This window comes from Hemiscyllium ocellatum, chromosome 32 (genome assembly GCF_020745735.1).
Source record: "Hemiscyllium ocellatum isolate sHemOce1 chromosome 32, sHemOce1.pat.X.cur, whole genome shotgun sequence".
NCBI classification, from domain to species: Eukaryota; Metazoa; Chordata; class Chondrichthyes; order Orectolobiformes; family Hemiscylliidae; genus Hemiscyllium; species Hemiscyllium ocellatum.
Genome location: NC_083432.1, coordinates 546,408 through 618,496, shown reverse-complemented (window position 1 = coordinate 618,496; position 72,089 = coordinate 546,408).

The following is a 72,089-nucleotide window of genomic DNA, read 5'->3' as shown; positions in this document are numbered from 1 at the left end:
ACTCATCAACTCATGAACAAATTCTTCCCAGTGTGCAATTCACTAAGGAAGAAGACAGCAACAACCATCTCCCCTTCCTCGAGATTATGCTGGAACGCAAGGCCAGTGGGGAGCTCCAGACCAACGTATACTGGAAGGGCACCCACACAGAGCAAGTATTCAACTACAACAGCAACCATCCCCACACCCACAAACAGAGCTGTATCAGACCATTGTTTAAGCGAGTCATAACACACTGCAGCACCCTGGAACTGTGCAAAGCAGAAGACGAACACCCACACAACATCTTCAGAAACAAGGGGTCCCCAAAAAGCGTACCGCCATGACAGGCCAGAACAGGAAGTTACAACACGTCCGGACCCATTGGCCACATTGCCATACATTAATGACCCATCAGAAATGACCACCAGACCACTCCGATCTCTGGGCATCGTGGTAGCCCACAAACCAATGACCACACTCCAACAGCTACTGACAATGAAAAAGGATCCCATACACATACAACAGGATCAAAGTTAGACACAATATACCACATAAAGATTACTAAAAGCTTTACATCAGGCAAACAGGAAGGAAATTAACCACCAGGGTACACAATCACCAACCAGCCACCAAGAGATATGACCAAATATCACTTGGACAGACACACGGATAATGAAGGATCCCAATTCAACATAAGATATACATGAATTTTGAAAGAGAGGGTTTGATTAGGTGTAGTCAGCGTGGCTTTGTGCATGGGTTGTCAAATTTGTCAGAGTTCTTTGTCGAAGTGACCAGGATGGTTGCTGAGGGTAGGGCCATAGAAGTAGTCTATATGGATCTCACTAAGGAGTTTGATAAAGTACCAATCGTCTGGTTGGTTGGTTGGTCTGGAAGTTTAGATCACATGGAATCCAGGGGGAGCTGGCAAATTGGATACACAATTGGTTGGATGGTCAGAAGTAGAGGGTAAAAGTGGAAGAATGTTTGTCAGAATGGAGGCTTGTGAGGAGTGGTGTGCCTCAGTGGTCAGTGCTGAGCCAATTGCTGTTTATTATCTATATCAATGATTTGAATGAGAATGTACACGGCATGATCAGTAAGTTTGCAGATGACACTAAAATATGCAATATCATCAACTATTCTTTCAATTCCCAAGAGTTTGGAAACAGGCCGTTTGGCACAAGTCTACACCGCCCCTCCAAAGAGTGACCCACCCAGATCCATTTCCCTACACTATAATCCTGTGTTTACTCCTAATTAATGCACCAAACCTACATAGTGAGGAATATTATCAGAAACTGCAGCAGCATCTTGATCAAGTGAGGAAGTGGGCTGAGAAATGGCAAATGAAGTTTAATATAAGTAAGTGTGATGTTGTACATTTTGGAACACCAAATCAAGGAAGGAGTTTCATGATGAATGGTGAGGCTTTAAGGGGTGTACTGGAACAGGGAAATTGGTACTCAGGTGAGCAATTGTCTGAAAGTGGAGTCACAGATAGACATGGCAGTGAGGAAGGCTTCTGGCACACTGGCCTTCATCAGGGCATTGAGTAGAGAAGTTGGGAAGTTATTTTGCAGTTTTACAGGACATTGGTTAGTCTGCACTTGGAGTATTCGGTTCAGTTTTGGTCACCTTGCCAAAGGAAGGATGTTATTAAACAGGAAAGAGTGCAGAAGAAATGTACGATGCTGTTTCCAAGACTCAATGGTCTGGTTTATCGGGAGAAGTGAGAACATGTTACCTTGGAGCATAGAAGACTGAGAGAGGATCCTGTAGAACGATTCAAACAAGATCATAAGAGGCATGGATAGAGTGAATGCATCAGGTTGTTTTCCCCCAGGGTTGGGGAATCGAGGACTAGAGGACATCAGTTGAAGTGTCGAGGGGAAAGAATAAAAGGGAACCTGAGGGACAAGTTTTATACACAGAGGGTGGTACACACATGGGATGGGTTACCAGCGGAAGTGTGTGAGGTGGGTACAGTAACAACATTTAAAAGGCATTTGGTCAATAACATGGGTAGGAAAGGATGAGATGGAGAAGGGTCCAGTGCAGGGACATGGGCTGAGTATTGATGAGAAGTTTGGTCAGCATGACCCAGTTTAGACCAAAGGGTCTCTCTCCATTCTGTCGGACTGTATGACTCTGTGACTGTATAACTGGAACAACGTATCCATCCTGTGACACGCCAGTTACATTCACGGGAATTCCTGGAAGTCTGGCACCGAACCCGGAACTCCATGAACAAACATGTCGAGTTGGATCCCATTTACCGACCAGTAAGAAACAGAACCAGCAGCAAAGCTGTAAATGACACGACCGACCCCAGCAGACCCAGACACTTAAACAGCAAACAGGACAGAACACCAATGCTTCACCAGAGGCTCACTGATTCTGTTCCCTAGAATGGGGAGGAAATGTCTGAGAACAAACTTGTCAGCTCAGTGAGCAAGTCAACAATCTCATCCACAACCTGAGCTACAAATTCCCATGATACTGTGATCAGGGATTGTCTCGTGACTCTCCATCTAAACTAGAGAATGACCGTGAGGACATATTCCCTGCCACAGATGGGTCCAAAGCAGGTTCCTGCTCCTCCCAGGGCACAATATTTACTACTTTTCCTTTCTGGAAACTTCAACATGAGGGATGGAATGATCTCCAAATTCTGGAAATGTCAGGAATACCCAACATGGCTTTGTACCAGGGAAATCATGTCTCACAAACCTTATTGTGATCCTTGAAGAGGTGACCATGAAGATACATGAAGGCAGAGCGGGAGACATTGTTTACATGGGCTTTAGCAAGGTCTTCACCAAGGTTCCACACGGTAGACTGGTTAGGAATGTTCAACCACATGGGGTCTATGGAGACCCAGCCAACTGGATCCAAAGTTGGTTTGATTGTAGGAGACGGGGTGGTGGGAGAGGGTTTTGGTTAAGGATGGAGACCTGCACCTAGCAGTGTGCTGCAAGGATCAGTGCTGGGTCTACTGTTGTTTGTCATTTATATCAATGATTTGTATGGGAATATAGAAGAAACAGTTAGTAAGATTGTCAATGATACTGAAATTATTGGTATATCGGACATTGAAAAAGGTTATCTAAGCGTACAACATGATCTTGATCATCTTGTCTGATGGGCCGATAAATAGCAGATGGAGTTTGATTTAGATAAATGTGAGGAGTTCCATTTTGCTCCGATAAACCAGGGGAGGTTTACACAGTTTCAGGCAGGGCCTTTGTCTTTAGGTGAGGGGGAAATATTTAAAACTGAACACGAGCTGCAATCTTTTCACACAGAAGTTGGTGCGTGTGTGGAACGAGCCACCAGAGGAGGTGGTGGAGACAGGTCCAGTTACAACATTGAAAAGGCATCCAGATGGGGAGATGGATGGGAAAGGTTTAGAGGGACATGGGCCAAACGCTGTCCAATGGGACTACCTCACTTCATGAAATCTGGTCGGCGTGGGCATGTTAGTCTGAAGGGTCTGTCTACGTGCTGTATAACTCTTGTTAGACCGCATCATGGCAGTCTCACTGTGGAGCATCCATGATGCTGAGGAGGTTGTGGGTAGCACATTTCGTGATTTGGTCACACCACAGATTGGAATTGCTGAGGGAGACAGTGAATGTGTGATGGTGGCACAGTGGTTAGCACTGCTGCCTCACAGCGCCTGAGACCCGGGTTCAATTCCCGACTCAGGCGACTGACTGTGTGGAGTTTGCACGTTCTCCCCGTGTCTGCGTGGGTTTCCTCCGGGTGCTCCAGTTTTCTCCCACAGTCCAAAGATGTGCGGGTCAGGTGAATTGGCCATGCTAAATTGCCCGTAGTGTTAGGTAAGGGGTAAATGTGGGGGTATGGGTGGGTTTCGCTTCGGTGGGTCGGTGTGGACTTGTTGGGCCGAAGGGCCTGTTTCCACACTGTAAGTGATCTAATCGAAAACATGCAGCTGTCCCCTGCAGGCATCTCCCTTCAAAACAGATATACCAGTTTGGATCCTGTTTGGGGAGATGGCTCACGAGGGGAGTGCAGCAGTTGCCAGAATCATGGCACCGTGGTGGGCACTGCTGTTAAAAAGGGCGGGAAAAAGTAAAGATGGTAGATAGGTGGATCTGAGGCCGAAAACAGGACTCCCGGATGGTTAGTTGCTTCCCAGCCACTTGGTTCAGGGATGTCACTGATTGTCAGCAGGGCATTCTGAAGGGGAACAGTGAACATCCAGTTGTTGTGGTGCATATAAGCACCAATGATATAAGTTAAAAAAATTAGATGAGGTCCTGAAAGCAGAATTCAGGGAACTAGGAAAGAAGTTAAAGAGGAGGGCGAGAGACGCTATGACAAGCCAGGAAATGGGAATCCTGTGCCAACCGCCTAAACGCCACATACGAACAACTCCGGTTCCTGCATGAATGCTGAATATGGGCAACAGGACCTCAAAGGTAGTGATCTTGGGATTGCTACCAGTGCCACATGCTAGCCAGGATAGAAATGAAAGAACAGGCAGGATGAACATGTGGCTTGAGGGATGGCGTAGGAGGGAGGGGATCAGATTTGTGGGACACTGGGACCAGGTCTGGGGAAGGTGGGACTGTTACAAATTGGATGGTCTACACCTGAACCAGACTGGAACTCATGTCCTTGGGGAGTTTTTGCTACTGCTGTTGGGGAGGGTTGAAACTAATGTGGCAGTGGGCTGGGACCAGAAGAGAAGACTAGTAAACAGTGAGGTGGAAACCAGAAACTGTAAGGAACAGGATCATGAAGTTGGCATTACCATGGGGAAACATAGGCAGAGAGCAGATGAACGCAAAGGAACGGATGGTCTGAAGTGCATATGCTTTAATGCAAGGAGTATAGTGGGTAAGGCAGACAAACTTAGGGCTTGGATTGGTGCCTGGGATTATGACGTTATTGCGATCACAGAGGGTCAGTTGAAGCAAGGGCATGATTGGCAACAAAATGTTCCAGGATATAGATGCTTCAGACAGGACAGGGAGGGAAGTAAAAGGGGGGAGGGGAAGGAGTTGCAGTGCTGATCAAGGATGATATCACGATTGTGCTGAAGGAGGAACAATGGAGGACTTGAGCAGCGCGGCATTATAGGTCAAGCTGAGAAATAAGAAGGGTGAAATTACATTGTTGGGGCTGTATTGCAAGCCTCCCAACAGTGAGCGTGAGGTTGAAGAACAATTAGGTAAACACATTATGGGAAGGTGTCATGGCAACAGGATGGGGGCGATGGGAGATTTTAATTTTCCCAACATTGACCGGGATACACTTAGCGTCAGAGGTCTGGATGGAGCAGAATTTATAAGGAGCATCCAAGAAAGTTTTCTAGAGTGATGTGTCCATAGTCCAACTAGAGAAGGGGCCATATTGGACCTGGTCTTGGGGAATGAGCCAGGCCAGGTGGTAGAGGTTGAAGTGGGGGATTTCTGTGGGAACAGTGACCATAATTCTGTAAGTTATATAATACTCATCGACAAAGATGAGAGTGGTCCCAAAGGAAGAGTACTAAACTGGGCCAAGTGCAATTATATCAAATTTGGCAGGAGCTGGGAAATGTCAGTTGGGAGTAGCTATTTGAAAGGAAGTCCACATTTGATATGTGGGAGGCTTTCAAATATAGGTTGAAGATAGTGCAGGATAGGCATCTCCCTTTGAATACGGGGGATAGGGAAGACAAGATTCATGAACTGTGGATGACAGGAGAAATTGTGCAGCTAGTCAACAGGAAAAGGGAAGCATACCTAAGGTCCAGGCAGCTAAGACAGAACAGGCCGTGGAGGAATATCAGTGGAGTAGGACCAATCCTAAGTGAGGAATCACGCAGACTAAAAGGGATCATCAAATAATTTTAGCGAGCAGAATTAAGGAGAATCCCAAGGCCTTTTATTCGTATATAAGAAGCAAGAGGGTAACAAGATGAAGGGTTATTCCATTAACGTATAAGGAAGGAAGGAAGGCTGTGTGTTGAACCTGAGAAAATGGTTGAAATTCTCAATGATTACTTTGCATCAGTGTTCACACAGGAGAGGGACATGATGAATGCTGAGATTAGAGATAGAAGTTTGTTTACTCTGGATCTCGTTGATGTAGGGAGGGTGAATGTGTTGGGTAGGCTAAAGGATATTAAGGTGGACAAATCCCCAGGACCAGATGGGATCTATCTCAGGTTGCTGAGGGAGGTCAAGAGAGGAAATAGTTGGGCCCTGACAGATACCTTTGTAGCATCCTCAAATACATGTTAAGTACCGGAGGACTGTAGAGTTGTTAATATTCAAGAAGGGTAGTAGGGATATTCCAGGTAACTACAGACCAGCGAACCAAATGTCAGTGGTGGGAAAGTTGCAGGAGAAGGTACTGAGGGAGAATATTTCTTTATATTTGGAAGAGAAAGGGCTTTCTGTGATAGGCTACATGGTTTTGGGCAGGGGAGATTGTGCCTTACCAACTAAATATTATTTGAAGAAGTGCCCAAGTTGAGAGATGAAGGAAGGGCTGTTGATGTCATATACATTGACCTTAGTAAGGCATTTGATAAAGTTCCCCATGGTAAACTAACGGAGAAAGTGAAGTCACATATGCAGGGTGTCCTAACAAGGTGGATAAAGAACTGGTTGAGTAACAGGTGACAGAGAGTAGTAGTTGGGAGTTTCTCAAAACAGAGAAAGGTGACCAGTGGAGTTCCACAGGGCCACTGTTTTTGTGATCTACATAAATGATCTGGAAGAGGGCATTGGTGGTCTGATCAATAAGTTTGCAGATAACACAAAGATTGGTGGAGTAGCAGAAAGCATAGGGGACTGTTAAAGAATACAGGAAAATATAGATAGACTGGAGAGTTGGCAGAGAATTAGCAGGTGGAGTTCAATCCAGGCAAATGTAAGTGATGCAATTTGGAAGGTCCAATTCCAGAAAAAACTGTACCTTAAATGGAAGAACCTTGGAAAAAAACTGATGAGCAGAGAGATCTGTGAGTTCAGGTCTATTGTTCCCTGAAGGTGGCTGCACAGATGGATAGAGTGGTCAAGAAGGCGTATGGTATGCTTGTCTTCATCAGATGGGATTTTGAGTATAAGAGCTGGCAGGTCATGTTAAAATCATACAAGACTTTGGTTCGGCCACTTTAGAATACTGCTTATAGTTCTGGTCGCCACATTATCAAAAAGATGTGGACACTGTGGGGAGGGTGCAGAGAAGGTTTACAAGGATATTGCCTGGCATGGAAGGTGCCAGCTGTGAAGAGTGGATGAGTAAGTTAAGATTGTTTTCTTTTGAGAAAAGGAGCTTGAGGGGGAACCTGATTGAGTTCTACAAAATCATAAAAGGTATAGCCAGGAAGGATAGAGATAAGCTTTTATCCAGGGTGAGGGATTCAAGAATGAGGTGTCATACATTCAAGGTGAGAAGAGAAAGCTTTAACGGGGAATACATACGGGAAGTGCTTTACACAGAGGGTGGTAGGTGCCTGGAACGAGTTGCCAGCAGAGGTAGTAGAGGCAGGCATGGTAGATTCATTTAAGGTGCATCAGCACTGGAGTAGTATCAGATGATTGAAGGGTGGCAAATGTAATTGCGCAGCAGGTCAGGCAGCATCCAAAGGGCAGGAGAATTGACATTTCGGGCATGAGCCCTTCTTCAGGAAATGAGCCCTTCTTTCCTGAAGAAGGGCTCATGCCCGAAACGTCAATTCCCCTTCTCTTTGGATGCTGCCTGACCTGCTGCGCTTTTCCAGCAACACATTTTCAGCTCTGATCTCCAGCATCTGCAGTCCTCACTTTCTCCTGGCAAATGTAATTCCCTTGTTCAAGAAAGGAAATAGGGACATCCCTGGGAATGACAGACTAGTCAGTCTTGGAATGCTGAAGAGCCTGTTCCTGGGCTGAAAATTTTCTTTGTTCTTTGCTCTTTGTTCTTTATAATCTATAATCTGGATACTGGCATCCAAACTAATGCCCGAAACGTTGAATTTCCTGTCCCTTGGATGCTGTCTGACCTGCTGCGCTTTTCCAGCAACACATTTTCAGCTCTAATGGAAACAATGTATAAGGTTACAATAACTGAATGCAATAATCCAATGATTAGCAGAGGTTGAACATTACCTCCATGCTTTCATGATTTATCCCTCTGTTTATAAACCTAACGATCCCCCAGCTCCCTGGTACCAATCTGTGTTCAGAGAAGCCTGGAAAAGTTATTTTGATGGCATCACAATGTGCTCCCTTAACTCTTTCAGCAATTCAGACTGTATCCCACCAGGGCCAGGTAATTTCTCACTGGGAGTGCTGCAGGCTTTTCGACTCCTCTTCATTAGCAGTGACTATAAATCCCAGCTACTCAACACTCACATTTTCCACAAGCCATTGTCACCATTTAGCAATTAGTAATTAATTTAGTAAAGAATGAAGTAATGACCTTCTTTAGTACTTGACCTCTTGCTTCAAGGAACATCTTAGCTGTTTCTTTGATATGGGCCCTCTCTATCCTTCACTAATGTTTTGTTATTAAAATGTTCAAAGGACATTTTACTCTCTATGTCCAGCACAACCTGCCATCCACAATTTACGTTTCCTCTTGGCCTTCCTTGTTGTAGCCATAAACTCTCTTCTGCATTTGAGATTCTCTGTCTGATTTCTGTAGCTATTTTCTATTCTGGTTTGCAAAACATGCCTCACCATTCATCGTCATTCTTCATTTTCATATCAACATCATTAGTCATCCAGGGTACTCTTGCTCTGGGGAGCCGATATTTATTTCTCATTGGCGTGTACCCAGCTTGTACGCATTTCAACTCTCTTTTGGAAGATATCATCCTTCCTCCCCACAATAACTGATGCTCCAACAGCCCTTGCACATTTGCATACAGGACTGTCCTCTTGTAGATCCCCAGAATGGTAAGTTGCTGTTCTTATCCCTCCCTGGACCAGGCCTCCGTGATGGTACATCACAGTTCCATATGTAAAATTAAGCCTTTGGCATATTTCTATGAACTGTAACACAGCTGCCTGTAAAGGAGAGGCTATCCCAGCCTTGTCTGACACCATGAGACCATATGGCTGACATGGATCTTGCTTGGTTCATTTTCTGTATGATTCTATGTTTCTTGTCAACTAAGGCACTGTGATATCTGGCACTGTGATATCTGCCCCTGTTGAAATCGTTAAGGCTCCCCCCGAACAGCGCTAGAGAGTAAGGTTTTATTTTCGCTTCAGTCAATAAAAGTCTGAGTTTAAATCTCAGTGCAACTCTTGAATTTACATTAAAAACCGACTGTTTTCTATCTACTGCATAGAATTAAACACATGCATCTCAATGAAACAGATGAACTCAACAAAAACAGAAACATATGGTTTCAAAAATTATAGGATAACCCTCATAATAACCAAACACACATGACTGATGAACACAACAGAAAAAAATGGAAAGAGCCAAACAAGAACAAATGTGCTGGAGAACGCAGAGCTAAATACGAGGGAGGAGCTGAAGGAAATCAGAACTTGTGGAAATAGAGTTGTGAACATGATGGGAATTGAAGGCTGACCAGAGTGAGGGTAAGGTAGATCAGGGACAGAGGAGGGAACTTTTGCCCGGAATCGGAGGAGGTAGGGGAGATCCTTAATTAATACTTTACTTCAATGTTCACGAGTGAAAGAAACATTGTTGGTTGTGAGGGCAGTGTTGAACAGGCTGATATACTCGAAGAGGTTGGTGTTTAAAAGGAGGATATGCTGGAATGTTTGAAAAACATATGGTAGACAAATCCCGTGGACCAGACAAGAATTACCCAAGGTTACTGCAGGAAGATAGGAAGAGATTACTGCCCCTTTGGCGATGATCTATGTGTCTTCACTGCCCACTGGAGTAGTAACAGATGATTGAAGGGTGGCAAATGTAATTCCCTTGTTCAAGAAAGGAAATAAGGATAATCCTGGGAATTACAGACTAGTCAGTGTTATGACAGTCGTGGGTAAATTATTGGAGAGGATTCTAAGAAACAGGATGTGTGATTACTTGGAAAGCATAGCTTAATTACAGATACTCAGCATGAGGGGCAGGTCATGCCTCAAAAGCCTTATTGAAGTATTTGAGAAGACAAAACAAATGAATGAAGGCAGAGCAGTGAATGCGGTGTATATGGATTCGAGCAAAGCATTTGATAAGGTTCCCCATTGTATGCTCATTCAGAAAGTAATATACAGCCGTGGGATACAGGAAATTTGGCTGTGTGGATACAGAATTGGCTTGCCCATAGAAACAGAGTTTGGTAGTAGATTGAACGTATTGATCCTGGAGCTTAGTGCTCCTGGTATTCTGCAGGGATTGGTTCTGCTCTTTGTGATTTCTATAAGTGACGTAGATGAGGAAGTGGAAGGGTAGATTAGTAAGTTTGCTGATGACGCGATGGTTGATGGAGGGGTGGATACTGTGGAAGGCTGTTGCAGTTTGCAAAGGTGGGCTGATAAGTGCCAGATGGGGTATAATCTGGAAAATTTTGAATTGATTCATTTTGGAATGACGAATTTGAATGCTAATTACACGGTTAGAGGCAGATCCTTGGCTGTGTGGAGTAACTGAAGGATCTTGGGGTCCATGTCCAGAGATCCCTCAAAGTTGCCACCCAAGTTGATCGGGTTGTTGAGAAGGCGTGTGCTTTGTTGGCTTTTATTAGCAGGCGGATTGAGTTTAAGCCGTGAGGTTACATTGCAGATCTACGAGACCTGATTAGACCACACTTTGAATAGTGTGTTCAATTCTGGTTGCCTCATTATAGGAAAGGTATGGGAGCTCTATAGGATTCTGCCTGGACCGGAGGAGAAATTTCATGAAGAAAGGTTGAGAGAGCTAAGGCTTTTCTCATTAGAGCAAAGAAGGATATGAGGTGACTTGATAGAGGTGTGCAAGATGATGAAAGGCATAAATACAATGTGAAGCCAAATCAAACTCACTGTCACTGGATTCACAAAACAGTCAATCTTTGAAATCGAGTAAAAAGTGAGGTCTGCAGATGCTGGAGATCAGAGCTGAAAATGTGTTGCTGGTTAAAGCACAGCAGGTCAGGCAGCATCCAAGGAACAGGAAATTCAACGTTTCGGTCACAAGCCCTTCATCAGCCTTCTTTGAAATTGCCCTAGTTTTCTGACCAGACTTTATAAAGCACAGATTTTAAACACCAGAGTTATACATTAATCAATAAGAATTAATTCTAATTAAGACCATGAGTTTATTAGGACAAAGCTTAACAACAAGGTAACTGAAATAATATGTACGATTAAAACCAAATCATGGTTGAAGTTATTCCCCCTCTCACACACAGACAGACAAAAAGGCACAATTAAAGCATAAGACTTTAATTGAAAAAAACCAAAAATTGGTAACTTCAATGTAAAAGTTGAATGATGGCTGTTTCATGTAATGTTTGATAATGAGTTGCTCACATGCAGAAAGTATTGTGTCTCAGTTTGAAGTCAGTGTGCAGTGCAAACCTCCTGAAGGGCTGTCCAGGCAGCCCCTGCTTCTACTTTTTATCTTTCAATGATTTAATAGATCAAAACTTTGAAAGTCTGTTTGACTGAACATTCAAAATAAAATTTAAAGTTTATAACCACTACTCCAATTTTTTGAACATTCAGATTTGGAAATGAAGAATCACAGCCACTGATTCATTGTAATAACGCAGAATGGGCAAGTGGTTGCGGGAGAAAATCGATTTTAATATAGAGCTGGGTGGACTGGTCCACACTCCTCGTACTTTCCAAACATTCTCCTTCACTTTTCGCATCTAACGTTGTCTAGGCTGTACTTCACCCAACTCCCCATCTTCCAAGTGTTGTCGTTTTATGAAGAAGAGTCACTTGACTTGAAAATATGTTCTTTTCTGTCCACACAGGCTGCCAGCCCCGCCCCGAGTATCGCCAGCATCTCGTTTCTTGTTTTTTTTCCCCCTTTATTGATTATTGTATTGCTTGCTTTGTTCACATAAGGGCATTCTTATAATTGTGCAACTTTTACTCTGTTTTACCCCGAAGAAGGTTAATTCAGAATACAACGGGATCTTGATCAGACGGTCCAAGGAGCTGACGAGTGCCAGATGGAATGTAATTTAGATAAATCTGAGGGGCTGCATTTTGGTAAGATAAATCAGAGCAGGACTTTTACATTTCATGATAAGGTCCTGGGATGTGTCACTGAACCAAGAGACCTTAGAGTGCAGCTTCGTAGTTCCTTGAAAGTGGAGTCGCAGGTAAGTAGGATAGTGAAGAAGGGGTTTGGTATGGTTGGCTTTATCACATAGGGCATTGAATATAAATATTGGGGCATCATGTTCCGGCTGTACAGGACATTGGTGATGTCACTTTTGGAATTCATATGTACAATTCTGGTCTCCCGGTTGCAGGAAGGATGTTGTGAAACTTAAAAGGATTCAGAAAAGATTGGCAAGTTTGTTGTCAGAGTTGGAGGGATTGAGTGAAAGGGAGAGGCTGAATAGTTTGGGGCTAGTTTCCTGTGAGAATCTGCAGCTGAGGAGTGACCTTATAGAGGTGAATAAGATCTTGGGGGCATGGATAGGATAAAGAGACAATGTCCTTCCCCCGGGATAGATTTTTTCCTAGTCCAACTTTAAGGTGGGAGGAGAAAGATTCGAAAGGGACCGAAAGGGCAACCTTTTCAAGCAGAGGGTAGTGCAAGTCTGGAATAAATGGACAGTGGAAGTGGTGGAGGCTGGTACAATTACAACATTTAAAAGGCATCTGGATGGTGACATGACAATGAAGTATTTAGAGAGATATAGGCCAAATGCGGCAAATGGGACGAGATATATTTTGGTAATCTGGTCATCAAGGACATGGTGGGCTAAAGGGTTTGTTTCTGTGCCGTACATCCCAATGACTCTAAGACTCTAGCTTGTATTTTAAGGACAGGCTTGAACTGTACCGGATCAAAGATCAGATGTGGTTGGGAATGGGATGGGGTGAGAAGAGTTGGTATGATATTGAAAATGTCAGCGGTCCTCATTTCTCTGCTGTCTGATTGGATCAATGAGGTTTGCCCAGATCAGTGCTTGATTCCACTTGAAGGCTGAGCTACAAGATGAACAGAGGAACGATCTGATCTGAAAGGTACAGCTATCTGCAGTTATGTTTAACAAACCAGACCATACCCTACTCCAGGGGATGGATTAGACAGCCCACCAACACTGATTATGTTGTGTTTGCTGCTGCAGAACTGTGATCCTGAGGTGAGCCCACAACAGGGACGGATTTCTGTGAACAGGAAAGGGTTCACAGCCTGCACAAGTCCTGCGATACTGTCTGATTCTGAGGTGGCACACTCTCAAATTGAAGGCTCCAATCTGTACTGAGGGACAGAGATGCCACCAGATACTAACTGGAACGTGACATTGAAAGACACCAGATGTCAGCAAAAGGGGGATTTTGCAATGTACTGACTTCAGAGCTTTTCCAAGCTAGCAAATTGGCACGATCTCCCCATTATATTCTAGGTCTGACCTCCCCAAAGCCCTGCATAACTGCAACAACACATCCCTGCTCCTGTACTCGAACCCTCTCACAATGAAGGCCAACATCCCCTTTCCCTTCTTCACTGATGGCTGCACCAGGATGTTTCCCTTCAGTTCCTGGTGCACAAGGACACCCAGGTCCCACTGCACACGCCCCTCTCCCAATTTACAGCCATTCAGGTAGGAATCTGCCACCTTGTTTTTGCTTCCAAAGTGAATAACCTCAGAATTATCCATATTATACTGCATGTGCCATTAATTGGCCCACTCACCCTAACCGGGCCAATTCATGATTAAAGATCTCTGTGCCCTCATCACAGGTCACTCTCCCACCCAACTTGGTGTCATCTGCAAACTTTGAGATATTACATTTTGTTCCCTCATCCAAATCATTATATATATATATAAAGAGAGAGAGAGAGAGAGAGAGAGAATTGTTGGGGTCTCAGCACTGATTCCAGTGGCACCCATAAAATTACTGACTGCCAATTTGAAAAAGACTCATTAATTCCTACTCTTTGTTTCCAAGCCTTCGTTTCCTCTCTGCCAACCAGTTTTCCATCCATCTCAATCCACTTCCCATGTTCCATGCACTTTCAACTTGCACAATCATCTCTTCTGCAGGACTTTGTCAAGCGTTTTCTGAAAGTCCAAATATCTTAGCAGCTGTCTCCCCCTTGTCAATTCTATTAGTTACATCTTCATAGAATTCCAAGAGATGTGTCAAGCATGACTTCCCCTTCGTAAATGCAGAACACCAGATTAAAGGCAGGATTCTTGGCAGTGTGGAGGAACAGAGGGATTTTGGGGTCCATGTCCATAGATCCCTCAAAGTTGTCGCCCAAGTTGACAGGGTTGTTGAGAAGACGTATCGTGTGTTGGCTTTCCTTACCAGGGGGATTGAGTTTCAGACCTGCGAGGTTATGCCTCAGCTCCATAGAATGTAGGTAAGCACATGGTTGATGATGGGATAGTGTAGGGGGAGCGAGCTGAAAATAATTCACAGGTTGGTGCAACATTTGGGACGAAGGGCCTTTTCTGTGCTGTATTGTTCTATGTTCTATGTTCTAAGACTACACTTGGAGGTAAAAAGGGAAATTAAAACGCAAATTTCTTACAGGCAGGAGGGAACAACCTCTTCAAAAGAATTGAGAATACTGCCTTGTTAAGATATTTTATTCATTATTATTTCAGTTTCATCGTTGCTCTAAAATGTGTTTCTTCCCACAGATTACTGTCAGAACCACGTGGGTGCCACTTGAACTTTTCTTTGTCGGCTTCAAAGTAAAGAACAGGGAGTGTGCGGACCTGAGATTTGCAACAATTTCCCGAGGAAATTGTTTAGTCAGAGACCTTGAGTCTTGCTTCAAGAAGCTTTGTTTTTCGTGAATTCACTGAGAGACTGCCCCACCCCCTCCACTGTCCCCCCCTTCACTGTCCCACCCCCTCCACTGTCCCCCCCCTTCACTGTCCCACCCCCTCCACTGCCCCACCCCCTTCACTGTCCCACCCCCTCCACTGCCCCACCCCCTCCACTGCCCCACCCCCTCCACTGCCCCACCCCTCCACTGCCCCACCCCCTGCACTGTCCCACACCCTCCACTGTCCCACCGCCTCCACTGTCCCACCCCCTCCACTGTCCCACCGCCTCCACTGCCCCACCCCTCCACTGCCCCACCCCCTCCACTGTCCCACACCCTCCACTGTCCCACCGCCTCCACTGTCCCACCCCCTCCACTGTCCCACCGCCTCCACTGCCCCACCCCCTCCACTGTCCCACCCCCTCCACTGTCCCACCCCCTCCACTGCCCCACCCCCTCCACTGCCCCACTCCCTCCACTGTCCCACCCCTTCCACTGTCCCACCCCCTCCACTGCCCCACGCCCCTCCACTGCCCCACCCCCTCCACTGCCCCACCCCCTCCACTGTCCCACCCCCTCCACTGCCCCACGCCCCTCCACTGCCCCACCCCCTCCACTGCCCCACCCCCATCACTGTCCCACGCCCCTCCACTGCCCCACGCCCCTCCACTGCCCCACCCCCTCCACTGCCCCACCCCCTTCACTGTCCCACGCCCCTCCACTGCCCCACGCCCCTCCACTGCCCCACCCCCTTCACTGCCCCATGCCCCTCCACTGCCCCACCCCCTTCACTGTCCCACCGCCTCCACTGCCCCACCCCCTCCACTGTCCCACCCCCTCCACTGCCCCACCCTCTCCACTGCCCCACCCCCTCCACTGTCCCACCCCCTCCACTGCCCCACCCCCTCCACTGCCCCACCCCCTCCACTGTCCCACGCCCCTCCACTGCCCCACCCCCTCCACTGCCCCACCCCCTCCACTGTCCCACGCCCCTCCACTGCCCCACGCCCTTCCACTGCCCCACCCCCTTCACTGCCCCACGCCCCTCCACTGCCCCACCCCCTTCACTGTCCCACCCCCTTCACTGTCCCACCCCCTCCACTGCCCCACCCCCTCCACTGCCCCACCCCCTCCACTGCCCCACCCCCTCCATTGCCCCACCGCACTCTCTCGAATTGAAGATTCAGCCGAATGGTACAAATAACTTGTTTACATTCCGCAACAGTTTAACTTTACAACAGTTTAAGATAAAGATAAGCACAGTGCAGCTATCACCTTGTTGTTTCAGGACAGAGAAACTAATCAGCTCAGGAAGCACTCCCAATAACAATCCCATGATATACTCATTATATTTCGACAGATTATAATTACACAACCTCAGTCGTTAACTCCAGCTGAGAGCTAAAACAGCTTAAGGGCGGCAAGAAAATGGGACATATAGGATCTGTTATAGTCGGGCTGATACCAGTCTCAGAATCGGGCCAAATTATTCCCTGCTGACTTCCCCTTCTACACGTCCTCAGAGTTATCACATCCGTCTGAAAAGGTTCGGCATATTAGCCATGCAGCAATGTCAGGCCAGCTAAAGGTTACAGGCCATAAAGGGATACCCCCTCCCCCCCATGAATGGGTCGGCATATGGGCACATACCCAACAGACAGTTCCTTTTCCCACTGTACAGGTGCTTTGATAGGCTGGATACACGGAGGTATAATGGTCTATGGATCATATTAGTCACTTGATTCTTGTAACAGAGAGAAAGCTGTTTCTCTGAGCCACACTCTCTGGCACCCGAGGCTTCTCTAAAAGCTGAACCTGAAACCCCAGGCACCAGAGCAAGGGGTTTTTGCCAGGGAATACTACACAGGGAACATTACACACTGCCTCCCCGAGCCCTGGATTGACAAACCCAGAGTATCACACCAGAATTGTCAGTGATCTCGGTATGGGATTGGGAGCAATTCAAATCACATCTCTGCCTGACACATGTCTGGGAGTTGTCCCTCCTTTCATGTACTTGTTGGAAAACCCTTTTAGTTCCCATATCTTCCCTGCACCGCTTTCCTTTTGGCCATGACCTCATATCCCCAAGAAGAGCTACAAGAGAATCCTGGGAAATCCACCAGAAAGCGGAGGCTTCACTTCCAAGAACCAACATTGCCAAGTATCAGGTCTCCTTTTTGACCTCTCACTGCAGTGGAGGAAAGATGGTTAACGCTACCCCGACCCTGACACATCCCTTAAACATTCCGACTCAAAATAGCATTAGAGGGTGATACACATTGTATTCTGTCACCATTACAGAACTGACGGGTAATTTTGGTACCCCCTCCACAAGGCCATACATCTCTAGGTTCAGTCGTTTGCAGGCTGAGGAGCCCCAGGAATTACATCCACAGATTTCCCATCATTCACTTTAGTAGTTGCTGAGTTGGTGGGTTCTGGATGTTACAGTTGGCCGTGTGCGCTCACACCTTATGTCCTCCCAATTTAATGGCAGTTTGTGTGGTCAGGAACACTTGATACTGTCCCTCCCACTGAGGAGAGGCAGAGCCTTTATTAAGACACTTAACATACATGAAATTGCCAGGTCTAAAACTGTGTGTGTTTGACCCATGGTTTTGGGCATGGCCTCTATTATCTTTGAATGATTCCCCACGACCACTTCACTCAGGGCTTGTGTGTATTGTCTGGTTTACCCATCCACCCATATCATGTCTATTTCTGATGTTAGACAGAGGGGGTCAGGTACAAGTAGTCAGGGGTCTTCCCATAAGAGTTTCAGACAAAGTGAGCCCAGTGGTCCCATTAACCTGGTTTGGGAGGGTGTACAGGGTAAAACGCAATGCTTCATGCCACGTTAGTCCAGATTCCTGGCATGACATTGAACGTTGCACACAAATCCCAATATTGCACACAGTGCTGTTCCTATTTTCCCAGTTAACCGGGTAACCCTGTCCCTATTCATTGTCCCGATAATCTAAATCAGGGGGTTATATCTTTCATAATACATTTACTACTTTCAGGCATCATTTCTTCTGGTGAGAAATGCCTCTATCCATTTAGGGAACCTCACTGGTGAAACCCTCTCATTCACTAACAGAGAGGATGAAAGGTTTATGATAATCGAGTAAGCCCAACGCTGGGGCCTGTGTCAGAGTAGTCTGGAGTTCCTCAAATGCTCACTGCGGCTCAGGGTCCAATCAATAGAACGAGGCTGAACCTTCAGGCTAACCTGAGGCAAAATCACTTCTATGCACCAATATTCAGGCACCCATTGGCTTCAATAGTTCACCATACCGAGGAAAGACAGCGTCTCCTGTTGTGTGGTGGGTCACGGGGTATTCACAACAGCAGCAACATGATCAGGACCCAGGTGCCAGGTCCCGTTCTCCAGGATGCAGCCGCAATATTGTACCGAGGAATGACCATATTTGTAACTTGGCAGCAGAAACGCGGTGCCCACTGGGGGCTAAGTGGATCAACAAGGTCCCAGAGTCCCGCTGACAGTCAATGTGGGACCATGAGGTGACGAGGAGGTCATTAGTATATTACAACACAGTGCTGCCCCAAGGCAGAGAGAGCTGAGGCAGATCCCTTCACCCTGTCACAGCACACACTGCCCGGCTTCCCATAGGTGAAGGCTATCCTCATGCAGTGGAATGGAGCAAAACACCGAGCAGGGGTCAATGACAGTGGGACAAGCCGAATCCGGGGGAGGGGGGAGTGAGGAAAAGATTACATTGGTATCAGGGACGACCGGTGCCATGGGGATAATAATCTGATTTACTTCACGCAAATCCTGAACAAACTGTCACTCAATGTTCCTGCCCGGTATGGGAATGGGTAAAATGGGATTATGACAGGACTGTGAGTAGGACACACCACCCCCTGAGAAAGCAGAGCATCAATAAAGGGCGAATGTCTATTTCAGCATCAGGGGACAGTCTATAGTGACGTCCTCAAGGGAGGACCGCACCAGGACGGACAGGAACACGGTGCTGCGGAGGAGGAACCACCAACTCCACATGATTTTTATGGAGTGCCCTCAGGGACGCAGGTGGGGAGGTGGGACACATAGTCATGGGGCGAGTGAGGCTAATACTGGAGTGACATTACTGGCCAATAGACAGACGCAACTGGCCTCATCAGGAAATACAGTAATCGGAGAGTTCCCACAATGGGTCTCCCTAAGAGATTCACTGCAAGACAAGGATTGGATCATTAACATCAATTTCCTCAGGTTGATGCGTGGACTTAATAGAGACAGTGACATGGGGCACCAAGGTGGGACCCAATGTGAACAAAGCTGATTGGACAGTATCAAGCTGGACGGAAGCAGCTAGGCCCATGGGACTGAAATAAACCCACCCATTCAACTCGAGTGACCTGACTGGCCTAACCAAGGGGGCCATGAGACTTATATATCAATCAGGGACCAGACAGTGGGTAAAACGGGCTGTGCAATGCGTCATTATGGGAGAGCTGGATGTAAAGAGAAGGTGATGGAGAAAACTGAAGCAGGGATTGGTGCTTCCTTCTAAATCCACTATCAGGGGGTACAGGAGAGGTTCACAGGGTGGTTCTGTCGTTGCCAGCACTACCCCAGCGCCTGTGTGACAGGGTGAGAGCACTGCAACAGCAAACTCAGGGCCTACACCACAGAGTGATCAGGGAGTTCCAAGAACAGGCCCTGATCAGACCCAGTGGATCGAAGCCCCAAGTTTACACAGGACTTGGTGACCCACCAGGGAAACAGCTGGCAATGACAAATGTCTCCTGGACCTGGAGCTGACCTATCTGAATGGGAGCAGGTTGGGAGAGCGATTCCACAATGTGAATTCCGGGTATACTGACGGTGGAGACGGACGGGGTGGACAGATAAAATAGTCATGCCTGAGTCAACTGGAACCTTACCACGCTTCCCCTGAGCATCCATTTCTGTGATTGGGTCTTTGAGGGGAGAAGAAGAGAGCTGGATCAAGGCAGCCTGGACCGGAAACCCCTCGTGGCACCCTGATTGTGTCGTTTGGAAGGGGGCCATGAGTGTAAACGCTGGGGGATGGACAGAGGGCTGGAGTCCTGTAGATGCAGGAGGAGGAGCCAACTGCAGCCGACAGTCTCTAGCCCAATGGCCTTCCGAGCACACCAACACTAACTTTGAACCGATACAGTCCCTGCCTCCCCCTCTAAATGAGCTGGGTAATAGCTTCAGGGACTTTAAACATAGAATACAGAATATGGAACATTACAGCACAGTACAGGCCCTTCAGCCCTCGATGTTGCACCGACCTGTGGAACTAATCTGAGGCACGGTGGCACAGTGGTTAGCAGGCACGGTGGCACAGTGGTTAGCACTGCTGCCTCACAGCGCCTGAAGACCCGGGTTCAATTCCCGACTCAGGCGACTGACTGTGTGGAGTTTGCACGTTCTCCCCGTGTCTGCGTGGGTTTCCTCCGGGTGCTCCGGTTTCCTCCCACAGTCCAAAGATGTGCGGGTCAGGTGAATTGGCCATGCTAAATTGCCCGTAGTGTTAGGTAAGGGGTAATGTAGGGGTATGGGTGGGTTTCGCTTCGGCGGGTCGGTGTGGACTTGTTGGGCCGAAGGGCCTGTTTCCACACTGTAAGTCTAATCTAATCTAATCTAAAATCTAACCTACATCACCATTTTCATCCAAATGTTTATCCAAGGACCATGTAAATGCCCTTAAATGTTCTCAAGACTTTTCCTGTTGTAGGCAGGGCATTTCATGCCCTTACTGCTCTCTGAGTAAAGAACCTACCTCTGACATCTGTCTTATATCGATCACGTCTCAGTTTAATATTATCTCCCCTCCCACTAGCCATCACCATCCGAGGAAAAAGGCTCTCACTATCCACCTTATCTAACCTTCTGATCATCTTGCATGCTGCTATTAAGTCACCGTGGGCGGCACGGTGGCACAGTGGTTAGCACTGCTGCCTCACAGCACCTGAGACCCGGGTTCAATTTCCGACTCAGGCGACTGACTGTGTGGAGTTTGCACGTTCTCCCCGTGTCTGCGTAGGTTTCCTCCCACAGTCCAAAGATGTGCGGATCAGGTGAATTGGACCTGCTAAATTGCCCGTAGTGTTAGGTAAGGTGTAAATGTAGGGGTATGGGTGGGTTGCGCTTCGGCGGGTCGGTGTGGACTTGTTGGGCCGAAGGGCCTGTTTCCACACTGTAAGTAATCTAATCTAATCTAATCTAAAACTCTTAACCTTATCACTCACAAAAACAGTCTCAAGTCCCTCAGCCTTTCCTCATAAGATCTTCCCTCCAGACCAGGCAATATCCTGGTAAATGTCCTCTGCACCCTTCCCAAAGTTTCCACATCGTTCCGATAATACGGTGACCAGAACTGTATGCAATACTCCAATTGCAGCCACTCCAGAGTTTTTACCAGCTGCACCATGACCTCCAGGCTCCAAAGCCCAACCTCTGTCAATAAAACCACTCTATACCTTCTAAACAACCCTATCAATGTGGGAGGCAACTTTCAGGAATCTATATACATGGGACACTGAGGTCTCTCTGCTCATCTGCATGACCAAGAATCTTACCATTAGCCCAGTACTCTTTATTCCTGTTGCTCCTTCCAAAGTGAAACACCTCACACTTTTCTGCATTAAACTCCATTTGCCACCCCTCAGCCCAGCTCTGCAGTTTATCTATGTCTCTCTGTAATGTACAACATCCTTCTGCACTATCCACAACTCTACCGACCTTAGTGTCATCCACACATTTACTAACCCATCCTTCTAAACCCTCATCTGGGACATTTATAAAACTGACAAACAGCAGTGGCTCCAAAACAGATCCTTGCGGTACACTGATAGTAACTGAACCCTAACATGAACATTTTCCATCTATCACCGTCCTCTATCTTCTTTAGACTGGCCAATTTCTGATTGAAACCCCTGGATCACCCTCAATCCTATGCCTCTGTATTTTGTGCAGTAGCCTACCATGGGGAATGTTATCAAACACCTCACTGAAATCCATATACACCAACTCAACCACTTTACTCTCATCCACCTGTAAGGTCACATTCTCAAATAAATTCATAAGTTTGTGAGGCATGACCTACCCTTCACAAGGCCGTGTTGACTGTCCCTAATCAACTTACTGCTTTCTAGATGATTAAAAATCCTATCTCTTATAACCTTTTCCAACACTTTCCCCACAGTGGAAGTAAGGCTCACTGGTCTATAATGACCAGGGTTGTCTCTACTCCCCGTCTTGAACAAGGGAACAACATTTGCTCCCTTCCAGTCTTCTGGCACTATTCCAGTAAACAAGTTTGACATAAAAATCAAAGCCAAAGGCTGTACAATCTGTTTGCTGGCTTCCCAGAGAATCCGAGGATAAATCCCATCCAAGGGACTTATTTATTTTCATTATTTCCAGAATTGCTAACACCTCCTCCTTGTGAACCTCAATCTTGTCTCGTTTAGTTGCCTGTATCTCAGTATTCTCCTCGACAACATTGACAAATTTCCCCCCAGGATACTGTCACCCCTTTGTTTCAGGTGTGGACCATCCTGTTTGTAGAGGTCCCTCCTACCCCAGAATGAGCCCCAATTATCCAGGAATCTGAATCCCTCCCTCCTGCATCATCCCTGTTGCCACGTGTTCAACTCCTCTCTCTCCCTATTCCTCACCCCCCTCAAGCATGTGGCACAGCTAACACACCAGCTTTAATCTTCCAGCTTAGCTCCTGACTTTCTGTATTACATCCCCATCCCTTTCCCTACTTACGTTGTTGGTGCCAATGTGGACCACGAATTGGGGCTGCTCCCCCTCCCCCTCCTCCTCAAGGATCCTGAAAACCCGATCTGAGACATTGGCACCTGGGAGGGTACGCCCCAACCGTGAGTCTCTCTTGTTCCCCCAGAACCTTTATCTGTTTCCCTAACTGTGGAGAGATAAATGTGAGGGGCGTGGGGTTGGGGAGAAGGTAGACAAGAGTACAATATGTGGATAGAGTTGCAATAGCACCCAGCTCAGCACCATCCTCATGACCTGCCCTACCTGCCAACTTCCCTTCCCATCTATCTGCTCCACCCTCCTTTCTGATCTATCACCTTCATCCCAACCCCCACTCCCCTCCCATTTATCTCCACACCATGGAGGCTCCCTGCCTTCATTCCTGATGAAGGGCTTTTGACCAAAACGTCGATTTTCTTGCACCTCGGATGCTCCCTGACCTGCTGTGCTTTTCCAGCACCACTCTAATCTAGACTCTGGTTTCCAGCATCTGCAGTCCTCACTTCTGCCTGACGGACTTTGAGGCTGTTTTTGTTAGAGAGAAGAAGGTTAAGAGGTGACTTCATTGAGACATATAAGATAATCAGAGGGTTAGATAGTTTGGACAGTGAGGGTCTTTTTCCTCAGACGACACTGGCTAGAATGAAGGGACATAGCTTTAAATTGAGGGGTGATAGATATCGGTGAGATGTCCGAGGTAGGTTCTATACTCAGAGAGTAGTAGGGGCATGGAATGCACTGCCTGCAACAGGAGCCAAACTCGCCAACTTTAAGGGCATTTAAATGGTCATTCGACAGGCATGTGGACGAGAATGGAATAGTGTAGGATAAATGGGCTTCAGATTGATTCCATAGGTCAGCACAACATCGAGGGCCGAAGGGCCTGTACTGCGCTGTAATGTTCTATCTTCTAACACAGATACATTGAGTGAGTGGGCAAAGATCTGGCAGATGGAATATAATGTTGATAAATGTGCAGTCATCCATTTTGGGAGGAGTAACAGGAAAAGGGATTATTAATTGAATGGTAATAAATTGCAGCATGCTGCTGTGCAGAGGGACCTGGGTGTCCTTGTGTGTGAATCACAGAGGGTCGGTCTGCAGGTACAACAGGGAATTAGGAAGGCAGATGGAATTTTGTCCTTCATTGTGAAAGGGATTGAGTTTAAAAGCAGGGGGGTAATGTTGTAGCTGTACAAGGTGCTGGGGAGGCCACCCCTGGAGGACTATGTGCACTTTGGGTCTCCTTACTTGAGAAAGGATGGACTGGCACTGGGGTTGGTGCAGAGGGGGGGCACTAGGTTGATTACGGAGTTGAGGGGGTTGTCTTATGAGGAGAGACTGAGTAAATTGGGATTATATTCATTGGAATTCAGAAGAATGTGGGTGTATCTTTGGGAATGGTTGAGATAGAAGTAGAGAGGATGTTTCCACTGGCCGGTGAAACTAGGACAAGAGTGTATCGCTTCAAGATTAGAGGGAGCAGAGTTTGGACTGAATTGAGAAGGAACCTCTTCACCCAGAGAGTGTTAATCTATGGAATTCCTTGCCCAGGGAAGCAGTTGACGCTGGTTGAGTAAACGTTTTTAAAGTGAAGGTAGATCATGTTTTGAAAACCTGAAGGAATTAAGGGATACGGTGAGAGTGTGGGTAAGTGGTTCTGAGCCCACGAATAGATCAGCCATGACCTTATTAAATGTTGGAACAGGCTCGAAGGGCCGGACGGCCTACTCCTGCTCCTAGTGCTTACATCCTTATGTCCCAGATCAGTTCAGGTGGAGCCCGTCCAAATGGTGCAGTCCCATGCTGTCCCAATGAAGACATCAATGCCCCACGAATGTGAATCCCTCTTTCCCACATCACTCCTTCACCCATGTGTTTACTTCCCTCATCTTCTCATGTCTTTGGCATTTTACACATTTTCTGGTACTCATTCAGCGATTACATTCCTTGAAGTCCTTTTTAAACAGATTTTGTTCCTAATTACTGAGATTCCCCAAACAGTCCCTCTTGCCTGTCCCTGCCGATGTATTTGGTGTTAACAGGCACCATGATACAGCACGGTAACTCAGTAGTGCCTCACAGCGCGAGGATCCTGCATTCGATTTCAACCTTAGGGGTGTGGAGTTTGTACATTCTCCGTGTGTCTCCGTGGGTCCCTCTGGGTGTTCTGGTTTCCTCCCACAGTCCAAAGATGTGAACGTGAGGTAGATTGGCAATGCTAATTTGCTCACTGTACCCCCGGATATGTAAGATAGTTGGATTAGCCTATGGGGATTGTGTGGTTACAGGAATGGGGTGGGTCTGTGAGTGATGCTGTTCTGAAGGTTGAGTGGACTGCATGGGCTGAAGGGCCTGCCTACACACTCTGCATATTCTATGATTCTGTAGGACAATGAACCCCTCCTGTTCCCTCACCAGTATCCTCTCAATTCCATTTGGGTTGTGCCTCACAGTGGCATCAGACACACAGACCCCCATCTGATATTTTTAATGATTCAGTGGCTCGGAAAGAATTGATTGTCCATCCCTAATTGCTGAGAGGGCTGTTCGGAGTAAACCACATTGCTGTGTGTCTGGCCTCGCATGTGGGTCAGAAACGGGAAGGATGGCAGTTTCCTTCCCGAAAGGAAGTTATTGAACTCGATGGATATTATTTCCTGACAATCGGCAATGGGCAACATTAGACCCTTAATTCCAGGGTTTTTAAATTGGATTTTGTTCACCATCTGTCATGAGGAGACTCAGACCCTGCAACTTGGAACATTACCTGGGTCTCGTGAGTAATATTCTTTTGATAATATCACTGGGACACTACCCCATTATCTGTCACTCAAAGGATGCTATCTGTCCTCCTAATTATAGCATTACCAACCATTATCACTTTCATTGGTGCTGTCCCAGTCCAATGGCTTGGTTAACAACAGGACACTGCACAGTTTGATGGTACACTCTGCAGAGCACTTCCTCGTCTGCAGCGGCTATCTCTAAAATGGTGAGGGATGGTGTGAGCAATGTTAGAGACAGTAACTCCATTACTTTCCAGCACGGTTACGGGGATGAATAATTACTCATTCTTAGATCAGACTTGTCCTGTTGTAATGCCTGGTTGACAGTCAAATTAATTCCCTGTTCTAAATATATTTCTACATCAGGGAATTAACCCAGCTGCTGCGTTCTGTTTATTCAAACATTACATCAGAAAGAGTGCTGTCACCTCAGATCCTGAGAGAGACCATGCAGGTGATATAAAAGGAGATTGGATCATATCAGAATATGATTTATATTGAAGGAATGTATCATTTCTGATAGAAAATGCATTTTTCCATTCAGACAGTCAGGAACATATTCTATCTGATCCTTGGTATAATTGGCCTTCCTGGTAAGTGACTAGAACCGTTGGGGTTCTGCATAATTCTGAGTGAGCTGGTTTCTGCCATTAAACTGTGATTGAGAATGTCGCTTGCTAATCTGATGGAACTGTTGGAAGGACAGCTAGTCAACAACATATTTTTGTTAAATTAAATATCCTCTGCTCTAAATATTCTGTATAAGCCTATACCAGAAAAGGAAGAGTTCAGTAATGACGACAGGTTGAGGATGTTAGAACTGTTCTCCCTGAAGGGAAGGAGGTGGAGGTGAGATTTGATTGTGATTTCCAAAATCATGAGCCAGCTGTAAAGAACAGATATGAAGCAGCTGTTATTGCTGGTGAAATCACAAGAAAAATGAGAGGGGAACAATTTAATGTGTAATACGGGTTATGAGTGATGTTGTAAGAAAAATGTTTTCACACGGTCAGTAGTTAGGGTAAAGTGTGTGGAAATGTAATGGAAACATGTTCAATCGAAGCGTTCAAAGGGGCACGGGATCATTATTTGGATTGAAATAGTGGGCAACATTCTGTAGAAGGAGCAGGGGATTGGTATCAGGGGAAGCTGCCCGTTTGAGTGGGCTGTACAGACACAGAGGGGTGAATGGTGTCTTCATGTGCAGGACCAATTCTGTGACAGCCTCCTATTGAAGTGCTATTAGCTGGAGAGGGTCATACATTGCCTGTGGTTTTACTCTTGCTACAACTCTCCTTATTTCAAAGCAGCTTGGGAAGATTATGGGAGCCATCACAGTGCAGGGTTTTGTCCTGTTGAATGTGAAAGGTCACAGTGAGGGAGAGTAAGACTGGGATCATCTTTCAGTGTAGAATATCACTGAGCGTGTGTCATCATCATTGTAAGGGCATGTCAACAAATGTCCATGGGTTCATGGCATTAACTGCCCGCTAACAATATCGGGAGTGAAGTAGACTCCCTGGAATAGAACGCATCTCTGTGCCCCAGAGATGATGTATTATCTCCCGGAATTAGTATTGAATAACTATAGGCATCCTCCTCGATCGTCGTACCTTCTCTGCAAGCTCAGTTTGACTTAGACCTATCTGGGATTGATTACTAATCCTCCCTGAACAAGGCCATGAAGTCCTTCCATTCGTGGGTAGACACAGCTTTACCAAGTATCTTTATGTGGAAGCACATCGATCACCATCAGGTTTAATGTTAGAATAGATACAAAAACATTGGGGATAATACTGATTCAATATTCGAGCCAAGTAATTGCAGCACACAAACTGTTCATTCGGCAAAACCCTGCTCAGTCTGTCTCGAAGCCTCCTCCATGAATGGCCTGTGTTGGTTGGAGGCTGAGCTGGGGCCTGATGGAAGTAGAGATTATGAGAGACACTGTTACAAATTATTTTATGATTATATGCGAGGTGGATAGACACAATATCGTCTCCAGGGTAGAAATGACAAATGTTAGAGCACACAGTTTTAGGCTGAAATAGTGAATCTCGAAAGGATCTGAGTGAACTAAATCACTTGTTTTTACAGAGAGGGTGCTCGGTGCCTGGAATGTGCTGCTGGGAGGTGATTGTTATCTTCTCTATTTCTATGTTTAAGATGCATTTACACAGAGACAGAGACGGGCAGATGGCGGAGGGTTATGGAGCATGTGCAGACAGTTGGGAATTGTTCAGAATTGCACCGTGGTTGCCCATAGATCCAGTTCCTGTGATCTACTCTATTGCAATTTCAGACATACCTTTCATTGGTTTGAGGAGCTATTCAATGGACACAATCCACTTCAAGTTTCCCAGCAATTTTTTTAAATGTCCCAGGCACAGTGTGATCATGATACCGAATACATGCTCCAAACGGCGATAGTTTTATGAGGTGAAGACAAGTATTGCATAATATAATCAAGGTATGCGCTCCCCAAAGTCTGTGTTATTGTGAAATTTCATTCGGTTTATTGATCGTCCTCTCGAGTTGAAAACCAGTTCTTGGGGCATACTTTCACAGGTGTTGGAAATTTAATTTTAAATATTAATTGTCTGCACCTCTCTATCTGTTATGCACCAATTCTTGTGTAATTTCTAAGAAAGCCGAGGGCCTGAAGCCTGACTGTGTTGTACGAAATTGGAAGGAAAATTCCCTAATCCCAGAAATGATCCAAGAGGACGATGGTGATACCATCCCATCCCAGGGAATTTGTTTAACCTCAGCAGGTGTCTCTCAGTGACCTGCCTTTGGTTTCTTCATCACACTGCAGCTCTGCCTCCTGGGAGCAGCTGATTGGATATCCCATGTCAGGTGTGTCAGACTGAGAGTTGCACGTTTTGTAGCAATGTTGAGTTCATGTTTCAGATTCAATCAATTCTCCACTAATCAGAGTTTATGTGGCCTTCTGAATGTACATCAATCACTAAGAAACGGAATTGACTTTGATCAATAATTTCTAACCTCTTTTCCCTTTTCTCTCTCTCGTAGTGAATTTAGTGGCTATTCTGATATTGTCCAAGGGAAAATGTGGTGTTTCAACTTGTACCACACGCTATTTGGTGGCAATGGCAATAACAGATCTACTGTTCATTATACTTGAGATTATAATGCACCGATTCAATAAGTACTTTTTCCCTTGGAATTTCCTGGACATTACCCCTGTGTGTGCTGTTCGCTATGCCCTCCGCCGTGCAGTCACAGATTGCTCTGTCTGGTTCACTGTCGCCTTTACTTTGGACCGTTTTATCGCCATTTGTTGCTCGAAGCTGAGATCAAAATATTGCAATGAGAAAACCGCAGTTGTGGTTCTTGCAACTAGTGGCATTCTGCTCTCGCTGAAAAATATTCCAATCTACTTCAGATTTAGGCCTTCTGAGATTTTCAATAATATACCCTGGGAATGTGTGAACACACGAGCTTATTATCATGACCCTGTATGGAGTGTGTTTAGGCTATTTGAAAAGGTTCTAACCCCAATACTCCCATTCATTTTAGTTTTGCTGTTGAACACTCTAACTATCAGACACATTGTTGTAGCCAGTCGTGTTCGTAAAGTACTGATGGGTCAGAAACAGAGGCAGGATCACTCTGACACTGAGATGGAGAGCAGAAGGAAGGGTATGATTTTACTGTTCACCATATCTGGCAGCTTCATCATTCTGTGGCTGTGGTACCTCTTACATTATTTTGGAGTTTTAGAGCATTTGTTAGATGATGATTCTGAAAATAGTTTTAAAGACATCGCATACATGCTTCGGGATTTAGGTTCCTGCACAAATACTATTATTTACGTAGTGACACTGTCCAAGTTTCGGGAGAAAATTCGGAACACAGTGAAAGCTCTTTTCTCCTGAGTTGTTCAATGGGACCTGCAGCAAAATCCATTGGGAGCAATGGGGGACCAATGCTGATTGCTATTAACCGGAAAAAAAATGCCTGGAGGAGAAACTAGAAAAGTATAATTATTGACTGTGTGAGCAGTTACGTTGGAATGGACAGTTGGAAATAAACTCACAGCATTAGCTGGATGTTGGAGAGAGCCGTTATGAAATCTGACACCCGGGACACCTCAAGTCAGTGAGGAGGAAAAAGATCAATAGGACGATCAAATACATTTAATCTTGTGACCTACAGGTACGAGAATGGCAGAAATTAGTCACGCAAAACATGGTGAGTGTCTTAAAAAAGCGAAGTTTTGAAGAAGTGATCAGAAAGAGTCTAGCAGGTGGGAATGACAGCCCCTGCAGCACTGGGAGGGAAATCATGTGTACAGTCCATCCTCCAACTGCAATGTTTGACTTGTCAGCTCCTCATCTCTATTCAGAAAGAGCAACATATTCTAACAAAAGCAAATTCTGCTCGCTATCAGAGAGCCCCTTGGGACAATTCTTGTTATCGCCAATGTTAGTATCATTCTTACTACTGTTATTATAATCATAATTTCCACAGTTATGACTGTCATCATTCCTATCATTATTGGTATCATCTGTGTGTCATTGGCAGAATTCCAGACCCTAAACTCGTCATATTGTGACAACATTCATATACTGTGTGCAGTTCAGTGTTATGGAGTTGAAGGTATGAACTGTCATGTCACTGACCAGCAGTCTCAGTGTATTAGACATTTGAAAATATGTAATATTTGGCTGTGAAATGGATAATTCAGTTGTTTTGACCTCCATGTGAACTTAACAAATCAGTTTACATTATGCTCCAGGAAACTAAAACTCCATCCAATTTGCATGTTACTGTTTTGACAACAATCAATGATGTTTGGGACATAAATAAGCGGCATTTTGAAAGTGAGTCAGAGAGAGAGAGAGAGAGAGAGAGCACCAATGGCTATTGAGAGACTGCCTGAAAAACACACTGTATCAAAGATACCTTTTTCATATGAAATACCTTTGCAGCAGAAAACTGAAGATGACCCAGGAGTGATCTACAAACAGAGGAAGACCGACACTGGAGACCACACTGGATTTGAAAATTAATTTCTTGTGATTTCAACAGGTACTGTTATTGGATCAGTATTTTATTATAGGGTGAGAGGTAAGTAACAAACCTTTGATGGGCTGGAGGTGCAGAGTTGGAAATAGTTGTTGGTTAATGTTCTTTTTTAGGTCAAAGAATAGAATGGAAAAGATTTTTCTTTAAATTGTGGAATTTGGAGAGTTCTCTGACACTCCCCCTTTAACAGATTAGGATTCTTAGGTTATTTACCGTGAGGAAACAGGCCCTTCGGCCCAACAAGTCCACACTGACCCACCGAAGCGTAACCCACCCAGACCATTCCCCTACATTTACCCCTACACCGAACACTACGGGCAATTTAGCATGGCCAATTCACCTAACCTGCACATTTTTGGATTGTGTGAGGAAACTGGAGTACCCGAGGAAACCCACACAACACGGGGAGAATGTGCAAACTCCACACAGAGAGTCGCCTGAGGCGGGAATTGAACCCGGGTCTCTGACACTGTGAGGCAGCAGTGCGAGGTGAGCTTTTCTGAGCATCGAGTTGAATTGGCAGGAGGGTTTCCCACCACGTCATATTGGTTTTGGGGGTCTGGTCCATGATTTGGAGAGGTTTAGACAGATCCAGTCTGAGATTTGGATGGATTTGAACAAATTTGGAGTAAAAGATCCAATCAGATTTAAACACATGCGGATCAGTGTCCGAGATCTTTAAATAAAAAGTAGGTGAAACAATTAGTTTAATGTCAGTTACTTGTGGCTGGTTAAATTAAAAGTGAGAGAAATGACTCTTAAAATTACTAAAGAGGTTCTGGGTTTGATTTCCAAATTTGACAAGAAAGTTTAGATTGAAAGAAAAAAGACCTTACTTTTCAAATTAGCAAAGAGGTTAGAACTGGGTTTAACAAAAGACAAAAGTACAGCTGGAATTAGAGTTTGTTACTCAAGCGCGTAGGTGTCTCAGAGAAATAGACAAGTGCAGCACCGTCAGAAAAACCGAACGCACAATTGAAGAAAATGTAGTTCAACAATAAACAAAGGGAGAGAGAGAAGAAAGAGGGACAGAGTAAAAAGAGAGAGAAAAAGAAAGAGAGGCAGGAAAAAGGGGAGAGAAGTTCTTAGCTCAGCAAAGAGAGAGAAGAAAGTGAGAAAGAAAACAGAAAGAAAAGAAAGAGAAAAGGAGAGAGAATTTGAACTTCAGAAGTTGTGACTTCGTTGGGAAAGTCAAGTGAACAGGATGGAGGTGAAATGAGAAGGTAGTGATATATATAAATATGTTAAAACTCTGTCACATTTTGATGAGAACGGTGTCGCTGTTTCCTTCATTTCATTTGAAAAGTTGGCTCGGCAGATGGAGTGGTCAGAGGCCTTGTGGGTAATGCTGGTTCAGACTGAGCTGGTCGGCAGAGCGAGTGAGGGACTTGCAGCACGGTCAGATGAGGGGTCAAGAGGTTATACAGATGTCAAACAAGCTGGTTTGAATGTTTAAGAATTGGTACCAGAAGCAGATACACAGTGATTCAGAAACACAAAGAAAGAACCAGGTCAGACTTATGTTGACTTTGAAAGCATTAAACACAGTATTTTTTTAAAAATAGATAAGACTTATAGAACATAGAAGGATACAGCGCAGTACAGGCCCTTCGGCCCTCGGTGTTGCGCCGACCGAATCCTACCTAACCTATACTAGCCCAATAACTTCCAAATGCCTATCCAATGCCCGCTTAAATGACCATAAACATTATGAGGCTGTATGAGAGATTATTCAGCAAGAGGAGTTTAAAAGCTCCCTCCTGAGATAATAAGAATTCACGTGGATGAACAGAAAGTTCAAGAATTGAGTAGAGCAGCAGAGATGGCGGATGAATATACATTGATGCATAAGGCAATGTTTAGCTTCCAGCAAGAATTCCATCTGTGAGGGTGAGAAATTGGGAGAAGGGGAGGTCCTACACTACAACACACAGAGTAGAGAACATTGGGAATCGTTTACCACCGGTTAAAAAAGAAGCCCAAGAGGGTGGAAAGGAGGTAAAAGGCCTCATATGTTTCCACTGTGGTAACGTGGGACACAGCAAGTCACAGGGCTGGTCAGTAAAGAAAGGCATTGTGGGAAAAGAGGCTAAGCCAGTGGCATTAGTGAAAGGAGTAAAGGAAACTCAGAACAATTTGAGGAGTGCAGGAGAGTGCACAGCCTACGCAGGGGCTGGGTATGGCGGCTGTACCTGATCTCTATAAAGGATTCGCCTCAGTGGGTAAAGGTTACTCAGGAAGAACGGGGGAGAAAGGAAAGAAGTTATAATTTTGAGAGATACAGGATTTAACCAGTCCCTAATATTAAGAAATGAACTTATTTGCATTCTGTCTGACCTGTTACCCAACAGAATGCTACGTTGTAGTACAGATGGACAGAAATTTAGTGTTTGTTGTGGAAGAATCACTCAATGTCGTATTTAAAAAATTACTGGGAAATGCAGAAAATCCTTCATGAAATTAAACTTTAATCTTGCAAAATCAAAGCTGTGGGAACCAGCAAAATGTCTTCCTGACTTCCCACAATCTCTTTGTTCTCCTACAATTCATCCAGTTCTCCTTCCCGTGCCGATCTGAGAGCATTAGCATCCCCAATCACACTGGCTTGCTTCACCTTTCTAACCTGATCATCGTCTGCCACACTCGTTCCCTCCATCACATTTAACCCATCACATTACAACACCATCATCTTCAGCATTAGCTCATCTCCCAGTGATTTAACCAACCGATCACAATGCACTACCATTATCTGTTACTGGAGCCCTGTAACATGATCCCGGACATACATTGCAACACTAAGTTAACTACATAACTGCTAGAATAATGTCCATACCTTCCCCTATGTAAGATCAGGTTGGAGTGCCAACTCAAGGCTGGGCAAGTTACAGTGGGAGTGATTGACAGAGTGTCAGTTCTAGGAATCCAGTTTGTTTTTGGGAACAATGTGGTAGGATCCAGGGTGGGATTGAGATTCCTTGTTGTAGAGAAACCCAAGGAAGACCAGGAAACTGAGGAATTAAAAGAAAAATATATCCTGGAATTTTCCGGGACTGTGGAGTAACAAGATCCCACTGTCATAAGTCACAGCATGAAGCAAAAACTAAAGAGCAAGATGAAGGAGTTGAGTTTCAGTGAGCGGACCCCCCTGTTTGAGGGAACGGTGCAGGAAAACCCTGACCAGGCAGAGGGTCAGGCAGAAGTGTTTGGGCCTGAAAGGCTCATGGCCTTACAGCAGAAAGGCAAGGCAATCAAAGTTGTTGCACCCTCCGGAAAGGAGGCAGAGACTATTCCTGAGGGGAATTATCTTAAAGATGACAATGGAGACCACGGCAGGTCAGTGTCGAGGAGAAATGGGCGGAAGTGCACCAGATTGTGTTGTCGGGAGCATACAGACAGGAAGTGACACGGAGGGTGGGGGGGTGAGGGGGTAGTACACAAATTACCAGGAGGAGGTCACCCAGGTGTATGGAAGACTCAGGATAAGGTACAAAAGCATTTCTATTGGCCTGGAATGTACAAGGATGTGGGTAACTTTTGCCGTACGTGTCATACACGGCAAATGGTAAGGAAGCCACAGGCGGGAATAAAACCAGCAACTTTGTTGGCAATTCCCACAGCCCGAAGACCATTTCACCCGGGTTATGGTGGATTGTGTAGGTCCCCTCCTGAGAACTAGAAGAGGGAACCAGTACTTGCTCACCGTAATGGATGTGTGTACCAGATTTCCAGGGGCAATTCCATTACGGAGTAAGAACATAAAAAGGGTGGGAGAGGAGTTAGGAGCTGTCTTTGTGCAGTATGGGTGACCCAGAGAGATTCACTCAGACCAAGGGGCTGATCCACAAGCCCAACTATCCTGCCTGACCTGTCGTCTTGGCACCGACCTCAACTCCATCCTCTCCCCCCTTAGTTCAGGCACTTCCCACTGACATCCATGATTCCAACCATGTCCTTAATCTCTCCAGCAGCTTCCTGTTCCCCAGCCCCCAGCGCTTTATCTTCATTATGGATGTACAGTCCTTACATGCATCCAGACCTCACATGGAAGACCTCCAAGCCCTCTGCTTCTTCCTCTCCAACAAACCCATCCAGTCCCCCCTCCACCAATACCCTCCTCCACCTCGCTGAACTGTTCCCACCCTCAAAACACTTTCCTTCAACTCCTCCCATTGCCTTCAAATCAAGGGAGTGGCCATGGGCAACCGAATAGGCCCCGCCTACACCTGCCTCTTTGTTGGTTCTATCAAACAGTTCCTCTTCAGTACCTCCACAGTAACTGTGCCCCGACTCTTCCACCGTTACATCGGTGACTGCATCGGTGCAGCGGCCTGCATCCAGGCTGAACCAGAGCAGCTCATCGACTTCACCCACACCTTCCACCCCACCCTCAAACTCACTTGGTCCATCTCAGACACCTCCCTCCCCTTTCCTGACCTCACCATTTCCATCTTCCATGACAGACTCCGGTGACAAGCCCACAGACTCCCATAACTACCTGGAGTACTCCCCCTCCCACTCAGTGTCCTCCATCCCATTCTCCTACTTCCTCTGTGTCTGCAGGACGTGCTCGGATGAGGAGACATTCCGCACGTGAGCATCCCAGATATCCACATATTTTGAACAATGTGACTTTCCTCCCTTCATCATCCAGACAGTCCTCCTCCACACCACCTCCATTCCCTGTTCCACTGGTCCAAACAGCCTCTATTACATTAAACACAGAGTCCCCCTTGTCCTCACCCACCAATCTCCACATCTAACGCTTCATCCTTAAACAGTTCCGCCAACTCCACCTAGACCCCACCACCAAGCACATCTTTCCCTCCCCCACCCCTCTCTGCCTTCCACAAGGACCACTCACTTCGACAATCCTTGGTTTGTGCCCACTCTCCCCACCGACACCCCTGAACCCCCAGGTACCTTCTCCTGCAACCAGAAAAGATGCCAAACCAGTTGGCACACCACCCCCCTCACCTCCATCCAGGGCCACAAACACTCCTTCCAGGTGAGACAGAGATTCTCCTGCCTCTCTTCCAGACTAGTTTACTGCATCAGGTGCTCCCGATGTGGTCTTCTCTACATCGGGGTGACCGAATGTAAACTTAGGCATTCTGTTCACCGAGCATCACAGCCAGGCCCACAGGGGCCAACCGGACCCCCCAGTCACCACCCATTTCAATTCCCCCAACCACGCCCTTTTGAACATGACCTCTTCCATTGCGGCAATGAACCACAGCGCAACTTGGAGAAACAACACCTCATCTTCCAACTCGGCAGCCCACAGCCTGGAGGACTCAATATTGAGTTCTCCAATTTCAAATAACATCCCTCCCCATCCCCCAACTCCCTTCCCAGCCTCTCCCCTCCCTTCCAATGGTTCCTGCCCCCACTCGGATTCATTCCACCCACTGACCTAATCAGGTTGTACCCTCGACCTGTCTTCACCTATCCCCACCTGCCACACCCTTTATCTGCAGCTCCTCCCATACCCACCCCCAGTCCTGAAGAAGAGTTATATCTGGAACATTGACTCTCCTCCTGCTGATGCTGCCTGGCTTGCTGTGCCCTTCCAGCCTCCTGCCTGTCGGTTTTGGATTCCAGCATCTGCAGGGTTTTTTTTTTGTCTCTCAGGCTGCTGAAGGAAGTCATGGATAGCTTCAGCAGACAGCACTTTAAATCAAGTGTGTATCCCCATGAACCCCAGGGAGCTGTAGAAAGGTGGCATCACACCCTGAAGATCATGGGAAGACCATCCTGTCAGGATGACCTGAATGATTACCATAAAGGTATCCCATTTGTATTGTTCTCCATTCGAGATGCCCCAAATGAATCTGCACAGTTTAAACCCTTTGAGTTTATATTTGGATGTGATGTGACAGGGCCTTTGAAATTAATTAAAGAGAAACTGACAGGAGCAAAGTTGAGATCTCACACTTGGATTATATATCAGAGGTGAGGGAGAGAGGAAATCAGGTTGGTGAGTTAGCTAAACAGCACCTGAAGAGGGCACAGTGTAGAATGAAGCAGGTGTCAGTGAACATTCTGGAATTTGAATGTTTTCCCGTTAGGATGACTTATTAATATTGTCATGGGTGATCGGAGATCCTTCCAAAGCAAGGTTTACCGATCCTGATCAAATTGAGCAAAAGCTGAGCCAGCTAAACTATCTGGGAAAGATGCTGGATCGGAAAAAAAATCTGTATTGGGTCTGTCATGTGAAGATGTTGAAAGCTTATGATAATAGAGAGAAGGAAATGGAGGAACAGGTGTTAGTTACTGTCCCACAGAGTGCGGAATCCAATCCAGATGTTGTGGAGTTTGATGTGTCTCAAATTACATTAAAGAATGAGGAACTCCTTGAGGAGTGGGATAGGTTAGTGAGCTGTGTCTCAGGAGCAAAGAACCCAGTTGAAAGGCTTGTTGCAGCAGGATGAGGACATACGCAGGAATAAGATGGGGAGGACTAATGCTGTTGTACGTGAGGTAGATGTAGGGGATGCTGTTCCGATAAAACAACACCCCTACAGACTTAATCCTTTCAAAGACACACAGGTCCAGAAGGAGGTGCATGTGATCCTCAATGAGGATATCATCGAACTGGGTCAGAGTGAGTGGAGTTCACCAATCGCCTAACTTCCCAAACCTGACGGGACTCAACAATTCTGTGTGGCTTATTGGAAGGTCAATGCCGTAACAAAATCAGACTCAAACCCAATACAGAGATTGGAGGACAGTATAGAGAAAGTTGGACAAACCAGTTACATCACAAAGTTAGACTTCCTGCGTGGTATTGGCAGGTACCTTTCTCAGTGAGAGTGAAATAAATTTCTGTGTTTGTAACCCCAAATGGGCTATATCAATTCAAAATGATGTCCTTTGGAATGAAGAACGCACCTGCCACATCCCAAAGACTCAGGGACAGACGTTGGAAAGGTGGGTTAACAAACTGTGCAGTCTGTCTGGATGGTGTAGTGGTCTTTAGTGAGCCATGGAACGATCACATGGTACAGTCGGCAGAGCTCTTTGAACTGTTCTCAGGAGCAAAACTGATAATAACCTTAGAGAAAGCAGGATGAGCGAAGGCAAAGGTGATGTTCTTGGGACATAACATTGGTAATGGAAGATTGACCCGAAGGAACACAAGGATGAAGGATCCCGAGGAATTTCCACGACCAACCTTGAAGAAAGAGGGGCTTCGATTTGTGGACGAAGTGGATTCTCCCGGAAGTTTGTTCCAACCTTCACCAGTGTAGTCTCACCGTTAACACCGTTAACTGAAGGGGAAGGCAACATTTTGGTGGACAGAACAATGCCAGGAGGTATTGGACTATTTGAAAGCAGTATTAACCACCGCACCAGTTTCAGCGACACCAATCTTTTTGAAACCCTTCAAATTGCAATCGATGTTAGTGACATAGGATTTGGAACTGTACTGCTCCAGGAAGGTGAGGATGGAATTGAACTGCCAGTCGGTTACTTTTCAAAGAAACACAACACCCACCAGAGAAAATACTCTCTGATTGAATAGGAACTATTGAGTTTGGTCCTGGCATTGCAACGTTTTAATGTGAATGTCATGACAATGAGTCGGAGACGGTTGGGTACACAGATCACAATCCTCTTACATTCTTGGAATGATTTAAAGACAAGTAAATGAGACCATTTCATTGGGGTCTTGTGTTACAGACTTTTAATTTCCACATTGTACATGTTGCGGGTTGTAAGAATGTGACATCAGATACATTATCGAGAATTTAACGAATAAAGTATAGATAAGATTGAACAGATTCTGATGTTTTGTACATATATTATATGTATTTCATTGTAATTGGGTTAAGAATTAGGGGAAAATGAAACAATCTTTTCATTATAATGGTTCATTTCTTTCTGAAGGGGGGAGGTGTTATGAAGCTGAAAGCATGGACTCTGCCATGAAGAGAGAGTGAGACTGTTTCGGCAGTGGGAATGTGCAGGCAGCTGTCATGTGACTGACGAGCAGTCTCAGAGTATACCGGAAACTTGGAAATATGTAACATTTGGCTGTAAACTATATCTCAGTTGTTTAGACCACCCTATGAATTTAACCAATCTGTTTAAATTATGCGAGGAGGAAGTGAGGCGTGCAGATGCTGGAGATCAGAGTCGAGAGTGTGGTGCTGGAAAAGCACAGCCGGTCAGGCAGCATCCGAGGAACAAGGGAATCATCAATTCTCCTGCTCCTCGGATACTGCCTGACCAGCTGTGCTTTTCCAGTACCACACTCTCGAGTTTAAATTATGTCCCGGGATACTAAATCCCAGTCAATTTTGAATTTTGAATTGTTTTGACAGCATCAAACCACTGAGATGAGTGATGTTTGGGGTAAAAATAATCTGGCATTTTGTAAGTTAGCCAGAGAGAGAGAACGAGAGAGAGTGAGAGAGAGCGAGCGAGAGAGAGAGCACCAACGGCTATTGAGAGACTGCATGAAAAACACTCAAAGGTACCATTTTCATTAGAAATATCTGTGCAGCAGAAGAGTGAAGATGATTCAGGATGATCTACAAACAGAGGAAGACAGACACTGGAGACCACAGCCACTGCCTGGTTTTGAAAATTAAGTTGCTGTAATTTTATTAGGGGCTTTTATTGGATCAGTATGTTATTATAGAGTGAGAGGTAAATAACAAACCTTTTAAGGGAAAGGAGGTGGAAAGTTGTAAGTAGTTGTTTAATGTTCATTTTTAGAGTTAAAGAATAAAATTGATATTTTTTTCCTTTCAACAGTGGAACTTGGGGAGTTCTCTGGATTTCACCAGTTTCCTAATTTCCCCTTCCCCCACCTCACCCCAGCTCCAACCTTCCAGCTCAGCACCGCCCTTATGACCTGTCCCCCACCCCACCCTAGCTCCAACCTTCCAGCTCAGCACCGCCCTCATGACCTGTCCCCCACCCCACCCCAGCTCCAACCTTCCAGCTCAGCTCCGCCCTCATGACCTGTCCCCCACCCCACCCCAGCTCCAACCTTCCAGCTCAGCACCGCCCTTATGACCTGTCCCCCACCCCACCCTAGCTCCAACCTTCCAGCTCAGCACGACCCTCATGACCTGTCCCCCACCCCACCCCAGCTCCAACCTTCCAGCTCAGCTCCGCCCTCATGACCTGTCCCCCACCCCACCCCAGCTCCAACCTTCCAGCTCAGCACCGCCCTCATGACCCGTCCCCCATCGCCCCCCAGCTCCAACCTTCCAGCTCAGCACCGCCCTCATGACCTGTCCCCCACCCCACCCCAGCTCCAACCTTCCAGCTCAGCACCGCCCTCATGACCCGTCCCCCACCTCCCCCCAGCTCCAACCTTCCAGCTCAGCACCGCCCTCATGACCTGTCCCCCACTCCACCCCAGCTCCAACCTTCCAGCTCAGCTCCGCCCTCATGACCTGTCCCCCACCCCACCCCAGCTCCAACCTTCCAGCTCAGCTCCGCCCTCATGACCTGTCCTATCTGCCTATCTTCCTTTCCACCTATCCACTGCACTCTTCTCTCTGACCTATCACCTCCATCCCCACCCCCACACACCTATTGTACTCTATGATACTTTCTCCCCACCCCCACCCCTTCCTCTCATTTATCTCTCCGCTCTGCAGGCATCCTGCCTCTATTCCTGATGAAGGGCCTTTGTCAAAACGTTGATTTTCCTGCTCCTCGGATGCTGCCTGACCTGCTGTGCTTTTCCAGCACCACTCTAATCTAGACTCTGGTTTCCAGTATCTGCAGTCCTTGTTTTTACCTCGTTCTCTGTCACTCCTACTTTAACAGATGAGGCAGCATGGTGAGCTTTTCTGTGTTTTTTGTTTAATTAGCAGGAGTGTTTCCTATTGTGTGTAACATCAGTTTATGACCAACGGTAATCCACTGGAGCTGGAGTTTGGAAGATTGAGAGGAGTCGTTTCTGAAAGAAAGAAGATTCTCAGGTGGAAGTGACAGAACTGGGTAGTCTATCCACCAAAAGCTGTCATACAGTGGACACAAACAAAATCAGAGACACCTGACTATCACTCAGAATGAACAATTATGTCCATACCGAAAGAAAACGGCACGACAAGACAAAATGACAAAGCTCACCAAAGCAGAGAAGACAACACGACAGACACCTGGGTAAGAACGCCAGTTATCATGGACCAGACCGAATATATTCAGAGAGCAGAGAAATTACTTGCAGATACCGACACCTACCTCCAGAGGGAGTGTGACCCCACACCACAGTAACCAATAGAATAAACAACACACGACGGAACCAACTAAAAACAGACTCATAACCAGAATTGACCGATAAAGGATGAAACCAGAAAGCAATAACACCTCAAGATTTTCTGGATTACCCAAAGTACACCAACCAGTCATCCCACTTAGACCCATTGAGGCACTCTCTCAAACTCCATCACATAAAATGGCAAAAGGACTTCAACAAAATCTGAAACATCGTATCAGTGGATCCAAATACTCCGTACAATCATCACAGGAATTCCGAAATAACATCAAGAACATAAACATTGACAAGGGCGAAGCAATGGTCTCATTGGATATAACGGCACTGTTCACTTCAACTGACATAACCCTAGCCAGAGAGATGCTGGAAAAGCACAGCAGATCAGGCAGCATCCGAGGAGCAGGAGAATCGACGTTTCAGGCAAAAGCCCTACATCAGGATTTTCCTGCTCCTCGGATGCTGCCTGACCTGCTGTGCTTTCCCAGCACCACATTAATCTAAACTCTGGTTTCCAGTATCTGCAGTCCTCACTTCTGCCTTCTAGCCAGAGAGACAATAGTCAAACTCCTGGACAAACAGAACAGACAGCACGATGGGGAACCTATCAATAAGGATATCTCTCCCTAGTTACACTTTGGTCCTTAAGAGGATTTTTACAAATACATTAACTCTATTTGCCAAAGCTATCTCATGTCCCCTTTATGTCCTTCCGATTTCCCTCTTAAATATACTCCTACTGCCTTATTACTCTAAGGAATCACTCGATCTATCTTGTCTATCCCTGACATATGCTTCCTTCTTTTTCATAACCAAAGGTAGAAGACAGAGGGTGGTGGTGGAGGGTTGTTTTTCAGACTGGGGGCCTGTGACCAGTGGATTCCACAAGGATCGGTGCTGGGTCCACTACTTTTCATCATTTATATAAATGGTTTGGATGTGAGCATAAGAGGGACAGTTAGTAAGTTTGCTGATGACACCAAAATTGGAGGAGTAGTGGACAGTGAAGAAGGTTACCTCAGATTACAACAGGATCTTGACCAGATGGGCCAATGGGCTGAGAAGTAGCTGATGCAGTTTAACTTAGATAAATGTGAGGTGCTGCATTTTGGGAAAGCAAATCTTAGCAGGACTTATACATTTAATGGTAAGGTCCTAGGATGTATTACTGAACAAAGAGATCCTGGAGTGCAGGTTCATAACTCCTTGAAAGTGGAGTCGCTGGTAGATAGGACAGTGAAGAAGGTATTTGATATGCTTTCCTTTATTGGTCAGAGTACTGAGTACAGGAGTTGGAAGGTCATGTTGCGGCTGTACAGGACATTGGTTAGGCCACTGTTGGAATATTGTGTGCAATTCTGGTCTTCTTCCTATCAGATAATTGTTGTGAAACCTGAAAGGGTTCAGAAAAGATTTACAAGGATGTTGCCAGGGTTGGAGGATTTGAGCTACAGGGGAAGGCTGAACAGACTGGGGCTGTTTTCCCTGGAGTGTCAGAGGCTGAGGGGTGACCTTATAGAGGCATGGATAGGATAAGTAACAAAGTCTTTTCACTGGGGTGCGGGATTCCAGAATTAGAAGGCATAGGTTTGTGGTGAGAGGGGAGAGATATAAAAGAGAGGCCTGAGGGGCAACGTTTTCACACAGAGGGTGGTGTGTGTGTGGAATGAGCTGCCAGAGAATGTGGTGGAGGCTGGTACAATTACAACATTTGAAAGGGATCTGGATGGGTATATAACTGGGAAGGGTTTGGAGGGATATGGGCCAGGTGCTGGCAGGTGGGACGAGATATGGTTGGGATATCTGGTTGGCACGGATGAGGTGGACCGAAGGGTCTGTTTCCGTGCTGTACATCTGTATGACTCTATGGGTGCACACTCAAACTACCAGACCTGTGCTTGATGACACACTTCATTTTCAACAACCAAATCTATGAACAGATCAATGGGACACCTCTGGGCTCACCCATCTCGGGGCTCACAGCAGAAGCAATGAGGCAAAGACTGGAACAAACAGCTCTCCAACAAATCCAGTCCAAACTCTGGATCAGATATGTGGACTGCACTTCCATTTTCATTAAGAGAACAGAAATCGCGAACCCACACCGGATTATACACATCATGTTCACAAGGATCAGATTTACGAGAGAGGGAAGAAACAAAAATCAACTGCCATTCCTGGATGTGATGTTAGAAAGAACACAGAACAGTGAATGCACCATAAACCTATACAGGAAAGGCACACACACTGAGCACGTCCTGAACTACAACCACAACCACCCGAACACACAAACAAAGCTGCATTCCGACCCTCTCCAAAAGGGCTACAACACATTGCAGCGCTCCCCATCCACGAAGGGAAGAAGAAGAACACCTCGACAGAGTATTCCCCAAGAGCAGATAACCCTGTACCTTCTGTTACTACAAGGGTTAGCCCCACTCCGCCCCCGTTAAGGTAAACCTGCAACACCGAAATGAGTTAATCCCTGTTGTAATCTGTTAAACTTTGAGAGGCAAGGAACTATTCCCAAAGTCACTATTTAAAGTAAAAATTAAGAATGCTATTTTTTAAAAGTCTAACAGAGAATAATTAATTAACAACCAGTTACAACTCCTTTCTCTAACCTATCTTTTACCTTCCCCTCCACAATATTAATCAGAAAAACCCCCGATTAAGATTTACCGGAAAATTCAAATTTCAAAACCAGCCAACAGCTGGATCTTCTCCTTGTACCTTCCTGTGTAGATTTGATCTCCAGGTCAGTGTTGATGTTTTTCTCTGTGCAAACTCCTTCTCTGGACAGGTCCTTCTCTTAGAGTTCTCAGGAGCAGCCTACATTTGTTGGTCTTTTGGCAGTTCCCCTCCAACTGTTCAATTTTTGTTTCGGTTTGATACCCCAAAGTATTGGATCATTTCATTGGTGTTAATGTTGTCAAAATACTAAATTCAAAATTGATTGGAGTTTGGTATTTTGGAGCATAGTTTAAATTGATTGGCCGAATTTGTATTTGTTTTGTCTCATGGCAACCTAGGTACTGCTCGCTGCTGGACCACGTGTAACATTGTAAATTCTCCAGCAGTCTGTGTGCTTGCTGAGTCCTTCAACTCTCTTAAAGATACAGTACCCCTTACACCTTCATAATACTTCATCCAAAGATGCTGAACAGACAAACAACACAACAAGGCCACGAACTAACCCACTAGCCACGCTCCCCTTTATAAAAACCACCTCAGAACTGTCAGCCAGAATTCTCCAACCACTCAGATTCATGATAGGGCACAAACTGACAGCCACGCCCAATCAACAACTCACCAGGACAACGGAGCCTCTACCCATCATGTGCAAGACAAATGTAACTTACAGAATCTCATGCCAAGCCTGCACACAACACTGTGTAGGACAAACAGACAGAAAACTAACAATCCACATCCACCAACACCACCAAGCACTAAACGCCATGACTGCTGTCCCCAGTAACCATACAGACAGGTGACAAAGACTGCAAACTCGACTGTGATAACACAATGATCATAGGACATGCTAAACAGCGGATAGCCAGAGAATTTCTAGAAGCATGGCACTCATCCATGAACTCCATCAACAAACACATAGACATACACCCAATACACCGGCACTTCAATGAACAACTGGAACTGGCATCTGGAAGCTGCAGGAATGGAACCACATAACTTCCAGCAGACACATGACAGCAGCACTTCACAGGAGACTCCAAAGCACTGAAAAGGTCACCGAGACAGGGAACGAAACATCTGCAAATCACCATCCCATCTCGGCGAGCACACCCACAACCACAACAACTGGCACCCGAGCTACAATTCTTTACACAAGCCATGACCAGGCTGGGATTGGCATCTAGTCACATACACTAACACTTGGAATCTCTCAGTTCAGATCAGCATTCACTCTCTCTGAAAGATATAGTACAGACAGAGTCACAAAGTCACAGAGATGTACAGCGTGGAAACAGACACTTCAGTCCAACTCGTCCATGCCGACCAGATATCCCAACCCAATCCAGACCCACCTGCCAGGACTTGGCCCCTATCCCTTAAAACGTTCTTATTCAGATACCCCTCCAGATGCCTTTTAAATGTTGCAATTGTACCAGGCTCCACCACTTCCTCTGGCAGCTCATTCCATACACCTACCACCCTCTGCGTGAAAACGTTGCCCCTTAGGTCTCTTTTATATCTTTCCCCTCTCACCCTAAACCTATGTCCTCTAGTTCTGGACTCCTCCACCCCAGGGAAGAGACTTTGTCTATTTATCCTATCCATGCCCCTCATGATTTTATAAAACTCTATAAGACCACCTCTGACACTCTGCCTCTGACCCTCCAGGGAAAACAGTCCCAGCCTATTCAACCTCTCCCTGCAACTCAAATCCTCCAATCCTGGAAACATCCTTGTACATCTTTTCAGAACCCTTTCAAGTTTCACAACATCCTTCCAATAGGAAGGGGATCAGAATTACATGCATATTCCAAAAGTGCCCTAACCAATGTCCTGTACAACCACAACATGACCTCCCAACTCCTGTACTCAGTACTCTGGACAAGCATACCAAATACTTTCCTCATCATCCGATCTACCTGCGAATCTACCTTCAAGGAGCTATGAATCTGCATTCCAAGGTCTCTTTGTTCAGCAACACTCCCTCCGACCTTACTATTAAGTCTATAAGTCCTGCTCTGATTTACTTTCCCACATTGAAGCACCTCACATTTATCTAAGTTAAAATGCATCAGCCACTCTTCAGCTCATTGTCCCATCTTATTAAGATCCCATTGTACTCTGAGGTCGCCTTCTTCGCTTTCCACTACACTTCCAATTTTGGTGTCATCTGCAAAATTGCTAACAATACCTCATATGCTCACATCCAAATCATTTATATAAATGATGAAAAATAGTGGACCCAGCACCGATCGTTGTGGCAATCTGCTGGTCACAGGTTTCCAGTCTGAAAAACAACCTTCTACCATCACCCTCTGTCTTCTACTTTTGAGCCAGCTCTGTATCCAAATGGCTAGTTCTCCCTGCTTTCCATGAGATCTAACCTTGCTAACCAGTCTCCCATGGGGGAACCTTCTTGAATGCCTTACTGAAGTCCATATAGTTCACATCTACCACTCTGCCTTCATCAATCCCATTGTTACTTCTTCAAAAAACTCAATCAAGTTTGTGAGACATCACTAATACCTTCAACTCCATAACACTGTGCAGCGTCAGAAATATGTTGAGCAGATATTTTGCGTCTGTGCAGACAAGAGAAAGGTGTTTTTGAACCAGAGTAGATCATTTTATTGCAGTGAAAATGATAACCTGTCCCAAACTCTGTCACTACAGCCTCCCTTTACAAACCCATCCACCTGGATGAAACAGCAGCTGTTTGCTTTCCTTTCTGACTGACCGACCCTACATTTCTCTGGAGAGCTATTAGAACCATCTTCTTTGCTTACTCTGGTACAGCCACGTCTGGTGACCTGTCTGTTTTGTATCAAATTGCATCCCAGAATAAATAATCAAAAACAATAAATCAGCAATGTCACAAAGCCAATCCCTTTTTTTCTAAAAGCTGTTCCTTCTCTCAAGGATTCTGTGTCTGTGGTTTTTTCAGAGTGGTCGTAAACAGCCCTGGTTCCAATTCGACTGTTTTTTTTACAGAGATTAAAGAATATTGTGAGGTCTTTTTGTTTCTGTGTAAACAGATGAGACTTCAGGCCAAAGTGGTCATGTTTTAGAAGTGACCTGTAGAATGAAAACGGCGTGGTCAGCTCTCGAGCTGAGCAGTTTAATCCAGAACAAGTTCGGAGTTCCGCTGTGTGGAAACAGGCTGCGAAAACTCTCTCTCTTTCTGCCCTCCTGGAAGCATTTGTTCCATTTTTACTGTTGTTTTTAAGGGGATTTGCTTATTGGGACTGTTATGTATGTTCGCAACAACATAGTTGAGTCTAGTTTGGAGAGACTACTTTCTGAAGGGGATCTTTATTCTGTTCTATGTATTTCATTGTGGAATTTTGTAAATAAACGTTTGCCTGTTTTGAAACGTGGTGGTCAACATAGCTCCCTGACTCTGGGTAATGTTCACTGTACACGTACCGAAACAAATTGCACAGTTCTGGTCTGGGTTGCCTGCTTCAGAATGTTTTGAGTGGTCTGGCCTAGTCCATACCAGGAACATGTACGCATAGAATGGACCAAACTTCACACTGTTCCCACTTCATCTGATGCTGAAGTAATAAGCATATGCCTCTAATATACCGTCATGTCCGAGCCCAGGTATCCTGAAAATGGGGCCAACAGTCATGTGGAACATTAAACAAGAACAAGATGACCTGGCATGGTTTTAACAACAGTTTAACAAGACAGTGGGTGCAGTGGGAGAGTCGTTGGGCTTTTTTAGTTTTCTGCCGGACTGACCCCCCCAACCCCTCCTTCACTCAACCCCCCACCCCCACCCCACGGTGGCTCAGGGGCAGCACGGTGTCTCAATGGTTAGCACCGCTGCCTCACGGCACCAGGGACCTGGGTTCAATCCCACCCTCGGGGTGACTCTGTGTGTGGAGTTTGCATGTTCTCCCCCCACCCCCTCCCCCCCCACCCCGCCCCATGTCTGCTTGGCTTTCCTCTGGGTGTTCCTGTTTCCTCCCACAGTCCAAGATGTGCAGGTTGGGGTGAATTATCCAAGCTAAATTGTCCCGTATTGTTCAGGGATGTGTAGTTGTGGTGTATTAGTCCGAGGGTAAATGTAGAATAATAGGTTAGGAGAATGGGTCTGGGTGGGTTAATCTTCGAAGGGTTAGTGTGGACTTGTCGGGCCGAAGGGCCTGTTTCCACACCGTAGGGATTCTATGAGCTTTGCTCCCAGTGAGCGCTGCAGCTCCTTGAGCCTGGGACTGAAATGATCCACAGAAACGTCAGACCACAAGACCATCGGAGCAGAAGTTTGGCCATTCGGCCCATCGAGTCCACTCTACCATTCGTTAGAGAGAAAGAAAACAGCAGATGCTGGAATCCAAAGTAGACAAGCAGGAGGCTGGGAGAACACAGCCAGCCAGGCAGCATCAGCAGGTGGGGAAGTTAGCGTTTTGGGTATTCACCCTTCTTCAGGACTGAAGAATGATTCCACCTGAAATATTGACTTCTCTCTCATAATAGATTTACCAGGATGTTGCTGGAGGTTGGGGGTTGGAGGGTTTTCCCTGGAGCGTTGGAGGCTGAGCGGTGAGCTTATAGAGGTTTATAACATAATGAGGGGCATGGCTAGGGTAAATAGGCAAGGTCTTTTTCCTGGGTGAGGGTGACAGAACTAGAGGGCATAAGTTGAGGGTGAGAGCGGAAAGATTTAAAAGGGACCTGAGGGAGAACCTTTTAATGCAGAGGGTAGTGCATTGTATGGAATGAGCTGCCAGAGGAAGTGGTGGAGACTGGGACAATAAATAGCATCTGGGTGGGTATATGAATAGGAAGAGGTTCGAGAGATATGGACCAAGTGCTGGCAAATGGAACTGGATTAGGTTAGGATATCTGTTCGGCATTGACGAGTTGGAACAAAGGGTCTGTTTCCATGCTGTATATCTCTGTGATTCTTTGACTGTAATAAAGGGGGAGAAAAAGACAGAAAAATACAGGATTGTACTGAGCCAGTCCTCTGACTTGGCAGGCTGTGATGCAAGGTTTCCTTAAAAAATCAAATTAGTGTGGTCATAATTCTTAAAAAATCAAATTAGTGTGGTTATAATAGCACCCAGAACAGGACAGCAAAAGGCCCTTCAGCCAATCATGTCTCTGCTGACAATAATTCAATGTTAATCTAATTCCATCTGCCTGCACCGGACACATTTCCCTCTATTCCAGCCTGGGCACATCCCCATCTAAATGCCTCTCAGGTGTTCCTATCACGTCTGCTATTATCACGGGACCTTCGAGGCATCTACCACACATCGCAGGAAAGAAACTGTTGCCTCACACACTTCCTTTAAATTTTCCCCCTCTCACCTTATCAATAAAACCTTGTATGTGACATTTCCACCCTCGAAACATGACTCTGACTCTGCACTCTATTCCTGCTTCTCATAATGTTAAACACAAAGCTCCACGTCCTGCCTACCATGTGATAACCAGAACAGCATTTCCTACTCCACTGGAACCTAACGGTTTACTCACAGCTGCCAACCGGCATCACTCGCCAACTTTTCTAATCAATGTCCCAATGAATGAACACAGACATGCCATACACCCTCTACAGCACCGTATCGACATGTACTTCCCCTTGTAGGGAGCTGTGTCCTGGCTCTCCGAGATCCCTCTGTAAATCAATACTCTGAAGGAATCTGTCATCAACTAAATTATTTCCTTTTGCATTTGACATCCAAAAATAGAACACAGAACATGGAACTGTATACACAGGAATGGGCCCTTTAGCCCAGAACGTTGTGTTAAACTTGATACCAAATTAAACTAATCATTTCTGCCTGCCATAGCCCTCCATTTCTTGCATATTCATGCATATTTATATCTAAAAGACCCTTAAACTCCCCGATCATACCTACCTCCATCACGGCCCCGGCTGATTTAAGACTCCAACCACTCTCTGTGTAAAAAGATATTGAACTAACCCCCTCTCACCTTGAATGCAGGCTCCCCAGTATTAGAGATTTCAATTCAGAGGCAATTACTGTGACCATCAATCCTATCCGTACATCCCATAATCTTATATATTTCTATCAAATCTCCCCTCAGCTTCCACCACTCCAAAGAAAACAACCTAAATTTTCTAATCCTCCCTTATAGTTCATCCCCTCTAATCCAGACAGCATCCTGGCAAACGTCTTCTGCACTCTCTCCAAAGCCTCCACTTCCCTTTTGTAATGTGGCGTGCAGAACTGAATGCGAAGCTCTAAGTGTGGCCTCTTCAGATACAACAGATGGGCTACAGTCCGATACACGCCCCTCACGTCTGAGTCAGAGACAGAAGAATTGGACCTGAGGTGAGAACATCCCAGGAGAAGCTACATGATGAGGAACAGGCCTCCATCCCTGGGACTGGGGCCAGGTGGATTTCATTGACAATGCGACCTTTGCCTGGGCTTGTTCCCCCAGGGCCAGAGAGCCCTGGCTAATAGGTACATCCAGGAGATTCAGAGAATCGCCTCATTCTAGGGCCTGGCTCTGAGCGAGGGAGGCAGACTCCATGTACCGTACACGTGTAAAGGAAAGGTGACTTGCTGACTGGGTCCCAGTCTCATTGGAGTGACGTCACCTGTCTAAATATTGATAATTATCAGGCACACCTATCAGATTGATTCTTCAGTTCCCATTTTGTCGATCTCGTCCTACTTTTCTCATTGGTTAGCAACTTATCGTTCTTGTAAATGTGTGGAATATCTATCATGCAAAATAGTTGCACATTCTGACAAAAATGCTTTCCATCGATATTCGCTGATTAAACACAATCTGTTTCTGACTTTGATTTGCAAAGGTATCATAATCCATAAAGAAAGTTATTTCATGAACATTTCACTTCAACAGTCTCGAAATATTTCCGTACAGATTCAGCCATGTTCATTTTCCATCTCCTGTCCACTCAGAAGGATTCTCACAGAGTCGAACATTGACCCTCAGCCGTACACAGGATGGAACAGAAATGAATGATCAAACCCGCTAATCTGACAAGGGAAGGAGGGAACATCAATGAAAGGAAAAGCCACCCATTGGTGCTTTCCATATTTATAAAGACACGCTCTTTCATCACAGCAAATGTGTTCAGATGAAACTGGGGGAAAGACAAAGTAGTGAAGATTATAAAAGGGTGAGGCAATGTTGGGGGTATGTACCATCAAGTCTCGAAGCAGCATTGCATTGAGTGAGGCCTCTGGTCACTCATTTCACGAATGTTCATTCTCTGGATATTCTCCAGTGTGTGACTCAGCTCGGACCATGAATTCTGGCAACACGGCGACTTTGAGCCAAATGTGGAACTTCATTCAAGGCTTTCGAGGTTTGAATTAAAGTTTTACAAAGCCCAATGCCTGAACCACTGAGGAGTATTACTGATCACAGAGTTAATGTTCTGCCATTTTCAAAAACGCCCTTTTACATTCAGTACATGCCCAGACATATGTTCCATAGGAGATTGACTTGACCGACAAACAATTAATTTCCAAATGGAAGATGGAATCATAGAATCCCGGCAGTGTGTAAACAGGCCATTCGGCCCGACACATCCACACTGACTCTCTGAAGAGTATCCAAAGTAGAACCATTCCCTACCGTACTACTCTACATTAACCCCTGACTAATGCACCTAACCTACACATCCCTGAACACTCTGGGCAATGTTACCGTGACAAATTCACCCAACCTGCACATCTTTGGATTGTGGCAGGAAACTGGAGCACCTGGAGGAAATAAACACACGCACACACACACACACACACACACACACACACACATACACACATACGCACACACACACGCACACACACGCACACACACACGCACACACACACGGAGAATGTACAAACTCCATACAGACACTATCCCGAGGCTGGAATCGATCCCAACACCCTGACGCTGTGAGGCAGCAGGTGCTAAATACTGAGCCACTGTGCCTCCCAAGGCAGACTCTTGTCTAACTATGGTAGTGCAGTATAGAATGGACAGGCCAGTCTGCCACATATTGTTTCTTGCTGAAGTGTGGTTATATGTCCATTTGATGCCAAGGAAACCCATTCACTCAGGAAGAAGAGAGCGACAAGGCGGGTGCCTTGCTGGGCTGCTGGGGGTCTGTACTGGATCCACTGTTTTGTCTGTAATCGGACTCTCTTGGATGTACAAATGTCATTGTTACCGCTTTGTAATGATTGAAACGGGGATTTGAGGATTGTCCTCATTTCTTTAAACTGGTTGAACAGTTGGGTTTGAGGCCTGGCTTTGCTGCTCCTCTCCCTTGTAAATTTGCTGTTTTTTTGTTTACAGTGGTTAGTGTTGATTGTGTTGTAAACTGTATTGCTTAATAAAATAAAAATATAACCAGGAAAAATAAGACAGCAACAACTGTCTCCCCTTCCTGGAGATTATGCTGGAACGCAAAGCCAGTGGGGAGCTCCAGACCAACGTATACTGGAAGGGCACCCACACAGAGCAAGTATTCAACTACAACAGCAACCTTCCCCACACCCACAAACAGAACTGTATCAGACCATTGTTTAAGTGAGTCATAACACACTGCAGCACCCTGGAACTGTGCAAAGCAGAAGAAGAACACCCACACAATGTCTTCAGAAAGCATACCGCCATGACAGACCAGAACAGGATGGGACAACACGTCCAGACCCATTGGCCACGTTGCCATACATTAATAACCGATCAGAAATGACCACCAGACCACTCCGATCTCTGGGTATCATGGTGGCCCAGACTACAACAGCCACTGACAATGAGAAAGGATCCCATACCCACAAACAACAGGACCAGCATTAGAGACAAAATACCACATAAAGATTGTCAAAAGTACTACATCGGGCAAACAGGAAGGAAATTAGCCACCAGGGTACACGGACACCAACCAATCACCAAGAGACATGACCAGTTATCACTTGGACATGCACACAGGCAATGAAGGACCCCAATTCGACATAAGATATACATGCATTTGAAAAGAGAGGGTTTGATTAGGAGTCGGCAGCATGGCTTTGTGGGTGGGTGATCAAGTCTCACAAATTTGTTAGAGTTCTTTGATGAAGTGACCAGGAAAGTTGACGAGGATAGGGCAGTAGAAATAGTCTGTATGGATCTCAGTAAGGCGTTTGATAAGGTTCCACGTGGTAGGCTGCTCTGGAAGGTTAGATCGCATGGAATCCAGGGGGAGCTGGCAAATTGGATACACAATTGGTTTGATAGTAGGAAGCAGTGGGTAATAGTGGAAGGATGTTTGTCAGATGGAGGCCTGTGACTACGGAGTGCCTCAGGGGTCAGTGCTGGGCCCATTACTGTTTGTTATCTCCATCAATAATTTGAATGAGAATGTACTAGACATGGTTAGTAAGTTTGCAGATGATAATACAATATTGTCGACCATGAGGAAGGTTATCAGAAATTGCAGAAGGTTTTTGATCAGCTGGAGAAGTGACCTGAGAAATGGAAAATGAAGTTTAATATAGATAAGTGTGAGGACTTGCATTTTGGAGAATAAAATCAAGGCAGGAGTTTCATGGTGAATGATAGGGCCTTAAGGAGTGTAGTGAAATAGAGGGACCTTGGAGTTCAGGTACATGGTCCTCTGGAAGAGGAGTCCCAGGCAGGGAAGAAAGCTTTGGGCACACTGACCTTGATCAGTCAGGGCATTGAGTAATGAAGTTGGGAAGTTATATTGCAGTTTTGCAGGTGATTGGTGAGGCTGCACTTGGGGTATTGTGTTCAGTTTTGGTCACCTTGCTGTCAGAAGGATGTTATGAAACAGGAAAGAGTACAGAATGAATTTACGAGGCTGTTGCCAAGATCCAATGGTCTGAGTTACAGGGACAAGTTGGATAAGCTAGAACATTTTTCTTTGGAGCGTCGTAGAGTGAGGGGGGATCTTAGAGAAGGATCTTATGTAGGATCATAAGAGGCATGGACAGAGTGAATGCACCAGGTTATTTTCCCCCAGGGTTGGGGAATCGAGGACTAGAGGACATCAGTAGAAGTGTTGAGGGGAAAGAATAAAAGGGAACCTGAGGGACAAGTTTTATACACAGAGGGTGGTACACACATGGGATGGGTTACCAGCGGAAGTGTGTGAGGTGGGTACAGTAACAACATTTAAAAGGCATTTGGTCAATAACATGGATAGGAAAGGATGAGATGGAGAAGGGTCCAGTGCAGGGACATGGGCTGAGTATTGATGAGAAGTTTGGTCAGCATGACCCAGTTTAGACCAAAGGGTCTCTCTCCATTCTCTCGGACTGTATGGCTCTGTGACTGTATAACTGGAACAACGTATCCATCCTGTGACACGCCAGTTACATTCACGGGAATTCCTGGAAGTCTGGCACCGAACCCGGAACTCCATGAACAAACATGTCGAGTTGGATCCCATTTACCAACCACTAAGAAACAGAACCAGCAGCAAAGCTGTAAATGACACGACCGACCCCAGCAGACCCAGACACTTAAACAGCAAACAGGACAGAACACCAATGCTTCACCAGAGGCTCACTGATTCTGTTCCCTAGAATGGGGAGGAAATGTCTGAGAACAAACTTGCCAGCTCAGTGAGCAAGTCAACAACCTCATCCACAACCTGAGCTACAAATTCCCATGATACTGTGATCATGGATTGTCTCGTGACTCTCCATCTAAACTAGAGAATGACCGTGAGGACATATTCCCTGCCACAGATGAGTCCAAAACAAGTTCCTGCTCCTCCCAGGGCACCATATTTACTACTTTTCCTTTCTGGAAACTTCACCACGTGGGTTGGAATGACCTTCCAATTCTGGAAACGTCAGGAATACCCAACATGGCTTTGTACCTGGGAAATCATGTCTCACAAACCTTATTGTGATTCTTGAAGAGGTGACCATGAAGATACATGAAGGCAGAGCGGGAGACATTGTTTACATGGGCTTTAGCAAGGTCTTCACCAAGGTTCCACACGGTAGACTGGTTAGGAATGTTCAACCACATGGGGTCTATGGAGACCCAGCCAACTGGATCCAAAGTTGGTTTGATTGTAGGAGACGGGGTGGTGGGAGAGGGTTTTGGTTAAGGATGGAGACCTGCACCTAGCAGTGTGCTGCAAGGATCAGTGCTGGGTCTACCGTTGTTTGTCATTTATATCAATGATTTGTATGTGAATATAGGAGAAACAGTTAGTAAGATTGTCAATGATACTGAAATTATTGGTATATCGGACATTGAAAAAGGTTATCTAAGCGTACAACATGATCTTGATCATCTTGTCTGATGGGCCGATAAATAGCAGATGGAGTTTGATTTAGATAAATGTGAGGAGTTCCATTTTGCTCCGATAAACCAGGGGAGGTTTACACAGTTTCAGGCAGGGCCTTTGTCTTTAGGTGAGGGGGAAATATTTAAAACTGAACACGTGCTGCAATCTTTTCACACAGAAGTTGGTGCGTGTGTGGAACGAGCCACCAGGGGAGGTGGTGGAGACAGGTCCAGTTACAACATTGAAAAGGCATCCAGATGGGGAGATGGATTGGAAAGGTTTAGAGGGACATGGGCCAAACGCTGTCCAATGGGGCTACCTCACTTTATGAAATCTGGTCGGCATGGGCACGTTAGTCTGAAGGGTCTGTTTCCGTGCTGTATAACTCTGTAATCTATCATCCAGATACTGACAGACACACTCATGGAAACACTGTATAAGGTTCCAACAACTGAGTACAATAATCCAAATGTAGTCTGACCAATAATTTGCAGGGGTTTCGTATTACTCCCGTGCTTTCATGTTCTATCCCTCTGTTTATAAACCCAACGACCCAATAATCCTTATTACCTGCTCTTGCCACTTGCCGGATAATCTCCATAGAATTATGCACATGGTCCCCTCAGTCCCTCAGCTCCTGTATTCCCCTCAAAACTGGGACATTGAGCCTGTGGTTTCTGTCTGTACTTATTGGACCAAAACACACTCCCTCACATTTCTCAGCATTGACATTCATTTGCCAGGTATCTGTGCGTTTTGACCAACTTGTCATGGACCAATGGAGTTGATCGGTTTTGATAAGTTCCTGAATAAGAAAGCATTGGAGCAATATGGGCCTTAATATGGCAGGTGGAACTGGTTTAGTTTGGGAACATGGTCTGCATGGGCTGGGTGGGCCGAAGGGTCTGTTTCCATGCTGCATGACTCTATTCTCACAAGTCACAGTTCTCCCCATCGCGGTAACATCGACACATTTAGAGTTTGCAACAACACCCATCTCTCAATCAGATGGGGCAAGGGTCTGAATACTAATCCCTGGAAAACACTAATTCCAACTCATCTCCAAACCGGAAAATGCCCACCTACAGCTCCACCCTGTCTCTTATCATTTCACCAACTTCAATTCCGTGCTGCCGAGTGCTCACCGATCCCAGACATTTCTAATTTGGGAACCATCCTGCTGTGTGGCATCAAATGCTGTTTGAAAGTTTCAATATTTAATGGCCACAGGAGTACTCTCATTCTCTGCCTGTGTCACCTCATCAAAGAACTCAAGTTTCTTTCTAGACATGATCTGCTCTTGGCAAAGCCTTGTTATCTGTCTGGTATTAACTTATTTTTATCCAGTGGGTATTTACCTCAGTCCGTATTATATCCTCTATCAGTTATCCCACTATTGATGCTGAGCTAACATGTATACAGGTTGCTGTATTAACCTTTGCTCCTTTCTGAAACAATGGTGTCCCATTTGCAATCCTCCAGTTCCCTGGCACGAATCCTGTGTTCGGAGAATTTCTTTCAATGACCCTGCAATTTGCTCCCTTCAGCAATCCAGGCTGTATCCTGCCAGGACCAGGTAATTTCTCACTGGGAATGCTGCAGGCTTTTCAACTCCTCTTCATTAGCTGTGACTATAAATCCCAGCTGCTCAACACTCACATTTTCCACAATACCATTGTCACCATTTAGCAATTAGTAACGAATTTGGGAAGGACAGATGTAATGACTTCCTTTAGTACTCTCCCTCTTGCTTCAGTGAGCATCTTTGCTGTGTGTTCAGTCTGGGCCCTGCCAGAGAATTGTCCAATTTCAAATGAAGCTCCTACTCAGACCTTGTGAAATTGATCCGCTTTTTTATTTCACGATATCGTGGGAAGGTGCCAAAGACCGCTCACACACAGAATGGTCATCACTCTACACAGAGGGGTCTCAGCCTCTTCCCCAAAGTACAGGCATATCCAGGTTTTAGAGGGATACAAGAGGTTGATGGCTGATTGTAGGACAATACAGTTTTAATTACAGTGGACAGTTTTACTGTATTGAAAGAGAGCTAACAATGTTTAACCATTGTCCATCAGTTAAACAATGGCCACAGGAGGGTCGCTAATCAAAGACCATTGATTGACAATTCAGTATCACCCTGTCCACAGCAGCACATAGGGCTCAGCTCATCCATATTGATTAGTTTGGTGACATTTTGTGTGTGGAAGTATTGTGTCAGCTGGGGTCCCATAGAGACAGAGAGAGTCTTCGGGGCTTCTGGAGGTGCTGTGACATTGTGAGGGAGAGAATCTCATTAGTGGGTTGTTTAGAGAATGTGTTCCCTCCGATTCGGTAATGTCCCAATCACAGTCAGTTCCTGGGGATCGCTCATGTGAGCCATCAATGGCATTATGGAAAGGCCCTCTTTTAGCTGGGGACAAACTGGTTTCTGTGAACAAAATGGTCACTCGGCAAAATGTGTTCCCCTTCTTCACAATTCCCCCCTTTTTATAACCAGTTACTTCGGCAAAAGGGGGAACATCACCAACGCCGGGATTGTCTGGTGGGGGAGGGTCATTATCAGACGGGTAGCCCTGAGACTCAGACTGGTCGGTCTCAATGTATTCTGTGTCTGGGTGCTCTGAATCTTGGCCAGAGTCATCATTAAGGTGAATCTTGGTGATCTGGGTGTTCAGTGGAGCAGGGGGACAGCAGCAGTGAACACAAGTGCACACACAGCACTGTTTCACAAACACAATGAGGATCGTGATAAGGGGAAGAATTACAATTTCTAAGGTGGGACCCTGGGGAGAGCAGTGAATGGAGGCATTTAATTTACAACCCAACAGGGCTACTGGACAGGATGAGGATGGTATAGCTGTGTTGGGGACTGTTACAGACCTGACACTAAAGGGGGGACTGGATTGGAGAGTGGTTCTACCATGGATACTCCGGACATACCCACAGTGTGGACAGTTTGGGAACTGAGGGGGAGTTCTGCAGAGGGAGGTGCAGATGAGTGAGTGACCCTGGGGTCCACCAAAACTGAAATGAGACAACCCCGCTACTTCCATATCCATCATTGGGTTCTCAGACAGGGAGTGTGAGAGGTGTCTAGAGGCAGCCTCCCTCCCGTGGCAGCCTGAGGGTCTCGGGGAGTGGGGGTATGGCTCATTGACAGTGTCGGCTGCCTGCTGATGCTGCCTCTGTGGAGGGGCACGGTGTCGCTGAGTCTGCCAGGGTAGTGCATGGGTGGAAGCATTCAGCTGCTGCTGAGGGGCCACTGCCCAACATTCCCTTACCCAGTGACCCCACTTCCCACATCCCCGACATTAATCCCTATTCCTGCCCCGATTTCTCTGTGCCGGGCTCCGACTTCCTCCCTGGGATTCTGGCTGCACGAGCTGGGGGTATGCCTCCCTCCACTTCATAGTCTCAAACAGTCCCTATCTGTCCCAATTGGTTCAAGTGGTTAGTGTATAGGTTGAGTGCCAGGTTAGGGTGTGTGATTTATAAACTTGAGCATGTCAGGGCAGCATGCAGTTCACAAGAATCTGCATCACTAACTTTTCATTTTCTGATAAAGGGATGCCCGCTGAGGAGGCTCAGATATCCTTAAAGCCGGCAATAAAATCTGGGACAGGCTTGTTGACCTTCTGCAGGTAATGGGGACCTTCCCCTGAAGTCAGCCTGTGGCCTTGCGGCTGCCTTCATGGTGGTGTGACCAGGATTTTCGAACCAGCGACTGTGCTCCTGCTGCTATTCCACAATCCGGCTGGAAATTCAATAGACAGACGGGCAGGTGCCCAGTGACTCCTGTCAGCCAATTGCAGGAGGGTCTGGGCATCCTGAGGATCTGGGACATCCTGGGGCATACCCCAGGCCTCTGTGTGTGTCCAGGGCCTGTCCAGAGGTGTAGTGTATACCATGAAGTGGGGGTGTTGGTGGTCACGGGTCTGCGATCTCAAAGCTGCAGCCTCACGGTGTTTCCGCCTGGTGCTGGGAGCAGGGTCGGGTGCTGCCTGATCAGGCTGCTCTGTACCTGATGCCACCTCCTGAACTACCTGAGGTGCAGTAATGGAGAGGGTGTGTGATCACCTGGCAATGATTGCAGTGAGCTTGTTTCCCAGTGGGTCTGGCTCTGGGGTCAGGAGGGAAATCTTAGGGTTCTGGGGGGGGTGGGGGGGTGTATGGCAGCAGGGCAGTGGGCAGTGAATGGGAGGATGGAGTTGGGTCTGAGGCCTGACGACACTGTAACTTCAGGGGGCTGATATCCAGTTGCAACTTCCTTAAATTTGTCTCAACTCTGAAGCATCTACCCAGTGTCCCAGGAGGGATCTCCATACCTGGCCGCAATATTTGTCCCCCTGTGGTCAATTTGGTCTGGTTTGAAGGAGCCCTGATACGGCTAATTCCTGTGGGACCAACTGTACAAATTGGTGCTAAAAGGGGGTTATATATCTCCAGTCCCCAGTTTCCTTCCATACCAAGAGAGCTGGTGGGCCTGGTGTAACCAGAGGATCTCCTACCTTGTTCTTGCAGTACGCCGATCGATCATGGTGCTTCTGCATTTACTGCGAGAGGGTCAGTGGCTGCGCACCACCCACCCCAGCGGGACAAGTTAGACCGGTCCCCAGGGGCAGTCCTTCTCTGGACAGTATCGAGTCCCACAATCCCATTTACCTGTGAGTAGTCACACTGGAAACAAAGTACAGAGTGCAGCAGGGATGAACACAGACAGGACAGGACAAGCAGGGAGGACACACAGACAGGACAGGACACTGAACAAAGAGAGCTTTCGGGGCTTCTGGAGGTGCTGTGACATTGTGAGGGAGAGAATCTCATTAGCGGGTTGTTTAGAGAATGTGTTCCCTCCGATTCGGTAATGTCCCATTCACAGTCAGTTCCTAGGTAGAGCTAACATGAGCCATCAATGGCATTATGGGAAGGCTCTCTTTTAACAGGGGATAGACTGGCTTCTGTGAACAAAATGGTCATTAAGCAAAATGTTTTCCCCTTCTCTCACAGTCCCACTCTATCCTTCACTAATATTTTATTATTAAAATGTTTGAAGGACATTTTACTCTCTATGTTGAGAACAACTCTCCATCCACACCTTCTGCTTTCTCTGAGCCTTCCTTGTTGTAGCCTTAAGCTCTCTCCTGCATTTGAGATTCCCTTTCTGATATTTATTGCTAGTTTCTATTCTGGTTTACATCAGATACCTCATCATTCTTCTTCATGTTCTTATCAATATCGTTAGTCATCCAGGGTCCTCTCGCACTGGATAGCCAAGATTTATTTCTCATGGGGATGTATCAGCTTGGACCCTATTCAACCCTCTTTTAGAAGTCTCCCATTTGATGACCCATCAAAGATATTATCCTTCCTCCCCACAATAACCGACGCCACAGCAGCCCTTCCACATTTGCAAACAGGATTGTCCTCTTGTAGATCCTGTACCTCAGAATGGGAAGTTCCTATTCCTGACCCTCTCTAGACCGTGTCTCCCTGACGGGAACTACATTGCAGTTCCATGTAGAAATTCAAGCCCTTGGCATATTTCTATTAACTGTAATGCAGCAGCCAGTAAAGGAGAGGTTATCCAGCCTTGTCTAATACGGGTGAGAGGGATGAAGTATTTGGGAAATAAGAGCTAAAATCCTCCATTTTGTAAGTCTCCTTTTCACAATAATTACTTGCCTTTTAAAATGGCCAAGCGCAGTGACCATGGGAATGGAATAAGGAATGGATGAATCTTGGCATAATCAAGTAACTGCCTGTTTCCCAGACAGTCACTATAACGTAATACAGATTGTAACCTCGGTATTATCTCAGTGACACAATAACACCACATTTACAGGATTGTTTATTTTACATGCAAAACAACACTAGTGTATGAATTATTCATGAGAATCTAATTAAAACGAGAAACATTATACAGTGGGAACTGGAGAAAAATGATATGATTGTGCACATTCAGGGTACAAATTATGCTGCCTCTTTCCTGAGAATTAGAGATAACCTATCAGTCATATCTGATTGATTACCTAGTCTTTTTGCCTATTGATCTCTCAGCTGGCTTGATCACAATACAAGAGGGCTACTTTGCAAACTCTGGGCATTTTGTTAAATCCTTTTACATGAATTGAGCAACTTGCTAAATTTTAATTGACATTTAAAAGGACACTCTGTTTGAATCATTGAATGATTGTGACAGTGTGCATGTGAGAGACATGCATGGGGAAATGATTCCAAAACTATGACTCATTCAAAAAAAAGGGTGAAATGCGCAGAATAAACTGAGAAGCCACTGCCACCTGAGATAGAGCCAGACAGAGAGAGACACAAAGAGAGAGAGAGACTTGCTGTGAAGTGTTAACTCTTTGTGGTCTGTTTTGAATGAACATTTTGTTCATTGAGTCATAGAGACATAGAGATGTACAGCATGGAAACAAACCCTTCAGTCCAACCCGTCCATGCCGACCAGATATCCCAAACCAATTCTAGTCCCACCTGCCAGCAACCTGCCCATATCCCTCCAAATCCTTTCTATTCATATACCCATCCAAATGCCTCTTAAATATTGCAGTTGTACCAGCCTCCACCACATCCTCTGGCAGCTCTTTCCATACACGTACCACCCTCTGTGTGAAAAGGTTGCCCCTTGGTCTCTTTTATATCTTTCCCCTCTCACCCTAAACCTATGCCCTCTTGTCCTGGACACCCAGGTCCCAGGGAAGAAACTTTGTCTATTAATCTTCTCCATGCCCCTCATAATTTTGTAAACCTCTAAGGTCACCCCTCAGCCTCCAACGCTCCAGGGAAAACAGCCCCAGCCTGTTCAGCCTCTCCCTATAGCTCAAATCTACCAACACTGGCATCATTCTTGTAAATCTTTTCTGAACCCTTTCAAGTTTCACAACATCTTTCCGATAGGAAGGAGACCAGAACTGCATTCAATATTCCAACAGTGGCCTAACCAATGTCCTGTACAGCCGCAACATGATCTCCCAATCCCTGTACTCAATACTCTGACCAATAAAGGAAAGCATACCAAACACATTCTTCACTATCCTATCTACCTGCAATTCCACTTTCATGGAGCTATGAACCTGCATTCCAAGGTCTCTTTGTTCAGCCACACTCCTTTGGACCTTCCCATTAAGTGTATAAGTGCTGTTAAGATTTGCTTTTCCAAAATGCAGCACTTCGCATTTATCTGAATTAGACTCCATCTGCCACTTCTCAACCCATTGGCCCATCTGATTCCTGATGAAGGGCTTGTGCCTGAAACGTCAAATTTCCTGTTCCTTGGATGCTGCCTGACCTGTTGCGTTTTAACCAGCAACACATTTTCAGCTCTGATCTCCAACATCTGCAGACCTCACTTTTTACTCATTGGCCCATCTGGTCAAGATCCTGTTGTAATCTAAGGGAACCCTCTTTGCTGTCCACTACACCTCCAATTTTGGTGTCATCTGCAAACTTACTAACTGTACCTCTTATGCTCTCATCCAAATTATTTATATAAATGACAAAACGTGGAGGCTCCAGCACTGATCCTTGTGGAACTCCACTGGTCACAGGCTTCCAGTCTGAAAAAACAACCTTCCACCACTCTGTCTTCTACCTTTGAACCAGTTCTGTATCCGAATGGCTAGTTCTCCCTGTATTCCATGAGATCTAACCTTGCTAATCAGTCTCCCATGGGGAACCTTGTCGAACGCCTTACTGAAGTCCATATAGATCACATCTACCACTCTGCCCTCATCAATCCTCTTTGTGATTCTTCAAAAAACTCAATCAAGTTTGTGAGACATGATTTCCCATGCACAAAGCCATGTTGACTATCCCGAATCAGTCCTTACCTTTCCAAATACATGCACATCCTGTCCCTCAGGATTTCCTCCAACAACTTGCCCACCACTGAGGTCAGGCTCACTGGTCTAATAGTTCACTGGCTTGTCCTTACCACCCTTCTTAAACAGTGGCACCATGTTTGTTTCTCTCTAGTCTTCCAGCACCTCACCTGTGACTATCGATGATACAAATATCCCAGCAAGATGCCCAGCAATCACTTCTCTAGCTTCCCGCAGAGTTCTCGGGTACATCTGATCAGGTCCTGGGGATTTATCCACTTTTACCCGTTTCAAGACATCCAGCACTTCCTCCTCTGTAATCTGGACATTTTGCAAGATGTCGCCATCTATTTCCCTACAGTCTGTATCTTCCATATCCTTTTCCACAGTAAATACTGATGCAAAATAAACATTTAGTGTCTCCCCCATTTTCTGCAGCTCCACGCAAAGGCCACACAAGTGATTACATGTTGTCTTACGTAATCTTTGTTTTTCTCTGTCCCCTGGAACTCCTGATCTGGAAACGTTTTGATTTAAGTCTACACTTTGGAAATCCTTGTTGATTTTAATATGTTGTCTGTGCCTTTTATAAGTTTTGATTGTGCATGTTTCATGTTTTATTTCCCTTTTGAAGGAATTTTCTGCACTAATTTACATCGGTATCTGCCAGGATAGGTTCATTAAAAGAGATTAGAGTCGAAAATTGGTTCAATTTATCTCTTGGAATTTGATTTTTTCACATTTGGAATTTCATTTTCTGGCCAGAGTTAATTTCCAAATAGGATAAACTAATCATTAATTTCCAGGAATGCAGTCACTTTTGAACTAAATTTTGTTCACATTTTTGACTTTCTGAGAAAGTTGATGGAGATGTGGGGGTGAATTTGAACGATATTTGGATTTTGCGGGAGATGCAGGGACACCTGCCCTTGTATGTGCTGTTGGAGATCAATATGCTTGCATTTTAAGAATCTCTTTAGGCAATTCTTAAATAAGACTCTCCCTTCTCTGGAAATAAAATGTAGTCTTCTGCTGTGGAATTAAGATGTTAGCATTTCAGCCAGTATTCATGGTTAGAACATAGAACATTACAGGACAGGACAGGCCCTTCAGCACTTGATGTTGCACAGACCTGTGAGACCAATCTGAAGTCCATCTAACCTACAATTTAAGGTTATGTCCCCTAATTCAAGCCATCACCATCTGAGGAAAAAGGGGTTCTCACTGTCCATCCTATCTAACCCTCTGGTCATCTTATATGTCTCAATTAAGCCACCTCTCAACCTTCTTCACTCCAACGAAAACAGCATCACGTCCCTAGCCTTTCCTCAGAAGACCTTCCCTCCAAACCAGGCAACATCCCAGTAAATCTCCTCTGAACTCTTTCCAAAGCTTCCATATCCTTCCTATAATGTAGTGACCAGAACTGTACACAATACTCCAAGTGCGGCTGCACCAGAATTTTGTATAACTGCAGGATGATCTCATGGTTCTGAAACTCAATCCCTCTACTCATAAAACATAACTCATAACACACTGTATGCATTCTTAACAACACTATCTATCTGGGGAGCAACTTTCATGGATCTATGCACATGGACACCACAATCTCTCTGCTCATCTACACAGCCAAGAATCTTACCATTAGCCAACTACTCTGCATTCCTGTTACTCCTAAGAGAATCACCTCACACTTTTCCACAGTAAACTCTATTTGCCACCTCTCTGCCCAGCTCTGCAGCTTATCTATGTCCCTCTGGAACCTACAACATCCATCGGCACTATCCACAACTCTACCAACCTTAGTGTCATCCACAAATTTCCTAACCCATCCTTCTCTGGCCTCATTCAGGTCACATATAAAACTGACAAACAGCAGTGGCCCCAAAACAGAACCTTGTGGGACACCACTAGTAACTGAGCTCCAGGATGAACATTTCTCATCAACCACCACCCTCTGTCTTCTTTCAGCTAGCCGATTTCTGATCCAAACCACTAAATCACCCTCAATCCCATGCCTCTGTATTTTTTGCAGTAGCCTGCTGTGGGGAACCTTATCAAATACCTTACTGAAATCCATATACATCACATCAACCACTAACCCTTATCCACCTGTTTGGTCACCTTCTCAAAGAACTGTGTAACGTCCGTGAGGTACGACATACCCTTCACAAAACTGTGTTGAGTATCCCTAACCAACTTATTCCTTTCTAGATGATTATAACTCCTAACTCTTATAACTTTTTTCAACACTTTTACACACAATTGAACTAATGCTCACTGGTCTATAATTTCCAGGGTTGTCTCTACTGCCCGTCTTGAACAAGGGGACAACATTTGATACCCTCCAGTCTTCTGGCACCACTCCTGTGATATGGATGTTATCTCTTTTTGCTTCTTGACCCTATTCCTGATCCTTTCAGATAGTTTAACATGCAAATATGTCATTTATTCTAAATATTTAATTACGATTATTGTAGTAAAAAATGAGGTCTGCAGATGCTGGAGATCACAGCTGCAAATGTGTTGCTGGTCAAAGCACAGCAGGTTAGGCAGCATCTCAGGAATAGAGAATTCGACGTTTCGAGCATAAGCCCTTCATCAGGAAGGGCTTATGCTCGAAACGTCGAATTCTCTATTCCTGAGATGCTGCCTAACCTGCTGTGCTTTGACCAGCAACACATTTGCAGCTACGATTATTGTAGCCAATGAAGCAGCCATTTTGACTTTATTGTTATTTTTATACAATTCAGCTTCTGGAATGTATAGATTGACCTGAGAATTCTAATCATTATCTGTTATATCACTTATTTAGTTTATTTTCAAATTTATTAGGTTAATGACACTTTTTCATTTTTGATTTTGCCCTTTTTTACTTTAAGAAATGACATGTTTAATCTTTTCCCTGTAAGTTTACAACTTAGCTTGTTCTCACTGAAATTAAAATATTCATTTCCTGTCTGGCCTTAACCTTTAGAATTTTTATTTCTAGGTTTTGTGTCTTTTAAAATCTGTGAGATTAATGAGGGATAAATTTGAATTCCAGTCGTTTAAATCTGACCTTCAGCTACTCCGGCTTTTCAGCATGATTTAATTTGCTTTCACTTGGTTTTTGAATGTAGTGTCAAAGGACACTTTGGGTGTGGATTGTTTTATTTCTGTCAACTCTGCTTTGGTTACTGTTCAGTTTCATCCAGGATATTTTCATAGTTTTATTAACCAACTTGTCTTATGTTTATTGTCCACAGGAAGTTTTATTCAAGTGTTTCAGATTAATTTTAACTTCTTTTACAGTTTTTTTTAAATTGTTTTCTATTCGCTGAGTGGAATTTGAGTAATTTTGATCGAGACTGAATTTTAGTTCGTGTGCACTTATTAGGACAATCCAATTTTCTCAATACAAACCTAACCATATTATATTCATTTTGGGACATTTAGGTCTGTTTGTTATTTTTAGTGCAATTTCTCAGCCATTTGTTCAACGCCGATCTCTCAATTATAGAACTTGGTTATTTTAGGATTTTTATTATTCTTGAATTGCAAAATCAAAATTACTTGGCAAGTTTGATTGACTTTTATACAAATTGGCATTCAAAATTATGGCAATATGAGGGAAAGTGTAGGTAGCAGAGCAAGAGAAGAAATGTGAAGGGAAAGTGAGACTCTCTGTGCTCCTCATGCAAAGCCCTGGCACAGAAACTACAGGCTGAATAATCTTCTGTGCTGGAGCCATTTCTATTTTTATTTGAAAAGCTTGCCTCGAAGTAAGGCAAGTCTAATTGTTGGGATCATGTACACTGCTCTTTCTGAGTAGTATGGAGGCATGGATTCACATAGATGTTCAAATGGAATGTATTACTGACATTTCAAAAAGGATTAATTTATTATAGTACAGCAAAAGTTACTAAAGTAAGGTCACTCTTTGGGAGATTGCATCATAGGGCAGCATCATGGCTCAGTGGTTGGCACTGCTGCCTCACAGTGCCAGGGACCTGGGTTCGATTCCAACCTCGGGTGACTGTCTGTGTGGAGTTTGCACATTCTTCCCGTGTCTACGTGAGTTTCCTCCGGGTGCTCCGGTTTCCTCCCACAATCCAAAGATGTGCAGGTCAGGTGAATTGGCCATGCTAAATTACCCACAGTGTGAGGTGCATTAGTCAGAGGTAAATGGGTCTAGGTGGGTTACCTTTCAGAGGGTCAGTGTGGACTTGTTGGGCACACTGTAGGGAATCTAATCATTGGGTATTAACAGATGATGATGTTGTGGGTACTATTTAAATTTTAGAACATAACAATAGCTGATTGACTTATTTCAGATTTTAGAAAATTTAATATGAACATTCTAGATATGTTGCTAATTACTGTAATTTTTAATTTAAACATTATTATTCTATTTTTATGACATTTTAGTCTTGATTCTGTACCCTCTGTACTACAGACATGGGATGTGGTCTCATAGAATTCCTACAGTGTGGAATTCCTACAGCTGGCCCAACCAGCCCAATCTTCTTCCTGACCTCTCCACCCCCACCCCCACTCCGGCCTATCACCCTTACCTTAATCTTCTTCCACCTATCGCATTCCCAACACCCCTCCCCCAAGTCCCTCCTTCCTACCTTTTATCTTAGTCTGCTTGGCACACTTTCCTCATTCCTGAAGAAGGGTTTATGCCGAAAACGTTGATTCTCCTGGTCCTTGGATGCTGCCTGACCTGCTGCGCTTTTCCAGCAACACATTTTTCAGCTCTGATTTCCAGCATCTGCAGTCCTCACTTTCTCCTGGCCATTTGGAGTATTATGACATGGAGTAAACCCCCCCGCTAATTTAAACCTGCATCCCAGAAATTATTTAACCCTTGCTGTAACCTGTTAAAATTCAAGAGGCAAGGAATTATTCCCAAAAAGTCACTATTTAAAGTAAAAATTAACAACTTTCTTTTATTTGAATGTCTCACAGAGAATAATGAACTGACAATTATTTACAACTCCTTTCTCCAACATATCATTTATATTCCCCACTACAAAACTAGTCTAATAAAAACCCTGACTATGATTTACCGGATATTCAAATTTTAATGCCAGCCAGCTGTCGAATCTTCTCTTTCTATCTTCCTCTGCAGATTTTCTTCTTAGGAATTATGTTTCACAGGTCATTGATAGATAAAGGTACCTTAAAGAGAGCTATTTCTCAGGCAGTCTGTACATGCTGGTGACTTAGCAGTCCTCCTCCGACTGTTCAATTTGTTTAATATCTATACTCCAAAGCATCGATTGTTTCATGGGTCTTAATATTGTCAAAATGTCAACTTCAAACTTGATTGGAGTTTAGTATCTTGGGGCATAATTTAAACTGATTGGCCAAATGTGAATTTTATTTTGTCTCAAAGCAACCCAGGTACTGCCAGCTGCTGGACCAAATGTAACATTGTCTATTTCCCAATACTTCTGTGCTTGCTCAGTCTTTTAACTCTTCTTAAAGGTACAATAGAGATCTACACCTTCATAACACTTCCCCCAAAGAAAAAAAACAACCATCAGAATGAAATTAAAGGTTTTATTTTTCTCTATTCTTGAAACACATTACCATAACATACAGAAAACTTTCATCTAAGTTCACATTAAGTTCTTCCCATATACACACACACACACACATATATAAACATACAAAACACTGGATAAATACAAATTTCATCCCAACATCAGTTAGATCAGTGATAATGCAGCTGCATTTACATTCTTACAACCAGCAATATACAATTTTAAAATTAAAAGTCTATAAAACAAGATTCCAAAGAAATACTCTTATATTTTTGCCTTTAAAGTGTTCTAAGAAGGTAACAGATTGTTATCCATGTACACAACCATCTCCCTCACATTGTTCTTGACATACACATTAAACTGTTGTAAGGTCAGTACCAAACTCAATAGTTCCTTTTCGATTATGGAATATTTCCTCTGGTGAATGTTGATCTTCTTCAACAAGGAACCAACTGGCAGTTCAATCCCATCCTTATCTTCCTGTAGGGGAACAGCTCCAACTCCTATGTCACGAGCATCAATACCAACTTAGAGTCATAGAGATGTACAGCATGGAAACAGACCCTTCGGTCCAACCCGTCCATGCCGACCAGATATCCCAACCCAATCTAGTCCCACATGCCAGCACCCGGCCCATATCCCTCCAAATCCTTCCTATTCATATACCCATCCAAATGCCTCTTAAATATTGCAGTTGTACCAGCCTCCACCACTTCCTCTGGCAGCTGATGCCATACACGTACCACCTTCTGTGTGAAAAAGTTGCCCAATAGATCTCTTCTTTATCTTCCCCCTCTCACCCTAAACCTATGTCCGCTAGTTCTGGACTCCCCGACCCCGGGGAAAACACTTTGCTTATTTATCCTATCCATGCCCCTCATAATTTTGTAAACCTCTATAAGGTCACCCCTCAGCCCCCGACGCTCCAGGGAAAACAGCCCCAGCCTGTTCAGCCTCTCCCTATAGCTCAAATCTACCAACACTGGCATCATTCTTGTAAATCTTTTCTGAATCCTTTCAAGTTTCACAATATCTTTCCGATAGGAAGGAGATCAGAATTGCACGCAATATTCCAACAGTGGCCTAACCAATGTCCTGTACAGCCGCAACATGATCTCCCAACTCCTGTACTCAAGACTCTGACCAATGAAGGAAGGCATACCAAACGCATTCTTCATTATCCTATCTACCTGCAACTCCACTTTGAGGGAGCTATGAACCTGCACTCCAAGGTCTCTTCGTTCAGCAACACTCCCTTGGATCTTCCCATTAAGTGTATAAGTGCTGCTAAGATTTGCTTTCCCAAAATACAGCACCTCGTATTTATCTGAATTGAATTCCATCTGCCACTTCTCAGCCCATTGGCCCATCTGGTCCAGATCCTGTTGTAATCTGAGGGAATCCTCTTTGCTGTCCACAATACCTCCAATTTTGGTGCCATCTGCAAACTTACAAACTGTACCTCTTATGCTCGCATCCAAATCATTTATGTAAATGACAAAAAGTAGAGGGTCCAGTACTGATCCTTGTGGCAATCCACTGGTCACAGGCCTCCAGTCTGAAAAACAACCCTCCACCACCACCCTCTGTCTTCTACTTTTGAACCAGTTCTGTATCCAAATGATTAGTTCTCCCTGTATGCCATTAGATCTAACCTTACTAATCAGTCTCCCATGGGGAACCATGTCAAATGCCTTATTGAAGTCTATATAGATCACATCTACTGCTCTGCCCTTATCGATCTTCTTTGTTACTTCAAAAAACTGAATCAAGTTTGTGAGACATGATTTCCCATGCACAAAGCCATGTTGACTATCCTGAATCAGTCCTTGCCTTTCCAAATACATGTACATCCTGTCCCTCAGGATTCCCTCCAACAACTTGCCCACCACTGAGGTCAGGCTCACTGGTCTATAGTTCACTGCCTTGTCTTTACTGCCCTTCTTAAACAGTGGCACCACATTCGCCAAACTCCAGTCTTCGACACTTCACCTGTAACTATCGATGATGCAAATCTCTCAGCAAGAGGCTCAGCAATCACTTCTCTAGCTTCCCACAGAGTTCAAGGGTACACCTGATCAGGTCCTGGGGATTTATCCACCTTTAACCATTTCAAGACATCCAGCACTTCCTCCTCTGTAATCTGGACATTTTGCAAGGTGTCACCATCTATTTGCCCACAGTCTATATCTTCCATATCCTTTTCCACAGTAAATACTGATGCAAAATATTCATTTACTATCTCCTCCATTTTCTGTGGCTCCACACAAAGACCCTCTTGCTGATCTTTGAGGGGCCCTATTCTCTCCCTAGTTTTCCTTTTGTCCTTAATATATTTGTAAAAACTCTTTGGATTCTCCTTAGTTTTGGCAAATAGAATTATCTCATGTCCCCTTTTGCCCTCCTGATTTCCCTCTTAAGTATACTCCTACTGCCTTTATACTCTTCTAAGTTTTCTCTCCATCTATCCTCTCTGTACCTGACACATGCTTCCTACTATTTCTTAACCAAACTCTCAATTTCTTTGGTCACCCAACATTCCCTATACCTACCAGCCTTCCCTTTCACCCTGACAGGAATATGCTTTCTCTGGATTCTTGTTATCTCATTTCTGAAGGATTCCCATTTTCCAGCCGTCCCTTTACCTGCGAACATCTGCTCTCAATCAGCTTTCGAAAGTTTTTGCCTAATACCGTCAAAATTGGCCTTTCTCCAATTTAGAACTTCAACTTTTAGACCTGGTCTATCCTTTTCCATTACTATTTTAAAACAAATAGAATTATGGTCGCTGGCCCCAAAGTGCTCCCCACTGACACCTCAGTCACCTGCCCTGCCTTATTTCCCAAGAGTAGGTCAAGTTTTGCACCTTCTCTAGTAGGTAATTCCACATACTGAATCAGAAAATTGTCTTGTACACACTTAACAAATTCCTCTCCATTTAAACCTTTAACACTATGGCAGCCCCAGTTGATGTTTGGAAAGTTAAAATCCCTTACCATAACAACCCTATTATTCTTACAGATAGCTGAGATCTCCTTACAAGTTTGTTTCTCAATTTCCCTCTGACTATTGGTGGGTCTATAATACAATCCCAATAAGGTGATCATCCCTTTCTTATTTCTCAGTTTCCACCCAAATACCTTCCCTGGATGTATTTCCAGGAATATCTTCCCTCAGCACAGCTGGAATGCTATCCCTTATCAAAAATGCCACGCCCCCTCCTCTCTTGCCTCTCTTTCTATCCTCCCTGTAGCATTTGTATCCTGAAACATTAAGCTGCCAGTCCCGCCCATCCCTGAGCCATGTTTCTGTCATTGCTATGATATACCAGTCCCATGTTCCTAACCATGCCCTGAGTTCATCTGCCTTCCCTGTTAGGCCCCTTGCATTGAAATAAATGCAGTTTAATTTATTAGTCCTACCTTGTCCCTGCCTGCCCTGAATTTTGAGTCACTTCTGTTCTTAGCTGTACCTGTCTCAGATCGATCTCTTTTCTTACTATCTCCCTGAGTCACCCCCCCCCACCTTACTAGTTTAAATCCTCCCAAGCAGTTCCAGCAAATTTCCCTGCCAGTATATTAGTCCCCTTCCAATTTAGATACAATCGTCCTTCTTGTACAGATCACTTCTACCCCAAAAGAGATTCCAATGATACAAAAATGAGAATCCTTCTCCCATACACCAGCTCCTCAGCCATGCATTCATCTGCTCTATCCTCCTATTCCTGCCCTCGCTACCTCATAGCACTGGGAGTAATCCAGATATTACTACCCTTGAGGACCACCTTTTTAGATTTCTGCCTAACTCTCTAATCTCCCTTCAGAACCTCAACCTTTTCCCTTCCAATGTCGTTGGTTCTAATGTGGACAATGACCTCCTGTTGGCCCCTCTCCCCTGTGAGAATATTCTGCACCCTCTCTGAGACATCCTTGATCTTGGTACCAGGGAAACAACACACTATTCTGCTTTTTGTCTGCTGGCCACAGAAACATTTGTCTTTA